The 72,089-nt window shown below is 39.8% G+C and overlaps 4 protein-coding genes across 4 annotated transcripts; 2 read left to right on the top strand and 2 right to left on the bottom strand.

The window, feature by feature from the left end:
* The first annotated feature begins 14,192 nt into the window (after window positions 1–14,192).
* Window positions 14,193–19,260, top strand: LOC131657426 (uncharacterized). Its single transcript, XM_058926832.1, has 4 exons — window positions 14,193–14,392; window positions 14,561–14,714; window positions 14,808–15,490; window positions 15,966–19,260. The coding sequence occupies exons 1-4, from the start codon at window positions 14,193–14,195 to the stop codon at window positions 19,258–19,260; spliced, it is 4,332 nt and encodes a 1,443-aa protein (XP_058782815.1).
* A 9,546-nt stretch (window positions 19,261–28,806) lies between these two features.
* LOC131657417 (uncharacterized) lies at window positions 28,807–47,355 on the bottom strand. Its single transcript, XM_058926828.1, has 6 exons — window positions 46,429–47,355; window positions 45,144–46,377; window positions 44,370–44,519; window positions 40,725–40,807; window positions 29,286–29,321; window positions 28,807–28,980 (listed from the first exon to the last, which is right to left on the bottom strand). Exons 1-6 carry the CDS (start codon window positions 47,353–47,355, stop codon window positions 28,807–28,809), a joined length of 2,604 nt encoding a protein of 867 aa, XP_058782811.1.
* Window positions 47,356–47,846: 491 nt separating this feature from the next.
* Window positions 47,847–49,409, bottom strand: LOC131657408 (uncharacterized). Its single transcript, XM_058926822.1, has one exon. The coding sequence runs from the start codon at window positions 49,407–49,409 to the stop codon at window positions 47,847–47,849; it is 1,563 nt and encodes a 520-aa protein (XP_058782805.1).
* A 13,554-nt stretch (window positions 49,410–62,963) lies between these two features.
* On the top strand, window positions 62,964–63,494 carry LOC131657399 (uncharacterized). The gene has a single exon (XM_058926811.1). The coding sequence runs from the start codon at window positions 62,964–62,966 to the stop codon at window positions 63,492–63,494; it is 531 nt and encodes a 176-aa protein (XP_058782794.1).
* The last annotated feature ends 8,595 nt before the right edge of the window (window positions 63,495–72,089 follow it).

Here is a 72,089-nt window from a genome sequence, read left to right as displayed (position 1 = left end):
AAGTTTGTTAGTTTTGGAACCATCTGTTTAGGTTGTTTCTAAAGCAATAGTGTTTCATTCTTGGTTATTCTGAATGCTCTAAAACCTACAGAATATACAATATTGAAACATTGATTGAAGAAGAATCAATCAATACCTGGTTTGATGATAAACTTGGTTCTGAAGAACCAAAGCAGCTTAAGAGCTTTGCAGATAAAGTCTGTCCTATCAGAAGCTGCAGAACCGAGAAGCAAATCTCCAGAAGCTGTGTATATCAGAAGAAGTGATTCCAGAAGAGAAAGTTGATCAAATCAGAAGCAGTGATCAAAATCAGCAGGCGTAAAGACTATTCAAATTTTTACAGCTGTCATCTATTATCTGATGGTAAACACGTGTTTGTACGGTTTGTACAAAGCGTGCAGTTGAAAAGACGCCGACCTAGGTAACTGTATTAAATCATTTCATTTACCACGTTCTCTCACCTAACGTCTCTCATCATTTAATGAAATTGATTTCTTTTGATTCTGGAACTGTTCATTTTTTTTATTCTCTATTTCAAATCCGTCTCTCTATATTCTTTTCAAATCGTATCATATATCCTTTTTTAGCTCCCTGTCTCTCTTTCTTCTTGCATACTCTCTTTTGAACCCTAACCGAAAACCCAGTTTTTTTTTTGTTCATCACATTTGTTCATTCTGCTTAAATGGCTGGCTCTTCTTCACAAAATGTTGATTCATCTACTCTTCTCCATATTCAAAATGAAGTAAATCAGGAACTCACTCCTGTTGTTGCATGCTCCATTCCAAAAGACAAACTAGAAGTTCTATGTGAACTTATGGTTGATTTTGATAATCTTGAAGAACATGAATTTCACCTCAAAGAAGATATCATTTTTCAAGGATGGACTTCGTTGTTTGCTGAGTTCTATGGTCCTGTCTACCCAGATCTTGTCAAGGAATTCTGGATACATGCAGTGGTTGCTCCAAAATCAATATTATCCTTCGTCCATGGAAAGTTTGTGGTTGTAACTGAAAACATCTTAAGAGTGATGTTTGATCTGAAAAACCCTGAAGGGGCTTTTGAAATTGATCAAAGGGCAAATTGGGGAGATGTTTTGTCTACTCTCTTTCCGGACGTTAATGAAACAAAAAGTGTCAAGGACTTGAGAGATCTCTTCAAAATCTGGACCAAGATTCTTCTTGGGTGTTTCTATCACAGGAAAGGGACACATGCCTCTGATTTCATCAACAATGAGCAGAGATACATTCTGTATTGCATTGCCACCAAGAAGAAGGTCGATGCCATTTACATTATCTTCAACCACATGTGGAAGGCTGTGAAGGAGTCCAGAAATGCCTTCAGAGAGAAAAATTGTACCACCATTCCGTTTGGCAGAATTATCACCAATCTTCTGGTTCATTCCAAGATTGTTGAGCAACTGGAAACTGAAGGCACTATCAAGAACCTTGCTGTCACAACTGGGGCCTGTCTGAATGCCTTCACCTTAAAGAAGATGAAAGTGATTAAGGCTATCAGTAAGACTCCCCAACCTCTTGCGGGAACAAGAATCAGAAGAGCACCAGTTCTAGCTGAATTTGAAACTTTCTTCAACAGTGAGGTACCTGAAGTCAGAACTAGGTATCTGAAGTCTCAAGAAGAAAATAAAAGTCTCAAAGATCAAGAGAAGGGTGCTCCAATCATAGTAAATCGCAAGAAGGAGGAAAGGACTAAAAGAAAGTTTGATCATCCTTCTGAAAGAGGTCATTGCAAAGGTTGCTAAGGCTGTGTCTGTTGATTTTGAGAAGAAAAGGAAGGAAGCTGAGAAAAAGAAGAAGAAGTCAATCAACAATGCTGAGATTGTTGAAGCTGTTGAGAAGAAGAAAACCAGAAAAAGGAAGATGATTCTTCAAGAGTCAGATGAAGAAAATGCTGCTCAAGAGGCTGTAAATCAACAAGAAAGTCTGGCAAAAGTCAGAAGGAAAGAGATATCTAAAGGCAAAGCAAAGATTGTTGAAGAGCCTAAGAATAAGAAACAAAAGAGGACTGAGGCTGTGGTCGAAGCTTTTCAGAGAGCATCCAAAGGTATATGCATTTCTGAACTTGATTCTGCTCCTGCTGATTTTTCAGAAGTTACACCAATAGCGGTTGCCCCTACCCCTGAACCAGAAAAAGCCACATCAGAATCACCTGTATCTGTCCGTGTTCTTACACCTCCATCTTCTCCCACAACCAAACCAAATTCTCCTCCTCTTTCACCAATTCCAGATGCCTCCATCCCTTCTCCTTCACCCTCAACTAACTTTGTTTCTGACCAAGCTGCTATTGATCATGTTCTAGATATACCACCAATTCAAACTCTCTTTCCACCACACACAAATATATCCATCTCTCAACCTCCTCCCCATGCCACATTTAAACCTATTCCTTATACCTCTCTAAATAACCATAGTGACTCTATTCTTCCAACCTCTGCATCACATGAACAGCTGCTCCGTGATTGCAACTACACTCCCAAGCCTCGTCCTGAAGCTGAAGTGGTAGTGTTAGATTCTGATACTGAAGCAGAATCTTCTTATAGGTTGAATAGAGAACCTCAACCGTACTTCATCCTGTTGCACCCCAAAATTTGCCCATCTAATTTTATCTCTAACTGGCTCAGACTTTTGCATTCATGTACATGTATCCATTAGGTCATTAACATATTATGCATCGTTTATCAATAAATTAGGCTCGGGATCAAGGATTCTAAAAGATCAGGGTTTAGTTGTTCATTGCTCAAGGTTGTTGAGTTTCACCATGCAAATATGAGATTAAGGTATTGGCTAAATTCATGGATCCTTTGTGTTTAAGGTATTGCTTTGGATTTAAGATCATTTTTGAATCATAGTACAAAAGAGGAACCTGAAGATTCATTTCACTGAAGACATCTTTTTACCATTATTCAACACACGAGTTTGGTCGATTCAGTGAATCGAATTGATCTAAAGGCTTCATTGAAGAAGCAAATGGAGTGGGAAGTCGTTCATTAAAATTCAACTGAATTCGAGTCCAAATGTAATCAAAATGAGTTAAGGTTCTCAAGACATTTGTGCAAGGGGTTCACTCAATGTTGCAATGCGGAGAAATATTTGGAAATTCATGATAATGCAAATGAAAAAAAAAGAGGAGATAACTCAAATGTGAAGAAAAAAATCATTTCATTTCAAAGTTCCATTACAATTCTATTCATCATTTAACTCATATTTTACTCATTGCAAGTCCAAGAAACAATTACATCCCCATCCAATGGCATTACATGACCAAGAAGATTACACAAAGTAAACAAAGGCTCCACCGATTCTTCACACTCTAAAAACCTTCTCTAATAATCTGGATCTTCGACAATTCACCGGGAATCAACTTTCTCCCTCGACTTCGATCTCCATCGCGCACCAACCTTCAACTTCAATCCTCTGATAATCACCAAAACAACTTCAACAATCTTCATCATCTTCAACACCTTCTTCATCATCTTCAATTTCTCTCTGCAAAACCATAACAGAAAACCAGAAAAATCTTCATTCTAACCTTCAATTCCCCATCGATTTCACCTACAAAAATCTTTAACAAATTCTTCATCACCCTCCCGATTTCATTATAATCATTACCGAATTATCTTGCTCCGTTCAACCTCACGAACCTTTTGATCTTTATCTTTGATCTGCAATAGAGAAACAATCTTCAAGAACAACTCATCATCAACGTTCGATCTTCATCACAAGCATAACAACGCCTTAATCTCGCACAAGAGCAACGACTTCGTATCAAGAATACGTCACAAAATGGATCGAAAATATGAGAAAAGGGAGAAGAACGAATGAGAGCAAGCGGCACCGTTTCGAGAAGAGTTCCTCTGGCGTTTTTAACATCATTGACCAATTCGAAGAACCGCCGGAAAACTTAGCGAGAGATTGATGGATCTCCACCACTGTTAAAACCAATCGGAGACAAGAGATGCGACGAGAGCGAAGGTTTGAGATGTGAGACGGAGACAATCGTGAGTGAGGAGAGTAAGTCACAGCGCCGCCGTTGAGGTCCGTTGCGGTGTTTCGTCGCGCCGTTTTGCATTTGTTCACGAGAGATTGAGAGACGATCGAGAGAGTGTAAGAGAGAGGTTGAGACGGCGAGATGAGGAGAGTGAGAGTGTCGCCGGAGATATTCGCCGGTGAAAATTTCGGCCGCCATTGTTCGTGAGAGGGAGATGAGTTCCTCAGAGGTAATTTGATGCGTCGTTTGATTTTAGACCCTAATTCCTCTTTCTTTATCTTTTATTTTTTTTTATTAAGTTAGCATAAAAATCTGCTAATTAAGAATTAATGTGATTTGAATGTGCGTTAAAACTTGATTTAATTGAAACTAACATATAGTTTAAAAATGAAATTTGGCTTGGATTATAATTTCTGAAATTAAATCATGATAAAATCTGAATTGAATCATATCCATGGGCCTCCCACACGGATTTCTGATCACACCTCCCCCTAGCCCAATGCACACGGTTTTTGTGCGCTGAACATGAACAAAAAAAAAACAATTCATCTTGGGCCATTGTTATTCTCACCCCCCACTTGGCCCATACTGCGCCATTTTTGGCATTTTTCAAATAATCTTTACAAAAACAATGCTGTTGGGCCAGACTCCATGGGCCCTGCACCTAATCACTTACTGCACCACTATTTTCATTTTACACCCCCAGTTCCATGTTATTTTTGATCAATAAATTTAGAGATTAATTAGTTTTTTTGTTATTTCTTTTAGTAATAAAAATGCTGACTCTCCTATAATTTTAGACCTTAGTACTAATTTTAGACATAGAAAATAATCAATGAACATTAGTTTAGGCTTTTATTTCATTTCTTTTTGCTCGATCAAATTCTTGTCTTTTTGGCACATAAAAAACCATAAAAATAATAGTATTTTAAATTCGATTTTTGTACTATTTTGCATTGTTCACTTTCATGTCTTGTACCATATTTTCAAGTGTTTATGTTAGCCATTTTACACTAATTCTTGTATTGTTATTTACTTGTATTTTTACTTGTAATTTCGATCTCCGCTTATGCTTATACTCTCATGTCGCTTTTTGCTCCTAACCATTAGGTAGAAACCATGACAACTTTAGGAATTAGAGGTTCCCATCATATTAGGCTAGTTTTCATCTTAGGCTAGTTTTGTTTCCTTTTTCTCTTTCGACTTTAAAGTACTTAACAAAGGAAGAGGCGAATCACATAAAAAGTGGGAGAGAAACGAGTGGGATTTATTCCCTAATCTGTTTCTCGAACACTTAGTGAAAGAGAAATGAGTGGGATCAATTCCCTAATCTGTTTCTCTATCACTACTTAGAGAAATGAGTGGGATTCATTCCCTAATCTGTTTCTCGATTATGCAGAGAAACGAGTGGGATTCATTCCCTAATCTGTTTCTCTGACGTCATACATTCTATGTGATTCAACTCGCAGATTAAAATCCCTTAAAAATCACCAACCAAAAACGTCTAAAACATCTAATAAAGGCTCAGACCTAAATCAAAGTAACGAAGTGGTGCGGAACCTTGTATTGGGTTTTGTTCATCATGGAATTACCCTAAAAAATACAAACAAATTTTCTCTCTTTTCTCTCTTGCCTCCGAGGCATTCTTTCTCTTGCCTTCAGGGCATTCTTCTTCCTTAAGAGCACGTTACTTCCGCTCCATTCCCAGCTTAAGACTCCAGGGGTCGAGCAGCGGAGTGCGAATGTAACTGTTCAACTAAAAAACACAAAAACAAACAAAAACTAAAGAGCCGAACTACGGCGCTCTGATTCCTGAAAAGGATACGTAGGCATCAAGTCGCGGGGCTTGAACGAGCACAACTATTTATAAACCTTTTTTCCCCCGTGTTTCTTCTTTCATTTGCATGCATTCCCTTAGTAATTAAGCTTTAGATTTATACACCCTTAGAATAGAACAAACATAAGTGGATCCTGTGGAGTACCACAGACGTGAGGGGTGCTAGTACCTTCCCCTTGCGTAACCGACTCCCGTACCTTATCTCTGGTCGAAAGACCTTCCCTTATCCTTTCTTTATGCCAGGTTTTCTGATATTCCTTTCCCTCTTTGGGATAAATATATTAGTGGCGACTCTGTTCATATTTTCGCGAGCGTGCGACACATCCCCAACCCTGCCTTTTCAAAAACCTAATTAAAATCCCACCCCATCTACCCTATTGGTGAAATTTTTGAAAAAGTAAAGAGGAATCTCAGAAGTATCTTTAATACTCTCAGAATTGCTGAAAGTTCTGGCTTGAATGATGTTGCTATGCGGAACTTCTGGAGGATCTTACGCAGAGAATCAGATGCTCTGTTTTTAGAACTTCAGGAAGCCTGTATAGAAGCTGCCCCACGGCCTCGTGGAATTCTGAGAAGCTATGAAGACTTCTGGTTTGTTCGTCTCAGAGGAAGACATCTTTTGGAAGAGAAGCCCTTTTTTGATGAATTGGAACAAGCAAGGCTGGCTGCTGCATTAGAAGCTAATCCATGTAGGGATATTGTTATCTGGATTCCTGATTATCCTGTTCTTCTTGGAGATTTCAAGACCCTCTTTGACTTTCTGAGGGAAAACCCTTCTGAGAAAGACCCAAGCTTGGTCATTCCAGAAGTTGTTGACCCACCAGAAGTTGAAGGTCCTTCTGCTCCCAGGAATCTTGCTGCCATTCTTCAGGCACTTGAGAATGGAGATTCGGAAATTCCTGCTGCAGAATATGGAGATGCTTCTATGCAAGAAGCAGATGTAGAAGATCATGTTGCTGAATCAGTTCCTGTTGAGGAAATCCCTGCAAATGATCTATCTATGGAAGCTACAGATCACAATGCTATTCCTGTGGTTAGAAGCGGTGAAGCTTCTTCTGATGAATCTTCTCGTCTTGCAAGGACTCTGGAAGATATTCAGAAGAAACAGGATGAGCAAAGCTCAGTCAATGCTGAGTTTAGAGCTTTCATGGAAAGGCAAGATGGATACAACAATGTGGTTCAAGAGATGCTGGCTAAGATCCTGTCAAGGCTAGGGCCGTCTTAGATTGAGTCTATGCTGTTTTTTGCTTTTTTGCTTTTGCTGCATCTGTTTTTGTGCATCTTGTCTTCCTTCTCTTCGTGTACTTCTGTACCTGTTGTTTGAACTTCAATGAAATCATCCTTTTTCCTCCGTGTGTTTCTTTTTGTTTGTATCTGAATCTTTTCTGTTTTTTTGATGATATGACAAAAAGGGGGAGAAATATATGATAAATGATCTGATTAATATTATCAGTTACCGAGTAAAAAGGCTCCACATTTACTAACAGAACTTGCAAAGTTCTAAGTTTTTTAAGTTGTGTTGTTGCAGGAATCAATGATTCAAGATCAACATAAGAAGCAACAAAATGAATCAAGCTCTTGGATTCTTGAAGCAAGCTGAGTGCTAGGAAGCTTCAGAATCAGAAGCAAGAAGGAAGAATGATTAGAAATAGCTCTTGGATTCTTGAAGCAAGCTGAGTGCTAGGAAGCTTCAGAATCAGAAGCAAGAAGGAAGAATGATCAGAAATTCTGATAATAGAATATGATCCAAATCATTGTCTATTTGCTCTGATACATTGTCTATTGGATCTGATATATTCTATATGGCTTATGTGGCTCTGATACATATTTTGTGTTCTGATACACATTTTATGTTCTAACTCATTCATGCTGACTTTTGTCGTTTAGTTTTGTTCTGTAACATTTCGGGATGTAGAGATGCTCTGATGATGCTCTGGTACATTCAACAATGTTCTGATACAATAAAGCATGAAGTGATGTAAGAAGAAATTCAAAGCTCTGAAGCTATCCGAGGGAAGCAGAAATCAGAAGTTGTGAATGTTCTAAAGATCCAGAAAACTCAAGTTCTGAAGCTGTCCTAAATGGAAGCATGAATAAGAAGCTGTGAATGTTCTGAAGATCAAAGAAATTCAAGTTCTGAAGCTGTCCTAAATGGAAGCAGGAATCAGAAGCTGTGAATGTTCTGAAGATCAAAGAAATTCAAGTTCTGAAGCTGTCCTAAATGGAAGCAGGAATCAGAAGCTGTGAGTGTTCTAGGGATCTAAAGAAATTCAAGTTCTGAAGCTGTCCAATGGAAGCAGAAGTCAGAAGCTATGAATTATCAGAAGACAGAAGCTTATGTGATCGTCTCTACCGAAATAATCAGGGAAGTCTTTTATTATTAAAGTTCTTCGAGTATTTATTTCAGGGGGAGATTATTCATCTCAGGGGGAGATTGTTAATCTGAGGGGGAGACATATTCACATGCTTATGCTATAGCTGTGTAATTTGTCTTTAGCCGTCTGCTCTTTCTGATCGCAAATTCATATCATTTATATATGTTTTTTGTCATCATCAAAAAGGGGGAGATTGTTAGAACAAGATTTGTTCTGATCAATATTCTTAGTTTTGATGATAACAAGGATATGAATTTTGTGTGAGATAATGTGGTACTCTAATACATTGCAATTTCCATTTCAGGAAATATATAAAGAGTATGCACAAATCAGCGCTCAGAAGCTTTGTCTCAGAAGGTTCAGCATGCAACATCAGAACATGGTCTGGCAAGACATCAGAAGATGGTCAAGGCAAAATCAGAACATGGGTCTATGGAAGCATCAGAAGAACTTGAGATCAGAAGCAGTAGCACTGAAGTTCTGATGGTATCACGCTCAGAAGCACTTCAAGGTCAGAAGACAAGAAGATGCTTTGCACCAAGCTGTTTGACTCTGATGATTTTCAAACGTTGTATTCTCAAACATCAGATCAGAAGAAAGTACAAGTGGCAGGCTACGCTGACTGACAAAAGGAACGTTGGAAGCTATTAAAGGCAACGTCAGTAGACACAGCGTGAACAAGGCTCGAGGTAGTTGACAAAAGCGTGAAACATTAAATGCAATGCTGTACGGAATACGCAAAGCATTAAATGCACCCAACGGTCATCTTCTCAAGCGCCTATAAATATGAAGTTCTGATGAGAAGCAAGAACAACAACTCTGAACCAAGTTCTGTGAATATTAACTTGCTGAAACGCTGTTCAATTAAAAGCTCAGAAACTTCATCTTCATCAAAGCTCACTACATTGCTGTTGTAATATATTAGTGAGATTAAGCTTAAACTTTAAGAGAAATATCACTGTTGTGATTATAGCTTTTCAGAAGCATTTGTAATACTCTTAGAATTGATTACATTAATTTGTAAGTAACTAGAGTGATCAAGTGTTGATCAGAATACTCTAGGAAGTCTTAGCTTGTGTCTAAGCAGTTGTATTTAGAGTGATCACGTGGTGGTCAGGATACTCTAAGAAAGTCTTAGCTTGTGTCTAAGCATTTGTTCCTAGAGTGATCAGGTTGTGATCAGGATACTCTAGAAGACTTAGTCGTGGGCTAAGTGGAAAACCATTGTAATCTGTTACGATTAGTGGATTAAATCCTCAGGTGAGGTAAATCACTCCACGGGGGTGGACTGGAGTAGTTTAGTTAACAACGAACCAGGATAAAAATAACTGTGCAATTTATTTTTATCGTTCAAGTTTTTAAGACTACACTTATTCAAACCCCCCCCCTTTCTAAGTGTTTTTCTATCCTTCAAAGTTAAAAGACAAATTTCTGGGCAGCATGACACATTTCATCGAGCAGGTGGTGTGCTTACTTTGAGATTGATTTCAGAGAAATATAAAGGTCCATCGGGTACAAATTGAGCATGCATCTCTTCTACTCCAGGTCCTCTATCCATTGAAACAAGAATCAAGCAAATTGAGTGGTTATTGAGTTAGGTATGGGGTTTTAAAGTCATGATCCCACCAAGTCATGTTTTGACCAAGGCAGGGACACAAATTCAAGGAAAGCACGAGGCATTTTGTCAAGCATGTGGCGGGTCGTTTTCAAAGTCAATTATAGAGAGATACAAGCATCATATGAGAGCAAGTCTAAACACAATCCTCTTCTCCTCCATGCCCTTTATCCATTAAAACCGGAATCAAGCAAAATGGGTGTGTATTCAATCATTCATGAGGCATTAAAGTAGTGCTTTGATCTAGTCACGTTTTGCCAAGTTCCTGAGGCCAGTTTAAGTCATGCGCGCGCAGTGGTATTGTCCATGAGTTTCAAACCATCTTTACTCCATTTCTAAGCATTGATTCAAGAATTACCCAACACCAAAATTGCTCTATGCCATGAACTCCTTAAGTTGATACCAAGAGGGAATTGTTTGAAGGTCCATAGCTGGAGATATAGGTATTCAAAGTGGGGTTCCGGGGTAGTATTCATATGAGGTGTTGAAAAGTTCCACATCTAGCCATGCAAAATACTGTACGTGAAAAGCAAGTGAAGAGTTACTACAAATACCAACCCTTGTTCACTAAGTCTTAAAAAGGTCCCACTCTAAAGAATCCTCACCATAACACTTGTATCTCACACTATATAAATGTATACCCTTCACAAAGAACCTCACGCACTCACCTCCATTTTCCTCAATCTTCACATTCACTCTTATTCTCTTCTCACTCTCTTGCTCGTTCCAACTTCACTTTTTCAGATCCATCACACTTCACACTCTCCTCTCATTGTTCTCCTCTTCTCCTTCTCCCTCATCTCCACCACAACAAACTTCTCCGGCCACCCTAACAAACTCCAACAAACTTCTCCGTCCACCATAACTAACCACCCTCCGATCAAAACTCCACCACAACCACCTTCATCACATCTCCATCACCATCTTCGTTGCGATCTCCAAACTTCAAGCAACTACAGCAACGTTAATGGCGTCTTGAAGAAGCTCATTTCACCATCGAGCTCCTGAATCCACCGCAAATTCGGAGTTCATTTCTCAAGATCAAAGCTCCTCCAATCGTTGACACGCATCGGAGTTTAGATCTACACCGAGAGTTCTTGTTCTGCTGCTCGAAGTTCAACAACAAGTAAGTTTTCATGTCTCTCTTGGCATCGTAGTGATAATGAATAGGATGAATGCATCTGTATAAATATGATCTCGTTTTCATGCGCAAATTACATGATTCTTGCACTTTATGTGAAATGTGTGCTGGCTAGATGTTAGATTGTGCAGTGGAGTCCTATAGATGTGTGTGGACATGAGGACGAGTTTAGGTTGCGTTTTGGTAGAAACCTTTGTAACTAGTGTATATGATTTGGTTCCGGTTGATATGATAGAGGAAGCGTTGTTGAAAACGAAGTATAGATCCAAACTCAGTGATGAATTCCGAGTTGAACGGTGCCGGTCCTTTAAATTTCTGGAAATTTTGGTCTGATTCCGGTAGGGCTTTCGCCGGAGAAGATGACGGAGGCCATCTCCGGCCGCCAGCTGATTTTCTTGATTTTTTGCTTATGGCAGACGCGTGTCATCCATGCGTTGGCTTCTTTTCCATATTATTTGCTTTTTTTTGTTTTATTATAATGATTGACAAGTGTGTTGTTGCATTCTGATTGGCTGAGAGCGTTTTTGTATTTAGTGACTTAAATTTCACAGCACCAGTTGATATACGTTGCTAGGCCATGTTAGATATTTCTCTTCATGTATACCATTTGCTAAAAGGAAATAAATGTTGACTGAAATAAAAATAGAATAACAAAACAGTCTGGGCCACGTTTTGAGACAGGGCCTGGCGCCACTTCTGATTCTCGCACCCCCTCTTAATCAGGCCCATATGCCATTTGTAAAGAACTCAGTTCAGTGATAAAAATGCTTTCACACCCCCTGTATGTACAGAATTTCTTCTTTTTTTGTAAAAATTGTTTCTCTTCTAATTTTTCATTCATGACTCAATTTTTCTTTGGAATAAAAATAATGATAAAAAATACATTTGCTAACCAATTATAATTTTAGGGTACTTAGTTCTTTTTTAGAATTTAATTGACTTGTTTGTTATTTTTCTTCAAATTTTGATTGGTTAATAAATAATAAAAATACATAATTTTTAGTTTCAATTCTTAAAAATAGTTTCAACATGATAAAAAATGCAAAATTGCTTGTGAATATTTTCTTTAATAGTTTAAAGTTTTACTTCTCTTATTTTTGTGAATATCTTCTATATTTTGCAAATACCCAAAACGCCCCTAGTTGTTAAAACAACTCTATTCTTAGTTAATTCCTCTTAGATGTTAACTTTAGAATTAGAATTAGGATAACACTAGGTTTAGAACTTAGGTTAGTCTCCCCCTTTTCATTCTTTTTCTTCTTTCAACACTAAAACATCTAATAAATACTTGAAATAAAATCCCTTTAAAAAATACCAAAGAAAACATCTAAAACATTAATAAAAAAGTGAAAATCACTAAAAAGGGAATGGAAGCTTGGATCTCCCTTGCTTTAGGGAATCATTCGAGTGCCTGGATTTCCCTTGCTTTAGGGTTCCATTCGGGCGTAAGTTCCCAAATTCTAAAAAAACACAAACCATAGAGTAACTCGAGTTTCCCTTGCTTTAGGGATTTCCTCGAAACGCTCAAACTCTCTTCTATCTCTCGCCCTTGTGGCATTCTTAAGAACATGTTGAATCCATTCCATAACTAGGCGTATAAGTCTCCAAAGGTCGAGCATCGTGGAGTGCGACTTTAACCTCTGTTCACCTAAAAAACACAAAAACATAGAAAATCTTGAGCCGAACTACGGTCGCTCTGATTCCTTGTAAGGGATACGTAGGCATTGGGTCGCGGGGCCTAAGCGAGCACACTTGTAAATAATTCCTTCTTTTCCCCGTATTTCTTTTGCATTCATTCGCATTTAGGTTTAGACATAGATATACACCCTTTAGATAGAAACAAACATAGGTGGATACCATCGAGTACGATGGGCGTGAGGGATGCTAGCACCTTCCCCTCGCGTAACCGACTCCCGTGCCCTGTTCTCTGGTCGAAAGACCTTGTTCTTATTCCGAGTTAGGTTTCTGATATTCCTTTCCCGCGATGGGATGAATATATTAGTGGCGACTCTGATCCATTTTTAGCGGTAGCGACAGCTGGCGACTCTGCTGGGGATGTTGATAGACCTGTGCTGGTCCATTCCTAGCGAGTCGATCCTAGCCTTTGTTTGTTTCTTTTATTGGGTGTTTCTTTGTTTGTTTTTATGCCTACATCTTGTATATATGTTTGCATGTCATGTTTATTTCCGCTTGCACATCATGCATCTGGACTATATTATGGGTCCCCGTGGGGGCCACATATTTTTCTGCTTTGTTTTGCAGGTGGGGGGTTTTTGTGAGGTAAAAGGCCCACTACCCAGGCCAGTGACACATAGGATTAGTGTGGATGCTCATGTTGACTCCCGTGGCTCTTGCTACGATCGAGCTTGACATGGGGTACCACAATTGGGCGAGGTTCTTTCATGGAACACTGTGTCTGGCACGCTTGCTGCCTCAAACACTTTGTACCCCATGGGAACTGTAGACCCTAGTGACAATTAGGGACCACCTGTCCGTGTCTAGAATTCATACCTGTGAGTTTGGGGTGGGACAGGATACTAGCCTTCATCATACCCTGATTTCCATTTTGCAATCTGAAGCCGGAACTTTGAACCTGTTACACTCAGTGTTACCCAGATATCCAGAGCTGCGAGGGACATTCAGTCTCTCACCACATCACACACATGACACATCACGCTATTGCATCCACCTCACTTCATTAATGGAGAATCCTAAAGTCTGTTTCCAAAAATAGTGACAAAAATGTACATACTTTTTGCAAAAAAAAAAAGAAGAAGAAAAACAAAAGAAATAATGAAAAGACTTTAGGACTCTCCCGATGAAATGCATTCCGCCATATCATTTAACATGCATGTTCATTTATTTTCAGGAACTTTTGGCTTTGTCTCCGACCAACACATGGACCCACCAATGAAGACTGGTAGACGCAACCCCTCTTATTCTTTCCTGGATCCGAATCTGGATTCCCTTGGGTGTTTAGAAAAGAAGATTACGCCAGATGAGACCACTAATTTCCGAGAAAAATATGGGTATATTCTGAGCCTTCTCAAGATGCCGTTCACCAAGTACGAACAGGAGGGGGTTCATACTTTGCTTTAGTTCTATAATCCTTCCCTTCGCTGCTTCACGTTCACCGACTACCTTTTGGTTCCAACATTAGAAGAGTATTCCCTATTTCTTGGCGTTCCTATAAAGAAGGAAGTACCATACTATGACGCCATGAAGGCCCCTGATTCCATTGAAATTGCTAAGGCTCTTTATTTGAGCAAGTCGGTCGTGGAAGAAAATCTCACCAAGAAGGGAGGAGGTCTCGGTTTTCGCATGGAGTTTCTTGTCAAAAGGGGTTGTGATGCTGCTGAAGCGAAAGAATGGGACACATTTAGGGCCATCCTGGCTCTAAGTATCTATGGTATCATGATGTTCTCAAACGTTCCTAACTTTGTTGACATGAATGCAATTCATATATTCATTCTACAGAATCCGGTTCCTACACTTTTGGGGGATGTTTATCACTCCATTCATCACAGGAGTAGTCAGAAGGGAGGTTTGGTTAGATTCTGTGCTCCGTTGTTATATCGTTGGTTCAGGTCACACTTGCCTGAACGTGGTGCTTTCGTTGATAATAGGCGCACATCTAAGTGGGTTGAGAGGATTATGGGGCTGAGGGCTAAAGATATTGTCTGGTATAATAAAGCTTTAGATGACATGGAAGTTATTATGAGTTGTGGAAAGTTCAAAAATGTACCTCTCATGGGCCTTAGAGGTGGAATCAACTATAATCCCATCCTGGCTAGGAGAACATTTGGATATGCTTTTATCAATCCCCCGTAGCAGACAGAAATTGCTGAGAATATTTTTTATCATTCAGCCACCGACAGTGGGCAGATGGCAAAAGCTGTACAAGCTTGGAAGAGTATTTGTTGGAGAGATAAGAAACACTTTGGTCAGAGAGACTGTGCCACGTATGAGGATTATACTAATTGGGTCAAATATGTTGCTAATGCTCAAGGGATGCCTTTCCTCCCTCAAGACCCTTTGTACCCGCCTGCTGGTGAACAACCCAACATTGTTTCCATGCCTCGTTACAACCAAACTGTGGAAGAGAATCGAAAATTGACTGAGCAGTTGGAAACAATGCATGTTGAGATGAACACTGCTAGACAAGAGAAGCTTTCTGCTCTTCATAAGTTAAAACTAAGGGAAATAGAGCTCGAAGAACTGTATGCTAGAGGGAGCACATCTCAGAAGAGGCCGAGAATGACTGTGGGCTCTAAATCTACTGAAATCCAGGAGAAGAAAATAAAAGAACATTACGAGGCTCAATTGGCCGAGTTGACCAAAAAGCTCCAGATTCAGACTGAAAATGCCAATTCAGAGAAAACTCGTCGCAAGAAAGCAGACAAACTCTTGTTCGATCGCCAAAGTACCATAGAGAAGTGTTATGAAGAGATCCAAAAGCTGAAGGGTCAGATAAGAGAAAAAGACCAGAGTAATGCCCAAGCTCAAGAAGAAGCTAGGTATTGGGAGGTGAAGAATTGCCACATGGAGACAATGCATTTCAGAAAAGACCTGCTGATTGAAGAAATCATTAAGAGGCCAAACCGTGTTGAGACCAAGAAGCTCTTTGAAGAAATGAAGACCTGGAGTGATAAGAACATTGGAGAGAGTCCCCTCCGTCATGACTTTGTTATTTGGACCACCACCAGACTTGTTGGATGGGGTTCTTAGTTCCATTTATTTGTTTTGTTGGCTCATGAGAGCGGATTGATTTGTGATTCTGATTATGTCAAGAACTTGGTTATAAATCTCATGGAGTTTTCTTATTCATTTTTGGTGGTATCTCAGTTCCCTCTATTATGTTGTGTTGTTGGTTTGAGACAAAGCTAAAGTTTCCTAAAAATAATAGAACATGACATATCCATGCACACATGCATTTCATGCATTCATACATATGACAGGTACACCAGATGGTTTTCTTGCTTAACTGACCAGGTTTTCTCTTTCAGCAATTGCACCTCCACCTACACATCGCTACTACACAAGGGCTAATCATTCACTGCAAATGAATCAGTTAAGGGATGATCTTATCCAAATGAGAACTCAGGTCACCGCTCAGATGGCTCAGTTCATGGAAGTCATGCAAAACATGGCTGATCGCCAAGAAGAGCTCAGAATCAGGATGGACACAGTTGCTCAGGTTGTTGGGGACCCCCCGCAAAGAAATCCTGCTGATATTCGTGTCAATGGTGAGCCTGTGATCGGAGGACCTGGTGTAATTCCTCCTGCTGCTAATCAAGGTAATCCTCGTGGGCCTCCCCAGCCTACTCCTGAAGGACAAACCACACAACAAATCAGAAGGGCTGCTGCTATCCCCGTGTTGGAAGAGGACCGACATGAGGACTTGTTTCCTGAAAGTGAATGGGGATTTCCACATGATGCTGGAAGGATGTTTAGAGGTCTGGAAGAAAGGATGAGGGCCATGGAAGGCCAAGGACTTGGTATGGATATCAGTGATTTGGGTTTGGTTCCTGGCGTCCGTGTGCCACCGAAATTCAAAGTACCTGATTTCGAGAAATACAAGGGGAACACTTGCCCTAAGACACATGTCCGAGCTTACTATCGTAAAATGCATGTATACTCTGAGGACGAAGGACTGTTGATGCACTTTTTCCAAGATAGCCTGACTGGGGCATCCTTGGAATGGTATATGAGGTTGGAGAGAACTCACATCCGAAGTTGGAGGGACTTAGTTGAGGCCTTCGTGAAGCAGTATCAGTATAATGTGGACATGGCGCCAAATCGCACTCAGTTACAGAATCTATCCCAGAAGGCTATGGAGTCCTTCAAAGAATATGCGCAGAAATGGCGCGAGTTGGCGGCTAGAGTCCAGCCACCTATGTTGGAAAGAGAAATGATGGACCTGTTCACCAACACTCTGGAGGGTCAATATTATTCCGCTTGCTCTGCGTCCTCAAGTTTCGCCGAGTTGGTGATGATTGGTGAACAAATTGAAAGTGGAATTAAGGCGGGTAGAATACAGAATCCGAGTGCTGCTGGTTCCTCCTCTGGGGCTGGTGGAAAGAAGCCATACCATGGGTTTGCCAAGAAGAGAGAGGGTGAAACGAGTGCTGCTTACTATGGTAAAGGTAAAAGCCATGTTTATCAACAGGTAGCCGCTGTGACCATACCGAGTACTCCTCTTCAACAACAACCACAGCAACAGCAGAGGCATCCCCCGCGTCAGTATCAGCAAAAGTCGAGGGCACCAAGAATTTTTGATCCCATACCTATGACATATGCACAATTACTCGCCCATCTCTTACATGGGGACTTGGTGCAACTTCGTACCATGGGCCCTCCACCTGCTAAGCTTCCTCCTAACTATGATGCTAATGCCCACTGTGAGTTTCAATCTGGGGCCGCTGGTCATGATATTGAACATTGCATAGGATTCATGCATAAAGTACATGATCTGCTTGATTCAAAAGCTATTGAGTTCACCCCTACTCAAGGACCTAACGTTGTACAGAACCCTATGCCTTCCCATGGAACTCATGCCGCAAATGCTATCGATATTGTTGAAGACATTTACTTGGTCAAGGATGTTATCGAATTGGGATCGTTGTTGCCATTATTGAAGAAGGAATTATTGAGGATGAGTCTATACGCTGGTTGTGGAGAATTCTGTACTGATTGTATGGTCACCTCCTCAGTTTGTGACAAGGTGAAAGGTGGGATTCAACAGTTGATAGATAGTGGGTATCTACAGTTTGAGCATGTGCGACATCCAAAGTCAGTCAAGAATGAAATCAACGTGCTATCCATCCCGTATACTCCTACTAAGATCCCGATTCCTGCCAGAGCGCCGCCTTTTGTCATCACGTTGCCTGGTCCCATCCCATATACTAGTGAAAAAGCAATCCCATGGAATTATGGCAGAGAAGTTTTCTACCAAGGGGCCAAGTACGAGATTAAAGCACCGGTTGAGAAAGAAGATGTTGATAATGTTGTTGGCATTGGAAGAATGACAAGAAGTGGTCGTATTTTCAATCCTCCCCAGAATACTCGCGATGACAATGCAGAAGCTCTAGCTCAAGCAAAAGGGAATAGAGTGGTAGAAGATACGGTGGATCCGGGGCAAAGCTCTAACTCTGAAGATAATGTGGCCAAAGAGATGGAAGAGTTCCTAAAGATCATCAAGAAAAGTGAGTATAAAGTGGTTGACCAACTGAGTCAAACTCAATCAAAGATTTCGATCTTGCAGTTGCTCTTGTGTTCGGAGACACATCGAAACGCTTTGTTGAGACTTTTAAGTACTGCTTTCGTCCCTCCAGAGATCTCAGTGAATCAACTTGAAGGGGTGGTGTCAAACATCAATGCTGGTAATGGATTGGGATTCACTGATGCAGACTTGCCCTCCGAAGGTAGAAACCACAATAGAGCTTTGCATATATCAGTGGAATGTAAAGGGACTATGTTATCTCGTGTTCTCGTGGATAATGGATCTTCTCTGAATGTATTACCGAAGTCGTCTTTGATGAGGCTAGATTATTCTGGTGTCGAGATAAGGCCGAGTGAATTGACAGTGAGAGCCTTTGATGGGTCAAAGAGATCAGTATTTGGGGAGGTTGACTTGCCAATAATGATAGGTCCTCAGCTTTTCACTATTACCTTCTTTGTGATGGATATCCACCCGTCTTACAGTTGTCTCCTGGGACGTCCATGGATCCATGCTGCTGGGGCCGTGACTTCCACATTGCATCAGAAACTCAAATTCGCGACTCAAGGAAAGATAGTCACAATATGTGGGGAGGAAGAACACGTGGTAAGCCATCTTGCATCTTACAGGTATATTGATGTGGAAGGAGAGGTCCACGAGACGCCTTGCCAAGCCTTTGAGGCTGTCCAGACCATCAAGATCCCTTATGTTGAAAATAGGAAGTTGGAGGCTCCCATGTCTTCACTAAAGGAAGCTAAAGCTGTAGTTGAATCTGGTCATCCTGAAGGATGGGGTCGAGTCTTGGATTTGCCAATCAAGCAGGATAAATGTGGGATTGGATACCAGTTGGGCCAGAGTTCATCCAATGGGGCCCCCAAGAAACCTGGAACCTTCGTTCCGATCAAGTTCTCTAGTGGTGGCATCGTTAAGGATCATATTTGTGCTGCTGATGGTGATATGGATAGCGATTACGACATTGAAGAATGGATCAAGCCGTGTGTCCCAGGACAGAAGCTTCTCAACTGGTCGTCCAAGGACATCATCTCAATTGCTTCTGATCAAGAGTAATACTGTCTGTTTTTGTTTATCATACAATAATTCCTGTGTTCTGCCCAAGACACAGTGAACACATGTAGGGCATCATTTGTTGTTTTTCAATGTTAAAATCATTAATAAAAGGACGTTTTTGCATTCAAATATTTTGTTCCCTATCTTTCATTTTTTACTTTTACATTTATAATTAATAAATAAAAAAATGGCAACATTCCTTATTCATCATCATCCCTCCATTCTAAAATAAAGCATAAATCATAATCCATGCAGATCCACTTCTCCTTCAGATTCTGTTGACAACGATCTTGCTATGCCTCGTTATGACTTTGACAATCCTATCTACATCGCTAAAGAAGGGGATGAAGAAGATTGTGAATTGCCTGATGAGTTGGCCAGATTGTTGAAACAAGAAGAGAAAGTGATCGAGCCACATCAAGAGCCTATTGAGACGGTGAATCTTGGCACCGAAGAGATGAGAAAGGAGGTTAAAATAGGGGCTTCTTTGAATGAGGATGTGAAAGAAAAGTTGATTGGAATGTTGAAAGAGTATTCTGATATCTTCGCTTGGTCTTACGAAGATATGCCTGGATTAGATACCGATATTGTTGTGCACAGGTTACCTCTTAAAGAAGACTCTCCGCCTGTCAAACAGAAACTCAGGAGAACACGTCCTGACATGTCCAAGAAAATCCAGGAAGAGGTTCAGAAGCAGTTTGATGCAGGTTTTCTTGCTGTAACAGTTTATCCACCATGGGTCGCCAATATTGTACCTGTACCTAAGAAAGATGGGAAAGTACGAATGTGTGTCGACTATCGAGATCTGAATAGAGCAAGCCCGAAGGATGATTTCCCGCTTCCTCACATTGATGTGTTGGTAGATAACACTGCTCAGTTCTCGGTTTTCTCCTTCATGGATGGTTTTTCTGGTTACAATCAAATAAAGATGGCGCCCGAGGACATGGAAAAGACGACATTCATTACGCCTTGGGGCACCTTTTGTTACAAGGTCATGCCGTTTGGGTTGAAGAATGCTGGGGCAACCTATCAAAGAGCTATGGTGACTTTGTTTCACGACATGATTCATAAAGAGATCGAGGTCTATGTGGACGACATGATTGCAAAGTCCTATACTGAGGAGGAACACCTTGTCCACCTGAAGAAATTGTTTGAAAGGTTAAGAAAATTCAGGTTAAGGTTGAATCCCAATAAATGCACCTTCGGGGTGAGATCAGGAAAGTTACTTGGTTTCATCGTGAGTGAAAAGGGTATTGAGGTCGATCCCGCCAAGGTAAAAGCTATACAAGAGATGCCTGAGCCAAGGACTGAGAAGCTGGTTCGTGGGTTCCTGGGAAGGTTGAATTATATTGCAAGGTTCATCTCACACCTTACCGCCACGTGTGAACCCATTTTCAAGCTGTTGAGAAAGAATCAGGCAATAAAGTGGGATGACAATTGTCAAAAGGCATTTGATAAAGTTAAAGAGTATTTGCAAGAGCCTCCAATCCTCATGCCTCCAGTGGAAGGTAGACCGTTGATTATGTACTTGACGGTCCTCGAGAATTCAATGGGGTGTGTGCTAGGTCAGCATGACGAGTCCGGTCGAAAAGAGCACGCAATTTACTACCTTAGCAAAAAGTTTACCGATTGTGAATCAAGATACTCACTACTTGAGAAAACTTGCTGTGCTTTGGCATGGGCTGCTCGCCGACTGAGACAGTATATGTTGACTCACACCACTTTGTTGATTTCAAAGATGGATCCGATCAAATATATATTTGAGAAACCAGCATTGACAGGAAGGATTGCCCGTTGGCAAATGATCTTGACAGAGTATGACATACAATACACTACTCAGAAGGCCATTAAGAGCAGTGTGATTGCTGATTATCTCGCGCATCAACCTGTGGACGATTACCAGTCTATGTACTTTGAGTTTCCTGATGAGGATATAATGTGTGTGGCAGAGACTTCCAAATGTCAAGATCAAGAGGAGGGACCTGAACCAGGGGCGCGATGGACGCTCGTGTTTGATGGTGCCTCGAATGCATTGGGTAATGGTATTGGGGCTGTGCTCACTTCTACGACAAGTTTTCATATTCCATTCACGGCCAGGATTTGTTTTGATTGTACTAATAATGTGGCTGAATATGAGGCGTGCATATATGGTATTGAGGCCACCATTGATTTGAGGATAAAAAATCTCGCAGTGTACGGAGATTCTGCTTTGGTGATTAGTCAGATCAATGGAGATTGGGAAACGCGCCATCCCAACTTGATTCCTTATAGAGAACATGTCGTGAAACTGGCTCAATACTTTGATGAGATTACCTTTGATCACGTCCCTCGAGAGGAAAATCATTTGGCTGATGCTTTGGCCACTTTAGCATCCATGTTCAAAGTCAAATGGGACAATGAAGCGCCTTCGATTGTGATCAAAAGGTTGGATGAACCTGCATTCTGTGGCGTTATTGATAACGTGCCCGACGAGAGACCATGGTTTTATGACATTAAGAAATTTCTGGAGACCCAAGAGTATCCTGAGGGTGCTTCCCTTACGGATAGGAAAACTCTGAAGAGACTATCTGCCAAGTTCTTCATTGTCGGAGGTGTGTTGTACAAGAGGAATTTTGATTCTGTGTTGCTCAGATGTGTGGATAGACACGAAGCAGCAAAGATCATGCAAGAGGTACATGAAGGATCCTTTGGTACACATGCAAGTGGGCACACCATGGCTAGAAAAATATTGAGAGCAGGTTATTATTGGTCGACCTTGGAACATGATTGTTTCAACCATGTGGTGGTATGTTACAAATGTCAAGTGTATGCAGATAGGGTTCATGTACCTCCGGTTCCTCTGAATGTGTTGACATCTCCTTGGCTGTTTGCTATGTGGGGCATCGATATGATTGGAGAAATTAAGCCCACCGCCTCTAATGGACATCGTTTTATCCTCGTTGCTATTGACTATTTCACCAAGTGGGTTAAAGCTGCTTCTTATGCAAATGTCTCCAAGCAAGTAGTGACTCGCTTCATCAAGCACCATATAATTTGTCGTTATGGGGTTCCTGAGAGAATTATCACTGATAATGGATCCAACCTTAATAATAAGATGATGAAGGAATTATGCGAGAATTTCAAGATCACGCATCATAACTCCTCCCCGTATAGGCCAAAGATGAATGGCGCAGTTGAAGCGGCCAATAAGAATATCAAGAAGATTGTGCAAAAGATGGTGGTCACTTATAAGGATTGGCATGAGATGTTGCCCTTCGCTTTACATGGATATCGTACTTCGGTACGTACTTCCACAGGGGCAACTCCCTTCTCGTTAGTATATGGCATGGAGGCGATTCTTCCGGTGGAGGTCGAGATTCCTTCACTAAGAGTATTGACAGATGTGAAGCTCAGTGAAGCTGATTGGGTTCAGACCAGATTTGATCAACTGAACCTCATCGAGGAAAAAACACTAGCAGCCATATGCCATGGGCAAGCCTATCAAAAGAAGATGAAGAGAGCCTTCGACAAGAAGATTCGTCCTCGACACTTTCAGGTTGGTGACCTTGTGCTCAAGAAGATCCTGCCTATTCACAATGATCCTAGGGGAAAGTGGACCCCGAATTACGAAGGGCCTTATGTCGTAAAGAAAGTCTTCTCGGGTGGTGCCATGATCCTCTCAACTATGGATGGCGAAGACTTCCCACTTCCCGTAAATGCCGACGCAGTTAAAAAATACTTCGCATAGACCTGATCAAAATAAAATAAAAGAAAAGGGAAGATCAGAAAAAAAGAATGAAAAAGAAATAAAGTACACCCGCTAAGTTGAAAACCCGAAAGGGCGGCTTAGGCAAAAAAGGGGTCCTGGTGGATTGAAAACCCGAAAGGGCGGTCCAGGCAAAAGAGGGACAAAGAGCGAATGACTGCGTCGTGCATTAGATCTTTGAGCATAGCTTGGTCACTGTAACAGCCCGAGCCTTCGGCGTTCCCGGCACTGTCACCTCATGATCTTCTCTACCCCCCTCACTAGTAGAGTTTTTGCCTTTCGTGGGAATCGAACCCTGTACCCTGGGGTTCAAGTACATGTTCATTCCATTCCCACTACCAATTGAGCTACTAGCTCAATTGGTAGTGGGAATGGAATGAACATGTACTTGAACCCCAGGGTACAGGGTTCGATTCCCACGAAAGGCAAAAACTCTACTAGTGAGGGGGGTAGAGAAGTTCGTGAGGTAATAGTGCCGGGAACGCCGAAGGCTCGGGCTGTTACATAAAAAGGCGCCTTTTTAATGTAACACCCCGATATCCGCTGCACGCATCAACCGTGTCAGCCAACCGAGCATGTTACCGGCTTAATCAATAATCCCCCCTAGGTCCGCTTATCGGCTGCCCAGGAAATATTGTTTTTGCCTCCCGCAGGAATCGAACCATGTACCTAGGGGTTAAGTACATATTCATAGCAATTCCTGCTACCAATTGACCATATGGTCAAGTGGTAGCAGGAATTGCTATGAATATGTACTTAACCCCTAGGTACATGGTTCGATTCCTGCGGGAGGCAAAAACAATATTTCCTGGGCAGCCGATAAGCGGACCTAGGGGGGATTATTGATTAAGCCGGTAACATGCTCGGTTGGCCGACACGGTTGATGCGTGCAGCGGATATCGGGGTGTTACATAAATCTCGAATTCAATCAAGTAATCGAGATCAACACAAATCACTCAATCAACAAGTAATTATCATCATCAATTATCATAGATCTATCATCCACAGTCAAAAATCATCATGATCAATGTCGAATTAAGCAACAAAACCTATGTTCTAGCAAGGTTTGTAGTGAATTTACCGGATCTAACGAAGAGAATGAGATCGGATGAACACGAACGCGAACGCGACGCGAACACGAACGAAATCCAAGGGAGGAGAAGAAGAGAGTGGGGCGCAAGGTCTTTGGAGAGGGAGAGAGGTGCGATTTTGATGATCAACAAGGAAAGAGACTCTTGATTCTTGCTTTGATCTTCATTTGTTCTTGAGATTTGATTTTGAATTGATGAAGGTTTTGTGAGTTTTTGTGGTTTTGATTCAAGAAAATTGAGAGAGAATTGAGAGAAAGTGTTTTTGATCTTTTGGGTGAAGTGAAGTTATGAGAGTTCCCCCTTTCTTTGTGAAGAGCAAAATGTTTATATATTGTCAACGCGAAATGTCCAAATTGCCCTCGGTGCGTCTTATTTTGGCTCGTTTTTATGGAAACTCGGTTTGGCTCTGAAATTCGGAACGAAACCGATGCCATTGTGAAGATGACTAAATTCTTAACTTGTCGCCGCGAGAATCGCCTCAATCCGATAAGCGATGAAGAAAATACGCCCGTTTGAATGACGAGAAACGCCGATTCATCTGGTACGACTGTGCAGAATTTTGTGAGTACCGCTCAAAGAACTCGATAAAACTCTATCTTTGGCTCGAAATCTGAACAAGCATGTTTGACGAAGAATCAAAGCTAACGAAATTTCCGAGAAAATGTCGCCGGAACGGACTTCATACGATAAAAATCGAAGAAGTTATGAATTTTCAAACTGGGCCCGACATACTCGAAAACACACTTTTTACCGAAACAACGCGACGATCCTTAAAATTCTGGGAATTTTCCGTGCATAATTGGCCTTCGGTCCGAACATATGAAATTTTAGTAATGCTGGTATGGAGCTCCAGTTAAATTTTCGAGCGAATCCAACGAGCGGATTGTGAGATATGAATTTTCTGAGATCCGAAACCCTACATTCAGCACTGTTTTTTCACTACGAAACCTCAAGTAATTTGCAAATCTGGCGACCTTCCTCAAAGAATTGGCTTCCGAGCCGAACACGAAAGTTGTAGATATCGTCGAAACGGTCGGAAAAACTCGGGAACTTAGCTCATATCACCTTCCAAATATGACTTGCGAATTTTCTCGTATTTCCACTGTTTAAACCATTTTTCACGCCTTTCTTCTTAAACCCATGAAAACTCTTTATTATTTTTCTTCAATTTTTGAATGACGAAATAAACGTCATTAATAACTTATAGCTCAAATAAAGAGGGAAAATTTTGGGGTGCAACAGCTGCCCCTATTCAAACTTCTTGAACCTGACGAGTGAGAAACGAAAGTTTCGAACCGTTGAGGTGGAAGGAGATTGAATACCAGAATGAACTCGAAAATTTGCGCTCTTGATCAATAGAAGATTCCATCTTGTAAAAAGAAAGAATGTACCACCCCGCAAGCGAGGAGAAAAAACTTCAATTGATCTGGATAATAAATATGCTCCAACTCGCGATAAGAAGGAACGGGCACCCACAGGCGGGGGAAACACTTCAAATGATCTGGGCATCAAGAGAAGGAACATCTCGATTGATCTGAGTATCAGACGTAGCAGATGTCTCCGAACTTGCATCGGGATAGATGTCTTAAGTCGATCTGGGAATCGAAGGAGATACATCGGTTGAATCGAACATCAACGGGTAATAGGTATCTCTGATCTGGGAATCTGGGCAGACATCTCTTCTGATGCAATTAAATCATCAGGTAGATATTCCTACTAATCTGGGAATTAGCGGCTAGCTCCTTCGTAAGACCACGGGGATCCGGAGGCGGCTCCTTCAACTGAACTGGAAATCAGGATAGGAACAACATCTCTTCCAAACTGTGTACGCCGGGGAAAGAATGCCTTTAAACTGATCTGGACATGATGCCAGAAAATAAGTAGGACAATCTTCATCTGAATGAAAAAGTCAATCAGGCAGATATCTCCATCTGATCTGGGTATCAGTGGCTTGCTCCTTCGTAAGATTGACGAGATACGGAGGCGGTTCCCTCAACTGAAAGTCTGATTTATCAGGAATAGGAACGAATATCTCTTCCAAACTGTGTACGCCGGGTAAAGAAAGCGTCTTCAACTGATGGTTAGGCATCAGGACTGGGCAGACGAATTTCTTCTGAACGATCTAAATCATCAGGGAGTAGATATTTCTGACTGATCTGATGCATCAGAGGGCTTGCTCCTTCGGAAGATCTTGGGAGATCTGGAGGCGGTTCCTTCAACTGAGCTGAATACCAGGATAGGAACAAATATCTTCCACCGATCTGGGGGCATCGGGAATAGGAATGTCTTTGAACTGATCTGAGCTGCGCCAGAAAATAAGTAGAATAATCCTCTTCTGATTCAAAACATCAGGATAAGCGCTTGTAATGACTAGGCGAATATTGCTCTCTGGGGAGCATTTGAATCTGGATAACTTTCCTGCGAAAAGAAACAGATACGATATGCATGTATGAATGTGCATGGAATAACGTTTCCAAGAAGGAAGACACTACACGGTTAGAGAATGCAATGCGAATGATGCATGATTCGAACGTTGCTTTGGGAGACAACGGAGGAGCACTGAATTGTTGAAGACGTCCTGGAGAGATTATGGAACTCTGCGGGGAGGACAAGACGAGTGACCAGGAGTCACAAACTGCGAGCTGGCAAAGATGGATCAGAAATCTGCTGGAGACGATCAAATCTAGACGCGAGCTCTGTTTGGGAAATAAATCTTGCTTGAAGATAAGAACATCCCACTTACTTGCTTGGGGGAAAAACCCTGGCAACTTCATTGGAGAAGAAAATTCTCGACACTCTGGGGATGTGGAGATAAAGGCAAGTCATGAAGACAACTCTGATGGGGAGTGACCAACTTGCTTGTGCAGGACGCATTCCGCTGGGGAAATCCTGGACGGATATAGATTCCGCTGAGGATGCACATGAATCTCTCTTGAGGAAAGAACTCAGTGGGGAAGATGAATAATTCTACATTGAGATCCACTGAGGAGATGAGAGATCCACTGGGGATAAGGAACTTAGCATAAGAACCTTTTGTTAAGACAACTCCACCGGGGAATAAGATGACTCTCCTGGGGAAAACATGTCAATCTATTGGGGAGAGAAACGCTCTACTGGGGAGAACGAGGAGTTTCGGGCAAGGAACCTCATTAAGAGCTTGCCGGGGAATTAGATACCACCCGACCATGCATCGACTGGGGAGAATGCATTCTGCCGGTAAATAAGACTTCTGGAGCATAGAGAATGCATCAAGATGTGCTTTGATGAGGATATGAGAATCTTGGAACAAAGAAAGTCTCATCCAGATATACTCAGCTGGGGAATGAGAATCTCTCATAGCCAGGTCCGTCAATATGCTGATGCGAAGCGCTTGCAAGGACGTACCTGCGAGACAAACAAATGAAAAATGCCCCAGGATATAGTATGGCATATTGGTCTGCCATCCTGGTTGCACAAGACTTCGAAGTAGATTCAATGGTTTTATCATTTCTAATCATGTATTGTAAAAGCAATGCAGTTTTCATATGCAAAGTTTAACACAAACTCAGGACGTTTTATGCAAACAAAACAGTAAAAGAAAACGGCTTTTGAGATGAAAAGAAGTTTATTGAAAAAAATGCCCGAAAGAGGGCGAATACATTTAAGAAGCAATTCCTAGTAAGAGGTAACTGCACATTTTTTTGAATAGAAGAGGAATGGCAATGTGAAACGGATATCCATTGGTTTCGATCCCGCTATCACTTTTATAACCTCGACGTTCTCATCTCCTTGCTTTGGAAGACCGTACTCATTAGGATTGATCACTGCCCGATTTAACAACTGATTGATGTGACATCACTGAACTTGTGGACCCGACGGGGTTTGGGAGTGCCTTTAGGGATTTGAGTTGCCAGGTGCGAACTCAAGAACACGGAGTCTTGCTTATCCCTCGGTCGGGAGCCTCAAACAAAGTGATTGGATGTTGTGAATGCTTTAGGGATTTGAGCCGCCAGGTGCGAACTCAAGAACACGGGGTCTTGCTTATCCCTCGGTCGGGAGCCCTAAGCATGTATGAAGAGTGATTGCCAAGGTGGCATGCGAGATGTAGCCATTCACCTTTATCCCTTTTTTGCCTAAGCCGCCTGTCGCACCCTAATTTTTGCCATATGTATTTCATTCATTTGGATGTGTCTCGCGCATTCATCATTCAATCATCACATCGTTGCATATTGATTAAAGTCAACAAAAATACCTTGCATTTTGTATATTTGTATATTTTTCATTCGGGTTAAATATTTATCCGAAATTTCTTTTTTTAGACGGTAAATGTATATATGTGTTTATTACTATTATCTTTTCTAAAAAATATATCAAAAAAATTGTGTTTTAATTTCTAATTTAACTTTGTTCATTTATTAGGATTAGTAGCATTTTATATTAATTTTTATTTTGATTTAAGGTTTATTATTGTTTTTAATTAGTTTTAAAATATAGAAAAAAACATAGAAAAGGAGAGATTCTTCATTGAATTCAAAAAATTGGTTTTTATTGTCTATTTTGTTTTAACACTTTTTGTCATCATTATTATTATTATTATTTTAGTTATTATTATTATTATTATTATTATTATTATTATTATATAGTTATTATTGTTTTATTGTTAATATTAAGTTTTATAGTTATTATTATTATAATTTGTTGTCACTTATGTCCAAAAAAAAAGGGCTTTTCTTACATCTCAACATCATGTTTGCTGCATAACCTGCACTCTGCTCCACTCTCCATGCCAAACACTATTGTCCAAAATTCTGCAACATTATACCTCTGCACCTTCAAAGCCAAAGACAAAACTCCAAATTTGCTGCAACAATGAGCCAAATCTCGCACTAAAATGGATATACAAACCTGCATAACACAAAGGCATAAGATCATTAACCACATCAGTTCAAAATTCAACAAATTTTCCCCCCAAAACACATTCTGATTCCTCTATAAAAGAAGAACAAAAACACAGTAACAGGGGAGGATTAGCCACCAAACTCTGCAGAATTCACTCCAAACAGTCTTCCTAACATCTTACAAAACCTCTGCCAAAGTTTATCGAATAAACTATCACAACCTTCATACCACACACAAATCACCAACCTCACAACCTTCATCAAATCACTTCATCTGCAGATCCATTCTCCATAAACCTCACTTCAATAAACCTCAACCACATCCAGAATAATTTCCTTCACATCCATCTGCAAAACCGAGTCACACAAAACAGTAGCACACAAAAACAAAACAACCACGGTAGCAGCCACTTTTCAACATCTTCCGCATGACAAACCGCAACACCGACGCGTAATTTTCATCATCCCCAGCGACGCAACAATCTATCTCTTTGACGGTAACCGCTTTTGCACTTGACTTTAGGACTTGGTTTGTAAATCTACTCTGCTCTTGTTGATGTTTTGCTATGGCTGTTTAGTTTGAATATTTGTGTAGACCTCTTTGGTTGCTTTTGATTATAATTTTTTAGAGAGTGAGGGCTGCGAGAGAGCGGGAGAGATTGAGAGATGAATCTGTGATCGAGAGAGGCGAGAGTTTGTTTCTATTTTGTTGTTTATCGTGAGGAGATGAGAGAAGCAAGGGTGAGAGGAGGCGTGAAGATGATTGAGGTTTGGGGAAGACTTTTGTGTGTTTAGGGTTTATTGTTATTTCATTTTGGGCTTTTGAATTGAAACCCAGTCAACCCGAATCGCAGATCGCACCCCCCTGTTTTGCTGTTTTTTTAAAGCCCATTATAGTTATATTTTTGTTACATTTTGTTTTATTTTCTTTTAATACTTATTGCTTTTTATTTTTTATTTCTAACTTCATATATAAAAATATAAATAAAAGACATGTTTTTTTTAAGTTCGTTCTACATTATTAAAAATCCAAAAATAAATAAATCTTGGTACAATGCCAAGTTGTTTCAAATAATTTCTCGATCCAACGTCGAGTTTTCTTCCTTACAAAAATTCTTTAAACTATACCGAAAGATCGAGTGACAAGAAGTGTACACCTCTTGAATACCTCGGTTCTTTTGGATTAAAACATTAAATAAAGAGCTTTCTTAATCAAATCAAAGTGATCAAGTGACAAGAAGTGAACACCTCTTGAATACCTTTGGTCCTTTGAATTAAAATCTTCATTAATCAAATCAAAGTGATCAAGTGACAAGAAGTGAACACCTCTTGAATACCTTGATCCTTTGAATCAAAACAGCTTAATCAAATCAAAGTGATCAAGTGACAAGAAGTGAACACCTCTTGAATACCTTGATCCTTTGAATCAAAACACATTAATAAAATCAAAGTGATCAAGTGACAAGAAGTGCGCACCTCTTGAATACCTTGATCTTTTGAATCAAAACACATTAATAAAAATCAAAGTGATCAAGTGACAAGAAGTGCGCACCTCTTGAATACCTTGATCTTTTGAATTAAAACACTTTAATTAACAAGGACAACAAGTGACAATGGGGCTCGCTCCTGTTGAATACCTTGGGTAAAGACGCGCTAGGTGCACACCTATGCTCAATCCTTTGCTAAACGTCCGCAAATATCTCCTTACCATTTTTTCATAAACGAGACGCTTAGTCAATTTCATATGCGAACATACTTCCACATGTGTAGATCGAATATCTTCCACTAGAATGCGATGATGGCCAAAATCTCGTCTCACTCTTGATTTAGTCATCCATTCTTGTAGTGATCTCATATCCATGTGCGCGTGGTATTTCCATTTGAAAAGCGATCGAGTACCTCTCGCTAAAATCAACCAACAAACTTTTCGTGGTTCTTCGCCCGAACTACGATTGCTCTGACTTTCCCATTGCACGAGGGAATACGTAGGCACAAGATACAAACGACTTGGCGAGCATAATAATAAAAAATCTTTTCTTTTTTCTTCACTATAATAAAAACCTAAAAACCTTTTCTTTTACCTTTTCTCGATTAATAAGCTAAAGAACGCAAACATCACGCTAACACTCAAACACAAAATTAACTAAATGGGTCCCATCGAGTACGATGGAGGTGAGGGGTGCTAATACCTTCCCCTTGCTTAACCGACTCCCGAATCCTAATTTGGTTGCGATGACCATCTTATCCGTTTCATTTTTCTTTGTGGGTTTTATCGATAGTTTCCCTTTCCTTCTTGGAATAAATAAAGTTCGGTGGCGACTCTGTTGTACTTCGAGCGTGCGAAAACGCTCGAGTCACATTTTTGCCGCTACACAAAGTGGCGACTCTGCTGGGGACATACAATCCTAAGAGGGTCAACCCTAGTTTAGTTTGTTTTGTATTTGAGTGTTTGCTTTTGTTTGTTTATACTTGTGTTTTTTATGCTTATGTTCTTTATATTTATTCTTGTACTATTTATGTTTCTTTACTCTTGCTTTACCGCTTTTTATTTATTTCTGTATATACTCATTTGTGGGTATGGGAATGATACTTGAGTGGAGCTCTCAACCCGAGCTTTTGAAAAACAAGAGAAAAAACATAAGTTAGGAGGTGGTTGTGTAGTGCTAGTTCCCAAGGTGAACACCTTGAATGGCTAATACGAAAACCCCACTTGGAGGAGACTTAGTCATGAGATTTGTCATAAGATGGTTTTCCCGTCGCATGACGAAAATCTGATTTCGTCGTTAACTCCAAGGACCTTTAGAACCCGTTCCATCTATGGTGATGTAGGTATCTCTACTATCAAAAACCTTAGAGCTAACCTTGTGAGGGGATTCTTGGGTAAAATAATATTGAACGGTCCTATTATAAGAAGCTTTCCTCAGTAGGTTCTTTTATCCATTTACATTTATCATTCAGTCTTTGTATAACACCGTGTTGCATTCCATATCATATGACATTGCATCATTCCTGCATGTAAAAATCAAATCAAATCATGCATCTGCATTCATGCATTCAAGTTGTCAACAAAAGATTCATTTTGTCTGTCTTCATCCTCGAGTGGTATGTCTACCGTCAAGTTGATTCCTCAACACATTGAACTGGAGGCATGAATTTGAAGACTATGGAAGAACTTCAACGAGGCAAAGATTTTCTAAGAGTGGAATTTATCCAATTGAAGAGCAAATATATCAGTCATGATGGATCATCCTCGTCACTGATTATTTCACTAGGCCATGTTTCCTTACTGTTTGCAATTCTCTTGTTGGTACTGTGTGCTGCATTGAATGTTGTTTGTTTCAAAATGTTAATTTTAATGAAATGAGCATTGCATATTTGAATCAATCCATTTACATCCATTGTGTGCTTCTTTATGCTTTATCTTTCAAAAAAAACAAAAAATATATCTCTTGTTCACTTTCTTCTATCAAACTTGTGTTTTATGCAAAGATTGGAGGGAGGATGATGACAATGAAATACCCAAATTGTTGAACTGTATGCTTTTAAATACTACTTTGCTGATGATGTACAGGCATTGTTTCAATCCCCAAACACTGGAGAAATAAGGAAGTTAATCCCTTGTCAACTCCTCCGAGCCATCGAAGTTGGAGTTTCTTTTTAAACGAAAAAACCCGCAATTTTAACCTGGGGCAGGGTAGTTCTCAGTTAATTTGTTTGTGCATTCAATTCAAGAGAATCATAAAGTACACCTTCCAATAAGGGTTTCAATCAAAAGTGACCAAGATGGTTATCGTTAATTATTATCAAGGCAGTCACTATCTTTCCGATAACAAAAAATATTCAAAGAAAAAAGCCCGCTAAGTCAAAACCTACGAAGGAGACTTAGGCAAAATTAGGGCATCCCGCTGATTGTGATCTCAAAAAGAAACAGTTCAGGCAAAAGTTAGGGATATAAAAAAAATGGAAGTCAATAAACTCCTTGAACAACAATAAAACGTTGTGACTATCGAAAGGAAGAGGTGACTGCCATCTCAAAGATTCCTTTGGTCTTTAAACCATCATCATTATGAATAGGTGTAATTCCAAAGCCTCTTGGAACCTGAATGCATAATTTGAATTAACTGAGTGTAGGATGGAAGATCATCACGAAGAATGGGGTGGGTCCAAATATATTTTGAGCCTATATCCTTTGTTTCTGAAACCGTGAACCAAGCCACGTTACAACCTTCAAAAAACCTAATTGAAGCAAGGTTTATTTTGAAAGCATGCTACAACAAGGTTGCGTTAACCTGACTCCTAAAGATCTTTGCAAATTGTTTGTTTTACCATACCTTTTGCTTTATCCATCACTTTGAATGTCTAAACAATTGTGTTTGGACTTTTGATTCATTTTTCTTTACATCAATAATATCATTCCTACAATGGTTTTGATTTCAAAATATGCTTTGAGCGTTGCATTAAAATTACCATTTTGAATGAAAACTTTATTTATAAGTACTCATCTTTCGAGGAAGTTCAAACAGTCAAGAGACTTGATCAGTGATCCTATCATAGGCACGTTACTTCAAGATCCTGTTGTTCAAGACTTATACTGGGGCAAGCATTCCCAACTTTCATTTCAAGGACTGAAGCAACGATCAGGTAACAATCAGCCAGTCATGGGAAGTCTTCCTCCGCAATCCCCAAGCAGTTTATCAGTCCTTCCAAGAGGATCATCAGTGTGACAAGACCATGATTGGCAGTGTTCTTGTGTTAAGGAATCAGAGTTTCGATCTACCCTCACCAAAAGAGTCTACCTCTGTTGTCGTAACCAATTACATTACATTAATCATTCACATCTCATGCATAGAACATTTAATATCATGCATCGCAACAAAATTCATACTCATCTGCATTCTTTCAAGGTCCTGTTGTTATCAACACTTCACCTTGAGATCAAAGCCCAACTTACTTGGCATCTACCAAAACGATGTTTGTCTCTTCATCCAAAGCTACTCTTGGATTTGTATTTGTCTCTCTTCGTTTAATGCTACTATTGGATGTCTTTTTGTTTCTCTTTGTCCAAAGCTACTCTTGGATTTATATTTGTTTCTCCCTGTCCAAAGCTACTGTTGGACATGTTGTTTTTCACCTTTTATCCAAAGCTACTGTTGGATATCACAATCCCTAGTAAAGTGTTATTCAAAGCTACTGTTGAATGATCTTTATGTCTCTGAGCTAGAATACCATTCTTTTCTCATCCAAAGCCACTCTTGGATGTTCTTGAGTTTGTTTTTTCCTTCCCATCCAATGCTACTATTAGATGGTTGCTCGTATTTTCCAAAATTGGTATCCATTTCATCTATTGCTCCTCAGGATGACTCTGATATATTTTATGGTTCAGGTTTCCTTTTTGCATTCAAAGCTACTGTTGAATCTTTTTGGTTTCCGTATTATCCAAAGCTGCTGTTGGATTATCCCCGATGTTTTTAGAGTTTGGATTCCATTTGTTCAAAGCTACTCTTGGACGTCTCTGCCATATCTCCGAGTTCGTAGGTCTCCTCTTGCATTCAAAGCCACTATTGAGTCTTGTTGGGTTTCCTTCCATCCGAAGCTACTATTGGATGTCTCTGATGTTTCCTTAGAGTTTGGATTATTTTCATATTCATTCAAAGCCACTTTTGAATGTCTCTGATGTTTGGTGTCGTCTAAAGCCACTCTTAGACGTTCCTACCCAAAGTTTTGTTTCAGATTCATTCAAAGCCACTCTTGAATGTCTCTGATGATTTCCATCGTCTAAAGCTACTCTTAGACATTCCCACTACCTTTTTACCCAGAGTTTTTATCTCTCATTTCCAAGTTTCTCCATCAACAGTTTGTCTTTTGTGACACTATATTCCCCACATAATCCAGAGTGTCTCATATCATATTGCATTAAAAAAAAGTGTCCATTGCATTCATGTCATAAGCATTGTTGCGGCGATCTTAGGACAAATATTGTGTACTTTGTATTTAAGTCTCTTCACATCTTCGATAGAAGAAACTTAAATAGGGGCATCTGTCGCACCGCAATTTTTGCCATATGTATTTCATTCATTTGGATGTGTCTCGCGCATTCATCATTCAATCATCACATCGTTGCATATTGATTAAAGTCAACAAAAAAACCTTGCATTTTGTATATTTGTATATTTTTCATTCGGGTTAAATATTTATCCGAAATTTCTTTTTTTAGACGGTAAATGTATATATGTGTTTATTACTATTATCTTTTCTAAAAAATATATCAAAAAAATTGTGTTTTAATTTCTAATTTAACTTTGTTCATGTGAGATATTGGATCGAACTCTAGTATTGTCGAAGGGTAGCTTCTTGGTTCGACAGTCCGACAGAGTTAAGCATGAAGTCGAAGGGTTGCTCACATGCTGGTGTCGAAGTGTGCATGCTGTAGTCGAAGATGGGTCTAGCATGCAGATGTCGAAGATGCTAGGGTTGTTAGCATGTTAAATTAGGTTTTAGTGTTTAAACCCTAATTTGTTAAGTTAGCTTGTGTATTAAGTTGGCTTGTGTAATGGGCCTTGCTGAAAAAGCCCATTAGTTAGTATGTTAGGTTTTATTATAAATAGCATACTAGTCTCTCATCATTGCTAAGCTGCAAATCCTAATTTAGGGTGAGAGAGGTTATTTGTTATTCTTGTAAACTTGTAATCTTGTTTTAAGAGAAAGTAAAAGAATAGCAGTTATAACCAATTCTTGTGTTCTTATTCTCTTCCCTAATTCCCTATTATACTTTGTTATTGGTATCGTTTTTCACAACAAATTGGTGCGGTGAGCGTGGAGAAGATGCCTTCAACAAAGTATGAGATTGAAAAGTTCACCGGAGTGAATGATTTCGGTCTGTGGCGCTTGAAGATGAAAGCCCTACTGGTTCAGCAGGGTTGTTTGGAAGCGTTGAAGGGAGAGGCAGCCATGAATGCAGAATTGACGGCAGCGGAGAAGACAAATATGATCGAGAAAGCACACAGCGCAATTTTGTTGAGCCTTGGTGATAAGGTTCTCCGGCAGGTATCAAAGGAGACGACGGCATCAGGGTTATGGGTGAAACTTGAAAGTTTGTATATGACCAAATCGCTGGTAAATCGACTCTACCTGAAGCAAGCCTTGTATTCATTCAAGATGATTGAAGATAAAGTATTGGCTGAGCAGTTGGATATGTTCAACAAGCTGATTCTTGATCTTGAAAATATTGATGTGAAGATCGATGATGAAGATCAAGCGCTGTTACTATTGTGTTCTTTGCCTCGATCACATGCTAACTTCAAAGAAACTCTCTTGTATGGAAGGGAGTCCCTGACGTTTGAAGAAGTTCAATCAGCCTTGTACTCTAAGGACTTGAATGAACGAAAGGAACATAAACCTTCGACTGTTGGCAAAGGTTTGGCCGTTAAAGGAAAACTCTTACGAAAGGATGGTAAGTTCGACAAGAAGAAAGGCAAAAGTCAATCGAAGACTTACAGTGGCGAAGCATCTGGCATTCGATGCTACCATTGTAAGAAGGAGGGTCACACAAGAAAGGTGTGCCCTGAACGCTTGAAATATCATGGAGGTAAGGATAATGGCAACGCTGCCATTGTTCAAGATGATTTCGAATCATCTGATGTTCTTGTGGTTTCAAGCAGTGACTCTAAGAAGGAGTGGATTATGGATTCAGGTTGCACTTGGCACATGACTCCAAACAAAGACTTGTTCGAGGAATTATGTGATCAAGATGGTGGATCAGTATTGCTGGGAAACAACAAGGCTTGCAAGATTGCAGGTGTTGGATCTGTGAGATTCAAGCTCCATGATGAGTCAATAAGGTTGTTGACTGAAGTCAGGTATGTTCCTGATTTGAAGAGAAATCTGCTTTCTCTTGGTGAATTCGACAAGAAAGGATATGTTTTCCAAGGAGAGAAAAGTATCCTAAGAGTCATGAAGGGTTCGAAGGAAGTCTTGAGAGGCGTGAAGAAACAAGGCTTGTATACCCTTGAGGCTGAAGTTGTAAGTGGTTCGACAAATGTTGCATCCACGAAACCTTTGTCGAAAACAGAAATCTGGCACATGAGATTGGGCCATGTCAGTGAAAGGGGTCTGGTCGAATTAGGGAAACAAAATCTGCTTGGTGGAGACAAAGTAGAAAAGCTGAAGTTTTGTGAACCCTGTGTACTTGGAAAATCTTGCAGAGTGAAGTTCAACAAAGGCAAACAAAGAACACATGGATCCCTTGATTACATCCATGCTGATCTTTGGGGGCCTGCAAGGTGTCCATCACATTCAGGAGCAAGGTATTTTCTATCCATAGTAGATGATTATTCCAGAAAATTATGGGTATTCATCCAGAAGACTAAGGATGAAACTTTTGAGAATTTCAAAAGTTGGAAGACTCTGGTTGAAAATCAGACTGGCAGAAAGGTCAAGAGGTTGAGAACCGACAATGGCCTTGAATTTTGCAATGAGGCATTCGACAGTTTTTGTGCTGCCTCTGGTATTGCAAGGCATAGAACTACTGCAGGTACTCCACAGCAAAATGGTTTGGCTGAAAGGTTTAATCGAACTATTTTGGAGAGAGTCAGATGCATGTTGACTAGTGCAGGGTTAACAAAGGTGTTCTGGGCTGAGGCTGTTTCGACAACAACATATCTGATAAACAGATGTCCTTCGACAGCGTTAGATATGAAGACACCTGAAGAAGTTTGGTCGGGACATCCACCAGATCTCGACAAACTGAGAGTATTTGGCTGCATAGCCTATGCTCACATTAGGCAAGACAAGGTCGAACCTAGAGCTCTGAAATGCATGTTCATGGGATACCCTGAAGGAGTCAAAGCTTATAGACTATGGTGCCTAGAGCCAGGTCACAGGAGGTGTATCACCAGTCGAGATGTAGTTTTCAATGAAGCTGAAATGGCTTTTAAGAAAACTAATGATGTTGGTCGAAGTACAGAAACATCTGACGAAGAGCTGGAACAGGTAGAGATTCCTGTTGAGGTGGAGCATGTTGATGCTGAATTGCATATCCCAGATGAAGTCGAAGAAGAAGCAGAAGATGCTGAAGTTGAGGAAACTGACGATGACTACCTATTGTCGAGAGATAGGTCGAGAAGAGTCATCAAGCCACCTCAGAGACTTGGATATGCAGATCTTATAGCTTATGCCTTAATCTCTGCAAGTGAGGTTCTAGACGAAGAACCTAGAGACTATAAGGAAGTTATGAGGAGTCGAAATAAGACTGAATGGCTGAAGGCCATGGATGATGAGATGAAATATCTTCATGATAATCATACTTGGGAACTGATCAAGAAACCTGTTGGGGCAAGGTTAGTCAGCTGTAAATGGATTTTCAAAGTTAAGGAAGGAATTGAAGGAGTGACGTCGAAAAGATACAAGGCAAGGTTAGTTGCAAGGGGTTTCACTCAGAAAGAAGGTGTCGACTTCAATGATGTGTTTTCTCCTGTTGTGAAGCATAGGTCCATTCGAATGTTGCTTGCCATGGTGGCACAGTTCGATCTTGAACTGGAACAGATGGATGTGAAGATTGCGTTCTTGTATGGTGATCTAGATGAAACGATCCTGATGAGGCAACCTGAAGGGTATGTCGAAAAGGGGAAGGAAGATTATGTGTGCAAGTTAAAGAGATCTTTGTATGGGCTGAAACAATCTCCTCGACAGTGGAATATGAGATTCGACAATTTCATGGCACGCATAAGTTTCATTAGAAGTCAGTTCGACCACTGCGTTTACTTCAGATTTCGACCTGGTAATTCATTTGTTATTTTGTTGCTTTATGTGGATGATATTCTCATAGCAAGCAACAATGTTGAAGATGTGACGAGGGTGAAGGCTGAACTCAATAAGGAGTTCGATATGAAGGATCTGGGAGCTGCTTCCAGGATTCTTGGAATTGACATTCGAAGAGATAGAAAGAAGTCGAAGTTATGCCTATCTCAAGAGGCATATCTACGGAAGATTCTTGAAAAGTTTGGTATGTCGAATTCGAAGCCAGTTGTGACTCCAACAAACCCTCAATTCAAGCTGAGTATTGATCAGTGTCCCAGTACTGATGTCGAAAGAGCCTATATGAATAGCATTCTGTATGCTAATATAGTTGGTTCTTTGATGTATGCTATGGTTTGTACTAGACCCGACATAACTTACGCAGTCAGTCTTGTAAGCAGGTACATGGCGAATCATGGAAAGGCTCACTGGCAAGCATTGAAGTGGATTTTAAGGTACATAAATGGGTCTCTGAATAGAGTCCTAATTTATGGTGGAGCCTTGGGTGAAAATAGTAAAGCAGTAATAGAAGGATATGTCGACTCTGATTATGCAGGTTGTATGGATTCCAGAAAATCTATTTCTGGATATGTTTTCACTATGTTTGGCACTGCAATTAGTTGGAAAGCAACACTTCTGAAGGTTGTTGCTCTATCAACCACTGAAGCGGAATATATTGCTCTCACTGAAGCTGTGAAAGAAGCATTGTGGCTTGAAGGTTTTGCAAAGGAGCTGAAACTTCAAGGTCGAGGTATCACTGTTAAATGTGATAGTCAAAGTGCAATACACCTGTCAAAGAATTCAGCCTATCATGAGCGAACTAAGCACATTGATGTGAGGCTGCATTTCGTCAGAGGAGTAATCGAGCGTGGAGAAGTCCAAGTGCTGAAGGTTTCGACTGAAGACAATGCTGCTGATATGATCACCAAGACATTGCCGAGTTGCAAGTTTTTCCACTGTATGCAGTTGATAAAGCTGCATGAAGAAAGCTAGTTTGTTCCTTGACGTTGTAGAGTTAGGTCCAAGGTGGAGATTTGTGAGATATTGGATCGAACTCTAGTATTGTCGAAGGGTAGCTTCTTGGTTCGACAGTCCGACAGAGTTAAGCATGAAGTCGAAGGGTTGCTCACATGCTGGTGTCGAAGTGTGCATGCTGTAGTCGAAGATGGGTCTAGCATGCAGATGTCGAAGATGCTAGGGTTGTTAGCATGTTAAATTAGGTTTTAGTGTTTAAACCCTAATTTGTTAAGTTAGCTTGTGTATTAAGTTGGCTTGTGTAATGGGCCTTGCTGAAAAAGCCCATTAGTTAGTATGTTAGGTTTTATTATAAATAGCATACTAGTCTCTCATCATTGCTAAGCTGCAAATCCTAATTTAGGGTGAGAGAGGTTATTTGTTATTCTTGTAAACTTGTAATCTTGTTTTAAGAGAAAGTAAAAGAATATCAGTTATAACCAATTCTTGTGTTCTTATTCTCTTCCCTAATTCCCTATTATACTTTGTTATTGGTATCGTTTTTCACAACAGTTCATTTATTAGGATTAGTAGCATTTTATATTAATTTTTATTTTGATTTAAGGTTTATTATTGTTTTTAACTAGTTTTAAAATATAGAAAAAAACATAGAAAAGGAGAGATTCTTCATTGAATTCAAAAAATTGGTTTTTATTCTCTATTTTGTTTTAACACTTTTTGTCATCATTATTATTATTATTTTTGTTATTATTATTATTATTATTATTATTATTATTATTATTATTATTATTATTATTATTATATAGTTATTATTGTTTTATTGTTAATATTAAGTTTTATAGTTATTATTATTATAATTTGTTGTCACTTATGTCCAAAAAAAAGGGCTTTTCTTACATCTCAACATCATGTTTGCTGCATAACCTGCACTCTGCTCCACTCTCCATGCCAAACACTATTGTCCAAAATTCTGCAACATTATACCTCTGCACCTTCAAAGCCAAAGACAAAACTCCAAATTTGCTGCAACAATGAGCCAAATCTTGCACTAAAATGGATATACAAACCTGCATAACACAAAGGCATAAGATCAGTAACCACATCAGTTCAAAATTCAACAAATTTTCCCCCCAAAATTTGTACAATCTTCTGTACAATCTTCTTAATGTTCTTGTTGGCTGCTTCAACAGCACCATTCATCTTTGGACGATACGGAGAAGAATTATGATGCTTGATCTTGAAGGACTCACAAAGCTCCTTCATCATCTTGTTATTAAGATTCGATCCATTATCAGTGATGATTTTATCAGGAATCCCATAACGACAGATTATGTTGTGCTTGATAAAGCGAGTAATCACTTGCTTGGTAACATTCGCATAAGATGCGGCTTCAACCCACTTGGTGAAGTAATCGATGGCAACCAAAATGAAGCGATGTCCATTAGAAGCAGTATGCTTAATCTCTCCAATCATGTCAATGCCCCACATTGCAAAAGGCCACGGAGAAGTCAAGACATTCAAAGGCACAGGCGGCACGTGCACTTTATTAGCATAGATCTGGCACTTGTGACAAATTCTGACATGGTTATGACAATCAGTTTCCATAGTGGACTAATAATAACCAGCCCTCAAGATCTTCTTAGCCATTGTATGCCCACTAGAATGGGTACCAAACTCGCCTTCGTGCATTTCTTCTATGATTTTCGAAGCTTCTTCCTTCACAACACATCGGAGCAACACGCCGTCATGATGCCTCTTGTACAACACCCCACCGTTGAGGTAAAACTTAGCTGCAAACTTTCTCAGAAACTTCTTATCAGTCACCGACATTTCGGGGGGATACTCTTGAGTTTCGAGGAACTTTTTGATATCATGATACCAGGGATTACCATCCAATTCAACATCATCCTCAAAGCAAAATGCTGGTTCATCCAACCTGTTGATGGTAATGTTAGGCGCTTCATTGGCCCATATCACTTTGAACATGGAAGCCAAAGTAGCGAGAGCATCAGCAAGATTGTTCTCTTCTTTAGAAATATGCTCGAATGTGATCTCATCAAAGTACGAAATGAGTCTCATCACATGCTCCCTGTATGGAATCAGATTCTGATGGCGAGTTTCCCAATCTCCATTAATCTGGCTAATGACAAGATTGGAATCCCCATAAACTTTCAAGTACTTGATTCGCAAATCGATCGCAGCTTCGATACCATAGATGCAAGCTTCATACTCAGCCATATTATTAGTGCAATCAAAACAGATTCAAGCTATAAACGGAATATGAAAACCAGATGGAGAAGTAATTACAACTCCAACACCATTCCCAAGTGCATTAGAGGCACCATCGAACACGAGCGTCCATCGCGATCCTGGTTCGGGTCCTTCCTCTGGTCCGGGAATGTTACAATCTCTGCTATATAACACGTCCTCATCGGGGAATTCAAATTTCATCGGTTCATAATCTTCGACTGGCTGATGTGCAAGATAATCCGCCAACACACTACCTTTGATGGCTTTCTGAGTAGTATATTGGATATCATATTCAGTCAAGATCATTTGGCACCTGGCTACTCTTCCGGAAAGAGCGGGCTTCTCGAAGACATACTTGATAGGATCCATCTTGGAAATCAATAAGGTGGTGTGAACCAACATATACTGTCTCAGCCGGCGAGCAGCCCACACCAAAGCACAGCAAGTTTTCTCGAGCAATGAGTATTGGGATTCACAGTCGGTAAACTTTTTGCTAAGGTAGTATATTGCATGCTCTTTTCGGCCAGACTCGTCATGTTGACCCAGCACACATCCCATTGAATTTTCAAGAACTGTGAGGTACATAATCAAAGGCCTTCCTGGAACTGGAGGCATTAGTATCGGAGGTTCCTGCAGATACTCTTTCACTTTTTCGAATGCTTTTTAACAATCATTATTCCACCTGGCCGTCTGATCTTTTCTTAGTAATTTGAATATTGGTTCACAAGTGGCCGTAAGATGAGAGATGAATCTAGCAATGTAGTTCAACCTCCCTAAGAAACCACGAACCTCTTTTTCTGTTCTCGGCTCAGGCATCTCTTGTATGGCTTTTATTTTGGCAGGATCGACCTCAATACCTTTTCCACTAACAACAAAGCCCAACAACTTTCCGAATCGCACTCCGAAAGTGCATTTGTTTGGATTCAACCTCAGTCTGAATTCCCGAAGCCTTTCAAACAACTTCTGCAAGTGAACCAAGTGCTCTTCTTCAGTGTGAGACTTTGCAATCATGTCGTCGACATACACTTCAATCTCTTTGTGAATCATGTCATGAAAAAGAGTCACCATGGCGCGCTAATACGTTGCCCCTGCGTTTTTCAACCCAAAAGGCATCACTTTGTAGTAGAAAGTTCCCCATGGTGTGATAAACGTTGTTTTCTCCATATCTTCTGGCGCCATCTTGATCTGATTGTACCCAGAGAAGCCATCCATGAAGGAGAACACTTTGAAAGGAGCAGTATTATCAACCAGCACATCAATGTGGGGAAGAGGAAAATCATCTTTCAGACTCGACCTGTTCAAATCTCTATAATCAACACACATCCTGACCTTTCCGTCCTTCTTAGGCACAGGAACAATATTAGCGACCCACAGCGGGTAATTCACAACTTGCAGAAAGCCAGCATCAAACTGTTTCTCAACCTCTTTCTTAATCTTCTCAGACATATTTGGGCGAGTCCTTCGAAGCTTCTGCTTGACAGGAGGACTATCTTCCTTGAGAGGTAGACGGTGTACCACAATATCTGTATCAAGACCTGGCATATCCTCATAGGACCAAGCAAAGATATCCGTATACTCTTTCAACATAGCAATAAGCCTCTGCTTCACACTATTCTCAAGTGCAGCCCCTATCTTGACTTCTCGGACTTGCTCTTTAGCGCCAACATTTACCATCTCAAATGCCTCCTGATGCGGCTGAATTGCTTTCTTTTCTTGTTTCAACAATCTGGCCAACTCATCGGGAAGGTCACAATCTTCATAAGCTTCCTCCTCGGCTTGGTAGATCGGATTGTCAAAATCATAACAAGCAATAGCGGAACTGTTACTAATGGAATCCGTGGTAGTGGAACATCTGCATGATTGATGTTTTTATTTTAGTTTTATTTTTAAGTTATGTGCAAGTGTGTGAAAAAACATTGCCATTTAAAGGAAAAAGTTAAAAAGAAAGACAGAGAGCAAAACATTTGAATGCAAAAACGTCCTTTTATTTCATGATTAACTTTGAAAAATGCGAACTGCATGGCCCTACAAATGATTCACTACGCCTTGGGCAGAGCGTAGGAATTATGTCATGATAAGAAAAGTAAAAACAAGGAATTTACTCCTGAGCCTGTGTAACTTGGATGACATCTTCGATTGTCCAGTTGCTAGGCACCTCTCCAGGAATACTTGGACGAATCCAGCTATCAAAGTCACAATCACTATCCCCCTCTTCACCATTGACAATGGCGTCAACCAGACCGTCTTGAATGACACCCCCACTCACGAACTTGATCGGACTAAGGATACTAGACTTGGGCGATGCATTCAGCCTTCCAGGATTGAAACCAAGACCATTCTTATCAAATTTGGGACGCACATCAATTACTTGCCCCCAACCTTCCACTCTTCCGGTCTCAACGACAACCTGAGCATCTTTCAAAGAGGACATAATCATTTCTGGCTTCGTTATCTCATAAGGAGGAATTCTCACAGCATTTACGGCCTCGAATGCTTGAAACGGCGTCTCATGTATCTCACCTTCGATCTCTACATATCGGAAAGAGGACAAGTGACTCACGATATAATCTTCCTCACCACAAACCGTCATCACTTTACCGTCAACCAGATACTTCAACTTCTGATGAAGAGTGGATGTCACAGCACCAGCCTTGTGAATCCACGGTCGTCCCAACAAACAACAGTAAGCAGGTTGAATGTCCATCACATAAAAGGTTGTAGTAAAGATCTGAGGACCCACTTGGATTGGTAGATCTACCTCTCCGAACACAGACCTCCTTGAACCGTCAAAGGCGCGCACAACCAACTCACTAGGCCTCAACTCAACACCCGCATAATCAATTCGCATGAGGGCCGAATTGGGAAGTACATTCAAAGAAGACCCAGTATCAACCAAAACACGGGATAAAGTCGTCCCCTTACACTCAATCGAAATATGCAAAGCCTTGTTATGGTTTCTCCCTTCTAGAGGAAGATCACGATCCGTAAATCCCAAACCGTTCCCAGCGGAGATATTATTGGCTACCGCCTCTAGCTGATTCACAGATATTTCCTGCGGGACGTAGGCACCATTCAGGATTCTCAAAAGAGCATCTCTATGACCTTCTGAACACATCAGCAGTTGCAAGATGGAAATCTTTGACTGGGTCTGACCCAACTGCTCAACAACCTTGTAATCAGACTTCCTGATGATTCTCAATAATTCTTCTACATCCTTGGAAGATACTCCTTTATTAGGTGCCTTATTTTGGGTCGGAGAATTCTGGACATCGGTCACTACTTGTTTTCCTTTGGCCTTAGCCAAAGCATCTGCATTGTTTTGAACAAGCTTAGGGGAGAACACCCTACCACTGCGAGTGATCCTACCAGTACCGGCGAAGTTATCAGTGTTTGCAACTGAGGCCTCAACAAACTTCTCTTTAGATGGCTCGCCTTCCTCCTTCGTGCCATAGTAATATACGTCTGAACCATAATGCCAAGGGATGGCCTTCTCACTCTCATATGGAATAGGCCCTGGCACAGTAATCATCAACGCCGTTGGTTGTTCCTCATACGGGATACTGACACGTATCTGAATAGGCACTTGGATACATATTGGAGCAACTGGTTCATAAGGAATTGAGATCACAGCCACTTCATCATCCTCACTCTTCGCGCCTCTTAACCTTCGATAAAATTGAAGAGGACCCTCATCAATCAATTTTTGCACCATACCTTTCAAATCAGCACAACCCTCAGGTTGACTCTTGCAATTCTTACAATCGATACCACAGCCCGGGAAGATGCCATTATTAACCAGATGTTGTTTCACAGACACAAGAGGAAAAGTCAAACAGCCCACATCAGATACAACATTTATCTCTTCACTCTCAATGGCATTCACACCCGAACCTCCGTGAGTAGGCATCGGATTATTGACAATATTGGGTGTAGGAGTGAACTGAATTATCTTTTGATCCAACAAGTCCTGGACTTTATTCTTCAACGCAATACACCTCTCTGTATCATGTCCAGCAGCACCGGAATGAAAAGCACATCGTGCATTCGCATTGTAATTTGGAGATTGTGTGTCCGGAGCATTCGGAGCATCTCTGAAAGTAATCTTCTCAATCTTGAGCAAATGTTGCAGCACTTGAGCATAGGTCATAGGAATCAGATCAATCTTTCTGTGAGGCCTAGTCCTGGGAGGATAACGATCATTATTGGAACGCTTTCCATGCTGATGTTGTTGTTGTTGCTGCGGCATTGGGATCATGACAGCATTAACCTGTGAATTATTTCTTCCTGAACCCCTTCTTCCATATATTGCATCCGCATTTCCTTCCTCCCTTCTGGCATAACCCTCAGCTTGCTTCTTACCACCAGCAGAATTAGAAGAGGCTCCTAACTGAATTTTCCCCATCTTTAGACCCATCTCGACACGTTCGCCATATCTCACCATTTCAGAAAAGTTAGCTGAAGCACTGCAAGCCAAATAATAGTGTCCAGACAAGTTACTGGTGAACATGTCAATCATCTCATGTTCAGTCATCGGTGGCTGAACCCTCGCAGCTAACTCGCGCCATTTCTGAGCGTACTCTTTGAAAGATTCTTTAGACCCCTGAACCAAACTCTGCAACTGGGTCTTGTTGGGTGCTATATCAACATTGTACTGATAGTGCTTAATAAAAGCCTCCACAAGATCTCTCCAAGAATGGATATGAGTGCGCTCGAGTTGGACATACCACTCCAAAGAAGCCCCAACAAGACTATCTTGGAAGAAGTGCATTAAAAAACCCTCATCTTCTGAATAAACTGACATCTTGCGATAGTACGCCTTAACATGAGTCATGGGACAAGTCGCCCCATTGTATTTGTCAAAAGATGGAACTTTGAATTTTGGTGGAATCCTCACACCAGGAACCAACCCCAGGTCATTGATATTCATGCCTAACACCCCTTTGCCTTCAACAGCCCTGAGACGTTCCTCAATCAGACGATACCTTTCAACTTCATCATGCACACCCTCAGCACTATGCCTTGATACCTGATCAAAGTTCTCAACATTGAAATCCAAATTACCACGGTTCTGATTATCTCTCCTTCCTAGCAGACGAGATGGTGGTGGAGGTGGAAACCCGTGATGCTGATTGAAAGGATTATAGTGCCCTCCCACGTGATCAAACTCATTCGGATCATGGTGATCGTCAATCCTGCCAGACACATCGTCAAACGGCCCTTGATGTTCTCCATTCTCAACCCTTCTGGAGTTCTCGACGAGAACCCGCAAGTCATCCTGCCCCTTGGTCACATTAGTCAATGCTTCCATAAACTGTGCCATCTGCGCATTCATCTGCTCCGTCAGTTGAGCTCTCATTTCCGCCATTTATTCCTGAATCTGTTCCATCTGCCTTCTCTGATTGCTCCTAGTCGGATACGGGTGATTAGCCGTCTTAGAACTCCTTCTGATAACAAAACAGTGAGACATAAGATATAAGCCCTGCAAAACCTGCAAATATATGACATGTATGATATATGAATGATATGCATGAAATGTTTGTCAATTTTCAGGTATCCAAGAGTTCATCCCACTTTCAAATAGGACATAGAAACCCTGATACCGAATATATTTGAATAACAATCCGCACACGATAATAATTCAGCAAACTGAGCATATTTCATTCAAACATAATTGAGAATTTGAATTCATACAAACAAAACACATAACCGTGTCACAATGTGCTCTTAAGGCATACAAAAGAAATCCAGAACATCAAAATGCGACCCCATCCTACAATCCTGGACATGGGCGACAAATATCAAGCATAAACATCAAATCAACCATCATAGACCAAACAAATCCACTCCACAGCGACACTAGGATCGTCTGATAACAAAATGAGCTCTTCCATCTCCTCTCCGCTGAGCTCGGAGTCTTGTCAATTCTTCTTCAAGTCGAGCAGACTTAGCTTTTTCTTCGATCAATTGCTTTTCCGAATCCTGCACCTTTCTCTTGCTATTGTTTTCGGACCTTCGCAACTTCGCACATTCCTGCTGTTTTCGGTACAAGCTTTCTTCCATCAAATCATGAGATCGCCTTTGGGCACGTGTCATGTTTGAACCTTCACCTTGCGCATGCTTGAGTTTACGAACTAATTCCGCCTTTTCGTGATCTTGAAAATACCTCTCCAAGCCAACCTCATTGTCCTTTGCTTTTAGTTTGATGTTATCCGCTTCGGCTTGAATATAGAGTTCAGCCGCAACTGTATCAGTTAAAACCACGGGAGGTTGCCCATACAATGGACATGACCTCGCAAATGGCAGCAATAGATTTGCCACTCTTGCCTCAACCCATTTCCTGTAAGGACCCATAGCAATAGGAACCTTCTTGCTCAAAGTAGTCTGATCCCTTCTATGGACTTTAGTCCAAGCATACGATATCTTCTCTAGCTCCAGAGGATCTTTACCATCAGCAAAGTACACTGATTCAAACGCTTCTACATCATTCTGGGCCCTTTCCATTGCATATCCCAATTGACGATAGGCGAGCGTGGGATTATAACTAATACAACCTCTGGTTCCCATGAGAGGAACGTTGGGGTATTGACCGCAACTAGTGATGATGTTCCAAATCTTCCCCACACAATAGTTCCACCTGATGTCATAAGATGTGAGGTTAACAATCCTATCTGACCACTTAAGAGAACTCTTCTTGAGCACAAAAGGTCCTCTCACCGGCAAATGCAACATGAACCACTGATACAAAAATGGAAGACAAGAACCAACAACATATTCTCCCTTCTTACTTCTCGAATGGATTGAAAAATAAGCATCTGCAAGCAACGTTGGCACGGGGTTTTTGTTCATAAAGACACAAATCGCCGCCAAACTCACAAAGTTCTCTCTTGAGGGGAATAAGACAATACCATAAATCATGATAGCAAGCAACCGACTAAAATCAACCCACTGCTCCTTCTTAGCCGCATCCTTAGCCCTACTAATCAAAAAGCAAAGATAGAAACCAGAAACACCGCCCGATGACTTCCAATTTCTTTCCACCTCCTTTATACCCATGTGAAGAGCTTCAGCTATTTTTTCAAATCTCACAACCTCGGGAACTCGAATGAAAGGTACATCATCAGTGATTCGGATGTTGAGTATGTAAGAAAATTCCTCGAGCGTTAGGACCAATTGATAGTCCTGAAATGTAAAACATCTCAAGTGCGGATCATAGAACTGAAATAGGGTGATCAAAGCCATTGGATCGAAAGATGTATTGAGGATGGAGAGAAAATTTCCATAATCATGATTGAAGTCACGGAGAACCTCCCCTTTCAACCGAGAACTCAAACCTATCAACCCCGAAACATCAATATCCGGAATCTTATAAGCTCTGGTATGCCTCGTACGTTCTTTGACAGTATCAGCGGGAATGTCCATCTTCAACTTGGGTGAACTCTTGAATGTCCCTGAAAATATGAAATGCAAATGCTTATTATACATATCTTTTTTTTTTTCGTTTCTTTTGGAAATAAATATGCTATGATGCAAAGTGGTGGGACTTGTTGCCGCCCACCAGGCATTCTGGACTGCCGATAACACACATAGTACAGAGCCAAAGGTTCGGCCCCAAATCGTATACCACACGGAACACGGAATGTCAATCCACAGAATCACCACCCATAGTCAACAACACACTGGAATAGAACACAGATCACCACTCGAACAAGAACCATAGTACCCCACGAACAGGAACCAATAATACACCCGAACAAGAACAGCGGTAACCCTCGAACAAGAACAACGGTAACCCACGAACTAGATCCAAAGTCACCATCAATGTACCTGTTAATCAATGATTGTTTCCCGCCCCACTCACGGGTAAATCTAGGCCAAGGTAGGTCAAAAAGCCAACCGAGGATCGAATGTAGGCGCTATCATACGATATTGCCTCATTCCACCAAGCTCTGCCTGTGGATACATGATCAGATCAATCAGGCATACGCCTTCTGTCCGTCATGACCACTCTATTCCTAGTTCCTATGGTATCACTCATAGCCTGGGTATTGGGCCTTTTACCTCTTGAAACACCCACCCACAGACAGAAATCTAGACAGTCCAGAATATGATGCAGAAAAGTAAAAGCGCACATAGAATGCAATGCAAACAGGTAAATATGCAAAGCAGTAAAGCACCCAAAGATAAACACACAAGCACTAGGATCGACTCGTTGAGTCCGGACCCGCAATAGGTCAAGACGTCCTCAGTAGAGTCGCCAGCTGTCGCTACCGCGAAAATTAACAGAGTCGCCACTAACATATTTATCCTAAAAAGGAAGGGAATGCCAGCAAACCCCAAAACAAAACAACGGTCTCACGAACAGAGAAAAAGGGTAAGGGAGTCGGTTACGCGAGGGGAAGGTGTTAGCACTCCTCGCGCCCATCGTACTCGATGGTATCCACGCTTATGTCTCAACCTATGGGTGTGTAAGCAAACTACGCTAATCTGGACTAAAATGAATGCAGAATGTAGGGAAAAGAAAGGATTGTGCTCGCACGGGCCCTACCCCGCTGCCTACGTATCTGTTTTGCAGAATCAAAGCTACCGTAGCTCGGCTAACTAGTTTCTATTTGTTTTGTGTTTTTTAGGTGAACGAGTTACATTCACACTCCGCTGCTCGACCTTTGGAGGCTTATGCTTGGGAATGGAGCGGAAATAACAAGCTCTTAAGAAAAGAAAATCAAAGACTGTGGTTTGTGTTTTAAAGAATGCATGAGGAAAACCTAAGCTAAGGGGGGAAAGCTTGCTACCTAATGTTAGCATACAAAGGGTACCAGTCTAAGCTAAGCTAACAACCTATGGGAAAAAAGGGGAAGCAAACAATAATATCACACAAACGAGCTCCGCTCGTAAAGTAAACAAAACCAACGGTACTGACTGAATGGTAGAAAAGGCGGTCCCGCCATAGCCAAGGGGAGCAGCTCATCCCAAGTCAACCAAGCATTAGACCTCGCGAAAATGATCGGGCCATAGACAAGAGGAGCGATTCCCTCTCAGCAACCAAGCCGTCACGGATCGTAAAGGAAAACGGTGCGCGCGTACACCGAGCATCAACGTCGAGCGACGCGAGCTATAAGAAAGGCGGGGGTCCGGTTACATGAACCCTTTTCCTGACATACTCGATAACAAGATCTTGTGCAGGTTCGGAAGCGAGCAACGCGTAGCGTGCGCATACCAAACGGACTCGATGAGACTAGGCGGGGGTTGATTGCTAACCCTTTCCCCATGCCTTCCATGAGGACTTAACGGAGTGCCATATAGGACTTATTACACCGTGACTCCCTACCGCAAAGCACAAATGTAAACACACCGACAAAAACAGAGCCTCTTTCGAGGACTTGGCCGAATGCATGCTTAGGTCCTACTTCTCATGTTATAGGATGATGCGAGAAAGCGGTAAAGTGCGAGAAAAATAAAATGAAACGGGATCAATACCAAACGGATGATGATCCATAAACTATAGCGAAGAGAGCAATGAAACTAGGATCCCGCGAGCGAGCTAGCAAAGCAAAAGCAAATAGTCAGCACACCGATTAGCCATGAAAGCACACAAAGGTCGACATGCGCGTCGAGCATAATCACAATACACCTGCAAGAGGAACAAGCAAACCAAGAAGGCAGATATAAAGTAATAGGGGCGTGTCTCCAGGATGAGAACGCAAAGAGAATGAATGAAAATCGTGTCCCGCAAGTAAAGCGGAACACTCATAGAGTAAGCATCGATCGGTGACTATCCAAAAGCCTTGCACACTAGCACACAAGTTAGAGATAACAAACATCGCAATCGGAATTGCGTTATTGCATTATAAGCTAAGAGAAAATGAACGATTAACACAAACACGAAATGGAAAAAAAATTTCAAAGGGAAAACACACATGAATAAACTAAAATCAATCAATATCAATCATTTTATGAGATAGCACATTTCACAAGCTTTCCAACGATATAAAGAACGTGCAAATCGGAGTTACGAGTCAAAAGATATGAAAGATTGAAGTTAACAAGCAAAAAACACAGCTATGCGTCGACCTGCTGACAGCATGCGTCGATCTGAATAGGGAAATGCGTCGACCTACTGGGTCGGCGTGCGCATACCCGAGATGGGCAAGAAGGCTATAGGTCGACCTGCAGAAAGCATGCGTCGACCTACAAGAAACAATGCGTCGACCTGCAGAAAGCATGCGTCGACCTGAACAGGGCTTGCGTCGACCTACTGGGTCAGCGTGCGCATACCCGAGGGTCACATGAAGGCAATAGGTCGACCTACTAGGGCCATAGGTCGACCTAAACAGGCAAAAATAGCAAAAAACCCAAATTCTCGCCCGAGCAATCGAAATACAAACCACCACCAACGACCGCCATGCGAGCAATGATAAAACATGCAATTAAGGGCCAAAATCCTTCACTTTGTGCAACGAATGAGATCCAACTCATGCATGAAAATTAACATCAAATGATACACAAACAATCGACGCGTCGGTGTCGCACCAAGAGCATGAATTAGCAAGTATGAGCATCGAAAGCAAGATCAAGCATTCACGATTAACCATGATTTCACATATCAATGAGTGCACAATTTAAACACCTTGTTAACAAACATTTCATGCTTTGGCAAATGTAAACAAAAGCAACGAGTCGACATGCGACATGCTACAAGACATGAACAAGTATGGTGCAAGTGATAAAGAGAGATTTCAACCGATTCCGGATTTGATCATTATCAACAAATAACAACAATTAAGGCTCAGTAACCACAAGGCTCCGTGAATTCTCACTCAAAGATATCAATTAAACATTTCAACAAACACTTATTATGCAAAAAAAACTCAAAATTAAGCACAACTGCCTCAAACATTCAAATGATCGAACACTTAGCATGCAATTTCTTGTATCATGAGCAACATGTATGTATCATCAACAACAATTCACCGGTAAATCTCGAATTCAATCAAGTAATCGAGATCAACACAAATCACTCAATCAATAAGTAATTATCATCATCAATTATCATAGATCTATCATCCACAGTCAAAAATCATCATGATCAATGTCGAATTAAGCAACAAAACCTATGTTCTAGCAAGGTTTGTAGTGAATTTACCGGATCTAACGAAGAGAATGAGATCGGATGAACACGAACGCGAACGCGACGCGAACACGAACCAAATCCAAGGGAGGAGAAGAAGAGAGTGGGGCGCAAGGTCTTTGGAGAGGGAGAGAAATGCGATTTTGATGATCAACAAGGAAAGAGACTCTTGATTCTTGCTTTGATCTTCATTTGTTCTTGAGATTTGATCTTGAATTGATGAAGATTGATGAAGGTTTTGTGAGTTTTTGTGGTTTTGATTCAAGAAAATTGAGAGAGAATTGAGAGTAAGTGTTTTTGATCTTTTGGGTGAAGTGAAGTTATGAGAGTTCCCCCTTGCTATGTGAAGAGCAAAATGTTTATATATTGTCAACGCGAAATGTTCAAATTGCCCTCGGTGCGTCTTATTTTGGCTCGTTTTTATGGAAACTCGGTTCGGCTCTGAATTCCAGAATGAAACCGATGCCATTGTGAAGATGACCAAATTCTTAACTTGTCGCCGCGAGAATCACCTCAATCCGATAAGCGATGAAGAAAATACGCCCGTTTGAATGACGAGAAACGCCGATTCATCTGGTACGACTGTGCAGAATTTTGTGAGTACCGCTCAAAGAACTCGATAAAACTCTATCTTCGGCTCGAAATCTGAACAAGCATGTTTGACGAAGAATCAAAGCTAACGAAATTTCCGAGAAAATGCCGCCGGAACGGACTTCATACGATAAAAATCGAAGAAGTTATGAATTTTTAAACTGGGCGCGACATACTCGAAAACACACTTTTTACCGAAACAACGCGACGATCCTTAAAATTCTGGGAATTTTTCGTGCATAATGGGCCTTTGGTCCGAACATATGAAATTTTAGTAATGATGGTACGGAGCTCCAGTTAAATTTTCGAGCGAATCCAACGAGCGGATTGTGAGATATGAATTTTCTGAGATCCGAAACCCTACATTCAGCACTGTTTTTTCACTACGAAACCTCAAGTAATTTGCAAATATGGCGACCTTCCTCAAAGTATTGGCTTCCGAGCCGAACACGAAAGTTGTAGATATCGTCGGGAACTTAGCTCATATCACCTTCCAAATATGACTTGCGAATTTTCTCGTATTTCCACTGTTTAAACCATTTTTCACGCCTTTCTTCTTAAACCCATGAAAACTCTTTATTATTTTTCTTCAATTTTTGAATAACGAAATAAACGTCATTAATAACTTATAGCTCAAATAAAGAGGGCAAATTTTGGGGTGCAACACATGGATTATGTAGCTTCTGGGAATATTTGGAAAGCTTTCAGAAGAGAGATTCAATCTGACCTTCTGAAGCTTCAAGAAGCTTGTTTGGCTGATGCTCCTGGTCCTTCTGGATTCCTTTGGGAATTTGAAGAAAACTACTTCTATCCCATCACCAGCTGGAAATCTCATGGTTAAAGCTAATGCTGAGAATCCTCCTGTTATGGACAATAGCTTTGATGCTTCTTCTGCTGGACCTTCTGTCTCTGTTTTGATAAACACTATGAAGGCTTTTCAACAGAATCAAGCTAATTTGGCTACTCGTCTGGACAAGCACGAGGAGACTCATGATGAGTTCAGATCTTTCATCAAGGATCAGAAGGAAGACTCTACTAAGATTAAGAACCTTCTGGCCGTCCTAGCTTCTAGGCTTAGCCAGTCGTAGTCTGTCTTTCGTCTTAGCATGGTTTTCTTTGTTTTATGTATCTGCTTCTATCATTTTGTATCTTCTGATTTTTATCAATGAAATTTTATCTTCTTCACTCTGTGTGTCTTTTTCATCTGAATCTTTTATGTTTTTTAATGTTTTGACAAAAAGGGGGAGAAAACATGATAATTGAATTGATTTATTATATCAGTTGCTGGGATTAAGTCTCAACATTTCCTAACAATATTTGCAAGTTCTATGTCTTTGATATTTTTTGCAGGATTGAAGATATTCTAAAAAAGCTCAATATGAGAAGCAAATACACGAGGAAAAGCAATTCTAAAAAGAAGCATGCTCTTAAAGATTTGAAGCAAGCTTAGTTCTGATACATTTTTTTTAAGAATGCTCTAATACATTCAAGAATATTCTGGTACATTCAAGAGTACTCTGATAGAATCAAGTATGATCTGATTCAATTGATTACAAAGGAGAAATTCAAAGCTTTGAAGTTGTCCTATGGAAGCAAGAAGCAGAAGCTCTGAATGTTCTGAAGTTCTATTCAAAGTGAAAGTCTCGACTGAAATGGAAAAATACTCAGGGAAGTCTTTTATTTATAAATTCGTCTAGTATTTATTTCAGGGGAAAATGTTAATCTCAGGGGGAGACATATTCACACATTCTGATCATATGCTTATGCTATAACTGTGTAATTGTCTTTTGTCATCTGATATTCTGGTTACAAATTCATATCAATTATATATGTTTTTGTCATCATCAAAAAGGGGGAGATTGTTAGAACATGATTTGTTCTGATCAATATTCTATGTTTTGATGATAACATTATATATGAATTTTGTATAAGACAATGTGGTACTCTAATCCTTTGCATTTTCCATTTCAGGAAATACATAAAGAGTATGCACAACTCAGCGCTCAAAAGCACTGACTCAGAAGGTTCTGGATGGCTACATCAAAACATGCTCTGGCAAGACATCAAAAGATGGTCAAGCAGAATCAGAACATGAACTATATGCATCAGAAGAACATGAAGTCAGAAGCAGAAGCATTGAAGTTCTTAATGGTATCACGCTCAAGCTCTTCAAAGTCAAAAGACAGGAAGATGCTCTGCACCAAGCTGATTGACTCTGATATTCAAACGTTGTTATCTACAAATTTGTGTTCAGAAGCAAGTACAAGATGACAGTCTATTAAGTCTAATCTCTGACTGACAAAAGGAACGTTAGAAGCTACAAAAGGCAAAGTCAGTAAAAGCAGCAAAAACATGGCTCGAGGTAGTTGACAAAAGTGTGAAACATTAAATGCGAAGCTGTACTATTCACGCAAAGCATTAAATGCAACCCAACGGTCATCTTCTCTCAACGCCTATATATAGAAGTTCTGATCAGAAGCAGCAAAGAGAATACTTGTGCAATATACCAAAACGCTGTCAAATTTAAAGCTCACGAACTTCATCTTCAACCTTACAAACTCTTGTAATATTTAGTGAGTGTTAAGCTTAGAACTTAAGAGAAATATCACTGTTGTGATTATAGCTTTATAAGAAGCAAAATTACTCTTGTAAACATTATTTTACATTTTTTGTAAAAGGTTCCTAGAGTGATCAAGTTGTGATCAGTAGACTCTAGAAGACTTAGAAGTTTTCTACGTGGTGATTTCCTAGAGTGATCAAGTTGTGATCTGTATACTCTAGAAGACTTAGAAGTTTTCTAAGTGGATAACCATTGTAATCAGTTGGATTAGTGGATTAAATCCTCAGTTGAGGTAAATCACTCTAAGGGGGTGGACTGGAGTAGTTACGTTAATAACGAACCAGGATAAAAATAATTGTGTTCATTGTTTTTATCTTACAAGTTTTTAAAGTCACACTTATTCAAACCCCCCCTTTCTAAGTGTTTTTCTATCCTTCAGTTAGAGACTCGTCAGAGGTTGGAGACTGCAGGTGAAGTTATCACTTGGGCTGTATTCAGTAGGGAATTTCTGAGGAGGTACTATACTGAGGATGTCTGTGGGAAGAAGGAAATTGAATTCTTCGAACCGAAGCATGGAAATTTGTCGGTTACGGAATATGCTGCTTGGTTCGTGGAATTGGCAGAGTTCTACCCTCATTATAATAAGGCAACTGCTGAGTTTTCCAAGTGTATCAAATTTGAGAACGGGTTACACCCAAAGATCAAGAAGGCAATTGGATACCAAAAGATTCATAAATTTTTAGATTCGGTAAATAGTTGTAGAATTTATGAGGAGGACAATAATGCTCACTATAAGATCATAAATGAGAAGAGGGGTAAACATCAACAGAACCGTGGGAAGCCTTATGATATTCTAGCTGGTAAGGGTAAACAAAATGTTGCTGAGGGTAAGAGGACTAGTGAGGGACACGCTCCTACTGGTATTGTATGTTTCAAATGTGGGAAACCAGGTCATAAAAATAATGCATGTATTGGAGATGTGTCATACCCTAATTTTGACCCCCCTGAGATGTCATACTTTCAGGCTTTTCATCAGAATCAAAACAGATACTCAGAACAGTCACTTGTTCATCTGGTGCTTAATCTAGGATGTTCAGAAACAAAAAAAAAAGCTCAGGCAAAGGATCAATCAATAAAAGGATTAGTCTCTAATACAATCATAGGACTCAAAAAGCTTCATTCTATCCACCTATGATTGATTAGACACCCAATCATCTGGACTCAGGTTTGCTTAGTCCACCAATCTAGGGTTTTGAGCCCATCAGGGACTGTAATCAGGGATCAAATTTGGGAAACCCTAAAAAGCTCTAGGACATCTATCAATTGGTTCAAATATCTTCAATTGGTTCATATGACATTATCCGTTGGGAATTACATTTCAACTCAAGATCTACATTCATCAATTTCATTTGATCGACAATTAGGGTTTTTAACCTAATTCACCTGGACAGTTGACTTTTAATCAGGACATGGATCCAAAACTCAAAACATGTTTCAAGAACTTCTATTACCTCAATATAATCCATTCACATCACTCATTTGAGGAGGAGAACTTGATTCATCACAAAAGTCCAAAATTTCACTTCATGTGAAAAAGTCAACTGTACAGGATCACCTTTGACTTATAGGGATTTTAGTCAAACCATGACTTTTGAAGATCAATATCATCAATATATGATTATTAAAGTCATTTGACCAAAGAAATTCAGGAAAACTCATCAAGGATCAAAAAGTCAGGAATTAGGGTTTTTGAGGGCATTATGGGAACTCAAAATTTCACCTACACAACTCAAAAAACTTCCAACATGAAAGTTGTAGATCTTGCAAAATAAAACAACATCTTACAATGCAACTTTTTTCAAGAAATCAATCATTTAAGAGATTTGGGATTTGGAAGTTATAGGCCTTAAAAACTTAAAAAATTTTCTAAGTATTTTTGACCTAGTTTTCTTCCAACTTTGGGCTCATTTTTCACAATCTTCCCAAATGATTCTGAAGAAACCCCAAACTAATGAATTGAAGTAGATGTTTAGGTCTTTCCAAATTGTGCTCAACCTCCTCCAAATTCATTTTGAGCTAGGGGTTATGCTTGTTCAAAGTTGGCCTCATGGAGTAAAATTATAGGTCATGCACAATTTGAAACTTTGCAATTTTGTGCAAATGGCTTCACTAAATGTTGTTACACGACCCATAATACATCTGCAAGCATACCATACGTCCATTTTCATCATTGCATAAGGATTGAAGAATATTCCCAAAAACAAAGGCATGTGATTATGTAATGATTACATTTGGGACTTTATGGCAAAAGGATGAATCACCAAAGGAATCTCTTCCCAATCAATTGGAGCTCACTTCTGCATCAGAATTTTCCCCTAAGATCAAGCAAAACCGATGGCTAGGGAGTGGTATCAAAGAGCTCATCATTGCACTTGGAATATAATTTGAATTCCTTCATGACCAAGAAACCAAACTTACTTCACTAAGCAAGCACACTATATCCAATTGCTCTGCATCATTTGCCTATAAATAGAAGAGCCTTCATCAGTAATAAGCACACCAAAGCAAATCAATTCCTTGCTTTCTCCTTCTCTCTCTCTCATGCTTATGGTTTTTCAAAGTTCTTTGGCAAGAAGAATCGATTTCTTCAAACCAGAGTTCTTCTTTGGAAAGTAAGCATTCTAACATCTCAAGGAGGTTCATTAGAGGTGATCCAAGCACCTGGATCACTTCTGTAAGTGGAGGAACACCATAGCCACTTTCATCTTGAAGCTCGAGCAGTTGGAGGTCTGTAGCATAATTCAAGAGGTGTCAAGCAAGTCCAAGCATCCAAACATGTTCCTTAGGATGCAGTGAAGCTATTCAGATGGTCGCAGCATATCTGTAAGCGCAGAATCACTACTTTCCATCTCACTTGGAGCTCAAATAGAAGGGGTCGGGTAGAACAATACTGGAGCATTCAAGGTACAATAAGTACTCAGTTAGCATCACAGAGTTCCAAGGAAGCTTTTAGGATCATTCATACAAGCCCAGGTGTTCTCTATCATCCTCACGACCTCCACTTTCAGAGGTATTTTTTCAAACTCTAACCCACTTATTCAAGTACTCTTTCTTATATATCTCGATACCAGTTTGTTCAGCATCATCAGAGGATTGAAAACCCTCTATCATCATTCATTTATTCATCTTGCTCGTCATTTAATTTTAAATTTAGGGTTCATATGTTCTTTGTGTTTTCTGAGAAATTAGATAGTTGTAGTTAATATAAATAGATATTAGCTACATATCTGTATTTGTGAGGAAATTTGGAACAAAATTCATGTTTACACCATCACGTTTGGTTGAGAAACCAGAGAGTTAGAGATTCAAATTGTTTCGAGCTCAAGGAAGAAGACGACATGGGTGCGCGTGAAATTTGAATCTCCTGGGATGTTTTAAAATATAATTAAATACGTGTGTATGAATAACAAACTGAGCGCGCAGCTCAGTTGGTCAAGTTTTGTGGTGTGACCATAAGGGCGTGTGTTCGAACCTTGCTAGGGCCAAAAGCCAATTTTTTACCACTTTTCTTCTTTAATCTCTTCACAATTTCAACCATTTATTTAACCTATCAAACTAATTCATTTTAACTTCATTTTTCACACACTTGTCAATTAATATATATATTTTATGATTAAACAAAAAAAACACAAAAAAAAAATATTTATTTCATGCATTTTTATTAGGTTAAAAATGGTGTGTTTTAAGTATTTTAAAATATATTTTAATACATGCTTTCCTTGAAATTTCAAAACCTAATCTCTCATAAATACTTTAGTGATAAAATCCTAATCATTTAGGTCTTAGTTAGGTATAGATCTTATCTTTACCTTGTTTAGGTTGACTTGTGTCAAAAAATTCAAAACTGTTTTCAAACTTCAAATTAAACAGACGATCGAGGTTTTCAGACAACATAACCTTGCATCTTCTCTTTTCAACTGTTTTTCATAAACAGTAAATCAATTTCAGTGGGCCTCTAATAGAGTGTAAGTCCCAACACCTTCTTTATGATCATAGTTTGTTTTCAAAAACTGTATTTACAAAATCTTCTTTCTGTTTTCAAAACATTCTTCTGGTATTTGAAGGGCATTATACCCGGTGAAACTCTTCAGATACCTATGTGACCTATGTCCATCTTCACTTCTTCTGTTTTCAAAAACCTTTAACTATTTATCATAAATATTCAACTATTATCAATAAACAACAAAATTGATGGTAAGGCTTTGTACATACTTCTTCAAAGGCCTCCACTCCATCCAGGTTAGGCTTTATAGCTTTCCAGTTACAGTCTTTGTTTAAATTACTGTCAAATATAAACTGTTTATATATTAGGACTACGTCTGAGTGTAAACCTTAGTACACTTAAACTATATATATATATATATATATATATATATATATATATATATATATATATATTATAGGAATATGGCCTAGGATTGAGAATGTCTTCCCGGTGAAGGCTCTTTCCTAATTAGAGATCTTTAGTTCAAACCCTCAAGATGAATTATTCCCGGTGAAACATCTTGAAAAAGCCTTAGAAAAAAAATAGGACACATCCACCCAAGAGGAATTATTCCCGGTGAAACCTCTTACCCATTTGCTTAGAGCCAAAATAAGTTCAAAACCACATAGCTTTCTTTTGTGCTATAACAAGGACCCTCGATGACCCTCGATTAGCCTCCTCTTGGGCTTTGTACAAGGACCCACAGGCTTCTTAAAAGCATTTCCAGCTTCCTCTTGATCTTGTATACAAGGACCCATCAGGTTTCTTATAAACATAGGAACAGGTCTTTAGTCACCTTTTAGCCTATCCTGGTGAGTTTCTTCCTTTCTTTAAACCATACTTTAAACAAGCCAAGAATGTCTCAATCTCAGCATTGAGCATACCTTTTGGAATGAGAGACATGGACAGTCTCTGTCACCCTTATCTTCATTAACTTTCCTTAGCAGAGTCTAGGTTCCCTATTTGTTTATCCTCAATCAGAGTCAGCCTTAATCTTGGGCTTTAAACAAGAAATCTCAAATAGTAATCATTCTGCCAAAAATCCCTGGAAAGGGTTAGCCTCCAAAAATTGAACTTTCAAAAGACAAACTCTCCAGCAGAGTAAAATCCCTGGAAAGGGTTAGCTTCCAAAAACTCAACTTTTAAAAGATAATTTCCCCAGCTGAGTAAAATCCCTGGAAAGGGTTAGCCTCTAATCTCAGTCAATAAAAGATATATTCCCTCAATAAAAAGTTCGCCACAACCTTGGGCTTTGTACAAGGCAGAAAAGAGTGTTTTTTCCAACATATGTATATATATATATATATATATATATATATATATATATTCCCCAATTAAGAGTCAGCCTCAATTCTGGGCTTTATACAGAACACAAAACTTCTTAATTTAAGTCAATCCCCAGTAGAGTTATCTCCCAGAGTCAATAAAATAATCAATCAATCAAAAGCCTCAAGCTTGGGCCTCATACAAGCCACCTAAAAATCAAATATTTCAAACAGTAGATAAACATAGTTTATCTCTATAGAGAGATATTTCTCCTATCTCACCACATTCAAACAAACAAACATTTCAATTTCAATTTCAATTTCAATTTCAATTTCAAACATTCTCCCATTTAGGACTCTGAAAGGCATGCTCTGAGGAAAACAAACCCAGACTTGTACACTTTCCCTAATTTGGATGAGAATCCTTCTTTCATTCAAGAGGCATGTTGGTTGTCATACTTCATCAACCAAGTAGGCTCCCTCTCTTAATGAAATGTATTCAGCTTTTCTGTCACTTTAAAAATGTTTGTGGTGGAATAGTAGAAATACCTCTCTGTAAAGATAATTTCATGTCTCTTCACTGTAAACAGAGATTTAATTCAAGCTTCAACCTTGAGCTTCAAGCAAGGCACCCAAAAAATAATTAATTTCTCTAATTAGTTCTCCGAATTACAAAAAGCTCTGACTTACATTAGGGATATGTAGGCATGAGGTTCACAAGGAATCTCAGCAAGCTAATAAAAAACCAAAAATAGTCAGTCAGTCTGTCTTTTCAAATCAATTCAATTCCTTCTCCTAACACAAAGGAGAAACTTTCCCAATCATTCAGTAACAAACACAAACACATTGACACAGAGAAGGTTCCCGTAGAGTACTACGGATATGTAGAGTGCTTAAACTCTCCCCTATGTATAACCGACCCCCCGCACTCCAGAATTTCTAGTCTAGGTGAATCCCAACACTTAGCAAACTCCTAGGGTTTATTTGAGATATTTTTCCCCTCTCCTACTCGTAGGATAATTAAAAAGTTCGTGTGATATCGTAGGAAGAACTGAAACAAAATTCATCCCGCCCCGGGCGCATTCTCCTTCCAAATTCCGCGTGAAGGGTCTAGCGTGCCGTCCTCCCAAGTGAAACGGGGGGGGGGGTAAAAAAAATGACACCACATGATGTAAAGAGGTGTTTCCGTTGTGGTAAAGTCGAGCATGAACTAGCTGATTGTAAGGACAAAGAGGTTATTTGCTTCAACTGTGGGGAAGGTATTTGCTTTAGCAGGAACTCAGACAGCTAGCAAAAATAGACTAATTAGAGGTACTTGTTTCATTAATAGTACATCCTTAATTTCTATTATTGATACTGGTGCTATGCATTGTTTTATTGGTTCTGAATGTGTGAAAATTTGGGTCTTGTGTTGCCTTCCATGAATGGAGAGATGGTCGTCGATGTTCCAGCTAAGGGGTCGATGACTACTTATCTAGTGTATTTGAAGTGTCCTTTGTCGATATTTAACAGATACTTTGTTGTTGATTTGGTTTGTTTATCGTTGAGTGGATTGGATGTGATTTTAGGTATGAACTGGTTGGAATATAACTATGTTCATATTATTTGTTATAATAAATCTGTCGTGTTTTCTACTTCTGGCGAGGAGGAGGAAACTGGTTTATTATCTGCTAGAAAATTGAGGGAATTGGTGCAAAATGAAGCGCAGGTATTTTCGTTGATGGCTTCGTTATCTATTGAGAATCAAGCTATAGTTGATGAATTACAAGTGGTACGTGAATTTCTTGAAGTTTTTCCCGATGAGATTCTCGATGTACTGCCAGGAAGAGAAGTTGAATTTGATATTGATCTTGTCCCTGGTATCAGGCCTGTTTCTATGGCACCATACAGGATGTCAGCATCTGAGTTGGCAGAGTAGAAGAAGCAATTGGAGGATTTACTTAAGAAGAAGTTTGTGAGACCAAGTGTATCGTCTAAGGGAGCTCCGATGTTGCTAGTGAAAAAGAAAGATGGAAGCATGAGACTATTGTTTATTATAAGCAATTAAATAAAGTAACAATAATGAACAAGTATCCACTTTCGAGAATAGATGACTTGATGGATCAGTTGGTGGGTGCACATGTGTTTAGCAAGATTGACTTGAGATCGGGTTATCACCAATATTCTGAAAATGGATATCAGAATCCGATATGGGCATTATGAGTATTTGGTGATGCCTTTTTGTGTTACTAACGTTGTAGCGGTGAAATTTGTGAGACTAGAGCCATTGATTGACTTAGCTCATATATTTTAACAAAGTCGCCTCTGCACTTTATTGTTTCCATAGGAAATGGGAGAAAGAGCAAAATAAAACCCATAAAAGTTTTTAAAATCAAAACTAATAAACTTATCAAATATCTACGGGGGTTGGTTATGTAAGGCGAAGGTATTAGCACCCTTCGAATCTATGGTACTCTGTAGGAACCTCTTTGAAATATATATTATTGTTGTTATTTGTCAGACCCCAATTTTTGACCTAAGATACCACCTCATATCATTTGCATATGCATCATTTGCATCTCTAACAAATTGCATAGCTTGTGTTTGTTACTTGTGCTCAGTAGGGTTTAATCAAGAAATCACTCACCAGTACAAGCAACAATCAATTAGGGTTTTGTTCTCCCTTCATTTCAAATGAATTATCTTCATCAAAAATCAACATTTGGTCCTCATAGATTCATTTCAACAAGCTCAAAGGCTCTGAATCAACCAAATTAGGGTTTTAACTGAAGATAGCATACTCCTGACTTTTACTCAGGATTTGACCTAATGACTTGGGACATGACCTCAAGACCCCAAGTGCATCATTTTGACCTAATCCATTGGCTCAGAACATCTCTTACACAAGGAATGATCAACAGTGAAATTGCAAATCATCAGATTAGGGTTTTGAACTATCAGGGACCAAAATCAGGGATCACATTTGGGAAACCCTAAAAATCCCCAAGAAGTCAATCAAAGGCTTCAATCATCTTCAAGTAATCCCTATGACAACATACAATGGAAATTGTATCTCAATTCAAGACCTACAGTCATCAATTTCATCTGGTCAACAATTAGGGTTTTTAACCTAATTCACTAAACCACTGACTTTTTAATCAGGACATGGTGCCACAACTCAAACCATGGCTCAATATCCTCTAATGCTTCAATATGATCCATTCATACCATTCATATGGTGAGGATAGACTGTTTCATTTGAAATCTCCAGAAACGCGATTCGTTTGAAAAAGTCAACTGTACAAGATCACCATTGACTTTTGGGGAATTTTGGTCAACCATGACTTTTGAAGTTTTGAATCATCAATATATGATATATGAAGTCATTTGATCAAGAAAAATCAAGAAAATCAATCAAGAGATATTGGAAGGGAATTTCTCAAAATTTCACTTACAAACTGAAAAAAACTTCCAATATCAAAGTTGTAGATTTTGATCCAATAAACAACTTTGACACATATAATTTTTTTCCATAAGATCAACCATTTAAGAGATATGGAGCTTCAAAGTTGGAACTTTATGAAAATTTCACTTAAAATCTCATTTTCTTCAAAGTTCATGGATCTTTTTCACCTACTTCCTTAAAGGTCTTGAAGAAACTTTCAACTAGGGTTTTGAAGTGTGTAATATGAGCTTTCCAAAATGTCCAAGAGCATGAAAAAACATGGAGCATAGCTATGGTTTTGAATTTTGTCATTAGAGGTCCTTATGCATGAAATTATAAGCCATTTTTACCAAAGCTATGCACTATTCTACTAAATGACCCAAGTAATGATGCATAGATGCAATAATTGGTAGATATTTTCTGATTTGAGATCAGAATGGAAGAGGATAAGAAGCTTGGCCAAAATAACCATGGTTTAGTTACTTTAACCATTTGCATTAAATGTAAAGATTCCACTTTATCTCCAAATGCCAAATCACCAAAGAAGAAGCAAGTTGCAAGGCTCTGCATTCAGAACTCATGGCCTATAAATAGAGGTCATTTCCACTCTTCAATTCACACCAAAACCTCACAATTATAGGTTTTCTCTCTTCTTTCTTGAATTGCAAGTTTCATGAGTTTCAAAGAGGAGAAAGTGCAAGTTCCATCCCTTGCAAGTTCTGAGCAAAATGATGCTTCCCACAACTCATAAACATCATATGGGATGTGTTTGATCCATCCATACACCCCAAAAACACCTAAAACTCAAAATCACTACCTCACTTCTCAAATATGCATAACATGAGACTTATCATGCGAATTTTCATTCAGGCTCAATTCTGTCCAAACTATCACTTCTAACATCATCCATATATCACATATGAACTATCCAATCCATCACATATAGCCAATAACCTCAGAATCATCAAATTCGATTCACTCTTGAAGCTTATGCAGATCGGGTACCATGGCCATGCCCAGATGAATTCAGATGGTTCCAAGCATCCAGACACCTTCCATAAGGTCCATTGAAGCTATCCAGATCATCAAACAACTTCTGTAACACCTCCAAGCAAGAATTCGATTCTCAGGTGTGCCGTTTTTAAGGTAAGTGCTCATGAACTTCAAACTCATACTTGCACGCATCATAAATGAAATGTGAGCATACCATCTTGTTTCTGTACCTATGAGGATCATTAACCCTCAATCAATTGCTATTTATCTTGCACATACACGATTTCATGATCAATCTCAGAATTAGGGTTCTTCGTGTTCATCAGAAAATTGACCCCCTTAGAGTGAAAATAAATGAATTATGAGGGCACCATCATGTTCCTCGTGAAAAACCGAGTGAGATAGACCCTTTGATCGATCAAAACAACACAGTTTTGAAGATTTTTGAATTTCAGTTAGGGTGTGTTCTTGGCGCCAGATTTTCGTTCAAAGAATTCAAATAATTGTTTTAAAATATAATGTGTTGAACGCGTATCATAAACAAGCTGCACGCGCAGCTCAGTTGGTTGTTGTTTTGAGTGGTGAACCTTAGGGCGTGGGTTCAAACCCTGGCAGGACCAAACCTATTTTTTTGACACTATTTTTCTTCATTTTCTTCAAAACTTCATCATTTAATTTAACCAATCAAATCAACTTATTTTTTTTCTTCATTTTTTAAACACTTCTTATTTAATATACATATTTTGACAATATCAAAAAAATCACAAAAAAAGATTTATTTAATATGTTTTTAATTAGGTTTAAAATGATACATTTTTAAGTGTTTTTAAATACTTTAAATATTGTTTTTCATTTAATTTTCAAACCTAATCACTTGTAAATATTTTTGTGATCAAACCCTAAATTACTTAGGTCTTAATTAAGCATTAAAATTTGATTTAAACTTAATTAAGTCGACTTTTGTCAAATTCAAATCATTTTAAAACAAGCGATCGCGATTCTTTTCAAAGACGATAAACCATTTCTTTTTGAAACTATTGATTAAATATTTTTAATTGATCAATTGATTTTCAAAACGATGTGGGGCCTCTCGAATATTAGAGAGTATAAGTCCCTTTCCTTTTTATTTGTACAGTTTTTCTTTGTACAGAAAACTTTTTCAAAACAAATCTTCAAACTGTTTTCAAAACGACAAACTTTGCAAATCAATTAACCATGTTTTATAAAATAAACATGGGCCTCCACATAGGTATAAGTCCCATTCCTGTACATGAAATTAGGTATTTCATTGTACGCCTTTTTGTACATATCTCGATCAATTTGTTTTTACTTCGAACAACGAATCAAAAATGAAGGTTTTCTTTAAATCTTCCCAAAAATACCATGGGCCTCCATGTAGGTATAAGTCCCAAGCCCCTTTTGTAAATACCTGTTTACATAGCTTTGAATAAACTCAAGTGGGCCTCTCCCCGAGTATAAGTCCCGAGCCCCCGTGTTTACAAACGGATCATGCTTACAGGTATAATTCCTTCATAAACTCCATTATATACACACACTTTGTCATATATGTATAACTGTTCATATTTGTTCATGTACTTGTTCATGTTTGTTCGTACTTGTTCATACTTGTGATTGTGTTATATGCTTATTCAACTTAGTACAACACTAGGTTCCCCATAGCCTCCTATTGGGCTTCGTGCAAAGAATCTCCCTAGTTTAGGTTAGGACATAGAGTATGGTTTCCCGGTGAAATCGCTCTAAGAGCTCAAACCAACTATACCATGCCTCCCCTTGGGCTTTGTACAAACGAGTGACCCTCCCATAGCCCCCTCTTGGGCTTACAATGCAAGGACCCTGGATTGTCCCTCCCATAGCCTCCTCTTGGGCTTACAATGCAAGGACCCTCGGATAGCCTCCTCTTGGGCTTCGTACAAGGACCCACGGGCTTCTTATAAGCATCCCCAATATCCAAAACAAATACCCTAGGAGATTAGACATTTATCATCTCTATGATAGGAGTATCTCTTCTATATCATCACAAACAATCAATCAATCAAACTTTTTTGCCACAAGTCTGGCTAATCAATCAAACTTCTTTTTGCCACAAGGCTGGCTAATCAATCAAACCGTTTTGCCACCATACTGGCTGATTAATCAAAGTTTTTGTCACAAGGCTGACTTCATTGAAACTTTCGCCACGAGGCTGGCTGATTAATCAAAACTTTTTGTCACAAGGCTGACTTCATTGAAAGTTTTTGCCACAAGGCTGGTTAAACAACAAAAACATCTTTATCATTCTAAGCGCCATAAGTGGCACAGCCCAGGGCTTATAATGAAAAGATTTTCAAACAATCAAACAGATGTATGTGATGATATAGATTAGATACATCAAACATTTAGATGACATTTGTCTCTTATCCTTTGCTTCCACTAGCATAAGTGGGAACTACGATTGCTCTGACTTTCTCAACATCCCTTTGAGAATACGTAGGCACAAGGTCGTATCCTTGGCGAGCAAAACAAAACAAAAAAACCATTCAAACCTTAGCACCCGTAGACCCCGAGCTACAGATGCTCTGATTCCCTCTAAGGGATATGTATGCAGAGGATCGCGATGATCTTTGCGAGCATAATCAAACAAACACCTTAGGTCCCACCTCTTTCTCACAAGAACCTCCACCATAACAAGAATGGAATAAACAAAACAAAGAAACCTATAGAATACTATAGATACGTTGGGTGCTAATACCTTCCCTTCGTATAACCAACCCTCTTACCCAAGATCTCTCCCCCCACTTTTAGGTTATTGCAGCTTTTTTCCTTTTCCTACTTTGGAAATAATAAAAAGTTTGGTCGGAACAAAAGAAAAATCATTTTTTGAGCACTCGAGCCCAAAGAAGGCATCAGGTGTCTCATCTCGAAAAAAGGATACGATTTTTCCCCGCGACAGAAAAATGGCGACTTCACTGGGGACCATCTTTTTATTATTTCCAAAGAAGGGGTTATTTCTATTTGTTTTGTTTTTATTTCATTTTTATTACATGTTTGGCTCTATGGTTCTGTTACATCTGTGGTTCTGTTACAAGTGATACATTATGGACAAATCCTAACCCGGATTAAGTACACATAAGAATTAGGTGGAGGGTATAGTCATGTATGGCATACAAGGAGTCAGTCCTTAAAAAGTCAGCATGAGAATCCTTCCGCTCAGTGGAGGTTCCTTGTTGGTAGTATATGTTTAGCAAGTTTAATTGCGAAGACATTATTGCTTTCATTGAACTGTAGAAGCTGAGTTGGCTGTAGAACCCCAACCCATCCTGGCCTTGTTAGGTTGTGGTGCAGAAACTATTCAGGTGAAGACTTGGATTAGTTGTCATGCGGAGAACCACACTCAGACGAGTTTTTCTTGAGAATATTGCTAGCTCATGAGTTTAATTGTGGAAAGCCGGTAATATCCGAAAGAAAAATGTAGACTCTGACGTATCAGTAGAACATGTTTTGCAGGTGATTAACCCCTAGTACTATCCCATGTTTGGTTCTCTGACCTCATGCTCGTGACGCTGGACCTTTGAACCTGGGTGTACCATATTTGTATTACCATGTCTGTATTACCATGTTTGTAGTACCATGTTTGCGTTACCATGTTTGCATCACCGTGTTTGCTTTACCATGTTTGAATATGTGGCATCCATGCATCCATGCATTCATACATTCATTAAAAAACCCATCTTTTTCCATAAAAACATGATTTTTTCCAAAAAATTTTAGAGAAATTTTCCTTGCAAACATTATAGGATTAAGTGATGGAGTGGGTAAAAAGGCATACCAAGAAATACGGTTTCAAAGAGCCTAATGTGGAAAAACTGAAAGAATTAGCATCTTTTGTACAAGATCCTTCCGATTTTAGGAAAAGCCATGGAAAGCTTTTGCCTATTTTGAACACTCACGTTGATGAAGGACTTCTCAAAACTCTGGTTCAGTTTTATGATCCCGTCTACCGGTGTTTTACCTTTCCAGACTATCAGTTGGTACCAACCTTGGAAGAATATGCCAATCTTTTGGGTATTCCTGTGTCTGACAAAATACCTTTCAATGGTTTGGAAGCCATTCCTAAGTCACCGGTCATTGCAACAGGTACCCACTTGAAGAAATCTGAAGTAGAAAGTAATTGGACTACCAAAGGAAACCTTCCAGGTTTGCCTTCACAGTTTCTAATAAAGAGAGCCTTTGATTTCATCGAGACTGGTAGCATGATAGCTTTTGAAGTTGTACTAGCCTTGCTCATCTATGGGTTGGTTCTGTTTCCCAATATCGACGACTTTGTTGATATCAATGCCATAAAGGTCTTTTTGAATGGAAATCCCGTTCCGACTCTGCTTGGTGACATGTATTTCTCTGTCCATCATAGGAATCACCAAGGTGGTGGAATTATTGTATGTTGTGCACCTCTCTTGTTTAAATGGATTGTTTCACACTTACCTAAGTCTCCCATTTTCACGGAAAACCGAGAAGGTTTACGTTGGTCTCAAAGACTTATGTTTCTTACTAATAATGATATTCAGTGGTATACCTTGGCTCGCTGCGGTACAAATGTGGTGTCGTTTTCTTTTACCTCCCCGTTTCACTTGGGAGGACGGCACGCTAAACCCTTCACGCGAAATTTGGAAGGAGAATGCGCCCGTGGTGGGATGAATTTTATTTCAGTTCTTCCTACGATATCACACGAACTTTCTTATTTGTCCTACGAGTAGGAAAGGGAAAAAAAGATCTCAACTAAACCCTAGGAGTTTGCTAAGTGTGGGGATTTCACCTAGACTAGAAATTCTGGAGTCCGGGAGGTCGGTTATACATAGGGAAGTGTTTAAACACCCTACATATCTGTAGTACTCTACAGGAACCTTCTCTGTGTCATTGTGATTGTGTTTGCTGCTAATAATTGGGAAAGTTTCTCCTTTGTATTAGGAGAGAGAATTGAATTGAATAAAGAAAGACAGACATATAGACAGACTGACTATTTTTGGTATTTTATTAGCTCGCTGAGATTCCTTGTGAACCTCATGCCTACATATCCCTAGTGGAAGTCAGAGCTTAATGTAGTTCGGGGAACTAACTAGGGAAATTAATTATTTTTGGTGCCTTGCTTGAAGCTCAAGGTTGAAGCTTGGAATTAAATCTCTGTTTACAGTAAAGAGACATGAAATCATCTTTACAGAGAGGTATTTGTACTATTCTACCACAAACATTTAAAGGAGTGACAGAATAACTGAATTCATTTCATTCAAGAGGGGGACCTTACTTGTGTATGTGCAAGTATACCAGTCAAATGCCTCTTAAATGAAAGAAAGATGCTCATCCAAATTAGGGAAAGTTACCACATGTCTGGGTTTTACTGCCAGCTCATGCCTTTCAAAATCCTAAATGGGAGACTTGATTAAAATTGAAATGAAATGTTTGTTTGTTTGAATGTGGTAGAGTAGTAAAAATATCTCTCTATAGAGATAAGCTATGTCTATCTACTGTATAAAAGATTTGACTTTAGCTGGCTTGTATGAGGCCCAAGCTTGAGGCTTTTTGATTGATTTATTAATATTATTGACTCTGGGAGATGACTCCACTGGGGATTAATTACAGGATATTTTGGTGTTCTGTACAAAGCCCAGAATTGAGGCTGACTCTACTTAGGGAGACTCTATTTATGTGCCTTGTACAAAGCCCAAGGTTGTGGCTAACTGTTAAGGATAATTGAATGAATGACTCTATTTTGTGTGCCTTGTACAAAGCCCAAGGTTGTGGCTGACTCTAGCTAGGAAAAAAAACATTATTTTCTGCCTTGTACAAAGCCCAAGGTTGTGGCAGACTCTTAAATAAACTGAGTATGGATGATTCTATGGGGAAAAGATCCTAGGTGTTAGGAATCTTTGACACATGAAAGTATGGTTTATCTGCCTTGTACAAAGTCCAAGGTTGTGGCTACTGAATGATGAAGGACTCACTGGGGAGACTCTATTATCTGCCTTGTACAATGCCCAAGGTTGAGGCTGACTCTTGACAGGGGAGTTTTATTGTTTGGGTGCCTTGTATGAAGCCCAAGGTTGA

Source organism: Vicia villosa, linkage group LG1 (assembly GCF_029867415.1).
Source record: "Vicia villosa cultivar HV-30 ecotype Madison, WI linkage group LG1, Vvil1.0, whole genome shotgun sequence".
NCBI lineage: Eukaryota > Viridiplantae > Streptophyta > Magnoliopsida > Fabales > Fabaceae > Vicia > Vicia villosa.
The sequence above is the reverse complement of the archived record's forward strand: the minus strand, read 5'-3'. Positions and strand labels throughout refer to the sequence as shown.

Excerpts from the sequence above, each read along its gene's own strand:
- LOC131657426 (XM_058926832.1), top strand. The coding sequence starts at position 14,193 with ATGAAGGCCCCTGATTCCATTGAAATTGCTAAGGCTCTTTATTTGAGC. Across the intron at positions 14,393-14,560 it reads AGTATCTATGGTATCATGAT|GTCACACTTGCCTGAACGTG; the intron begins GTTCTCAAACGT and ends TCGTTGGTTCAG. Across the intron at positions 14,715-14,807 it reads GTTGTGGAAAGTTCAAAAAT|ACAGAAATTGCTGAGAATAT; the intron begins GTACCTCTCATG and ends CCCCCGTAGCAG.
- LOC131657417 (XM_058926828.1), bottom strand. The coding sequence starts at position 47,355 with ATGGCGGAAATGAGAGCTCAACTGACGGAGCAGATGAATGCGCAGATG. Across the intron at positions 46,378-46,428 it reads CAGCTAACTTTTCTGAAATG|TTAGGAGCCTCTTCTAATTC; the intron begins GTGAGATATGGC and ends GGGAAAATTCAG. Across the intron at positions 29,322-40,724 it reads TTGGCTTTGAAGGTGCAGAG|ATGGATGTGAAGGAAATTAT; the intron begins GTATAATGTTGC and ends TCGGTTTTGCAG.
- LOC131657408 (XM_058926822.1), bottom strand. The coding sequence starts at position 49,409 with ATGGACATTCCCGCTGATACTGTCAAAGAACGTACGAGGCATACCAGA.
- LOC131657399 (XM_058926811.1), top strand. The coding sequence starts at position 62,964 with ATGTGTGAAAATTTGGGTCTTGTGTTGCCTTCCATGAATGGAGAGATG.